Below are 72,089 nucleotides of genomic sequence, written 5' to 3' on the forward strand. Positions count from 1 at the left end.
GGGGAATTATGATTATAGGTAACTTATAAAGTTATTAAATTCCATATCTAAACCCACAATATGCCAAATACTATCAACTATATTAGTAAGTATCACAAATATAAAAAATCATTGCTTTTTCTTTGTGCACATTCAAACCTATCTAATTGAGTGCCTCTCCTATTGCTGCGGTCTGAATATTTGTGTCCTCCCCAAATGCAGATGTCAAAATCCTACCTCTCCACAAAGTGATGGTATTAGGATACAGGATTGCCCAAGGGAGACCCCTGGACCTCTTATACCATATGAGGACACAGCAAGAAAGTGCTGTCTATGAACCAGAAAGCAGGTGCTCAGCAGACACAGAATTTGCTGCCACTTTGATTTTGTACCCCCTAGACTCTAGAACTGTGAAATAAATATCTGTTGTTTATAAGACACCCAATTTATAAGATTTTTAAAAAATAGCAGACCGAATAGACTAAGACACCAATTGATGCAATATAGCAACTGCCTCTGTATATTAGAGGAAGATACCCCTGCCCCACTGAGAGACGGACAGGCTCTCAGAGGACAGGTTTCCAGGAGCCTTTCTGGGGATAGCTATATACACTTTATTGAGTCCACCTGTGACCATTATATTGGCCAGATGGACTAGCTAGAGCTTCTAAAACTTTTAAATGTTCTTTTTCTTTTTAGAAGGCAAGTTTTTTGGTAGATGTTTTTAATTAAAAGTTCTTTTTGAAAATATCCTGTTTCTAATTACATAATAAAAAGTGGTTTACTATTCATTATGGAATGAACCTGACAGAGTAGATGAAAGAATGTTTGCTGTTATTTTACGCATAGGAATTTTTTTACAATTTTAAAAATAAAATTTCACTATCAATTCATTTCAACTCAGTGGAGACAGGATATTCAGGAAAAAAACCCCTACATTTATAGTGTATGAATGTGCGTGTACAAAGACAACACTCACAGATGAAAACTGATTAGTTACCATTGCGAACCCAAATATATGGTTTTGAAGAATAGAATTCCTGGCACATAAAAACTTCTAAATGACTGGTTCAAAGATGTTTGATGATATCTATAGTTATTTAGTTATTTGAAATAAAACTACTTAATGGACTGAGAACGTAGACAAATAAGAGTTTCAGGTTACTTATTGCAAGTGTGTTATAAAATAGATTAATACCTAGTTAATTCGCATTCTGTCTTTAAACTTGTCAGGAGTAGATAAATAAAACATTGATTTTGACTTAGGATCAACACTGGGTTAGATTCTTACTCAATTTACCTTGCATAGTAAATGACAAAAGACAAGTACACTGATTGTTTCAAGTACTTACTATTTAGAAGAATGATATATTAAAGCAACCACGCCTTGAAGTTAAGCTTACATTTCTATAAACTGTGTTACAACTATAAGACTGTGTATACGTATGTAGAGATATACATATATGGATATCTAACTATTATTTAGTATTTATAGACTACTGAAAATGATTTTTTAAATTATACAATTCAATATCTTTACAGAAAGAGAAAGCATTATAATTAGAGCCACATCTATTTCTCTCTTTTTTTAAAAAAATTGAAAACGCTGCTTTTCTGTGATATTTTAGATATTAGGGTTGAGTCATGTACTTTTGGAGTCTTCATTAGAAAATAAGTTAATTGTAGAATTAGGAAGATGGATCTATTTACTCTCTTATTTTCTACTCAAAGCACTATGCTAGGTGCTAGGACGGTGAAAGATACAAAGAAGAATGAAAAGAATTTACTGCAGAGTAACACTGTCAAATAGCATTGAGAAATTGAGCATATTATATTAATATTAAACTCTTGAATTTTTATGATGAAAATTAACATATTAAAGGCTCTGAGAAGTTTTGATGGAAACAAACTTATTTAAATTTGTTGAAGGCATCATTTCCCAGGACTCTTTTGTTGGAAATGACTGTTTATTTCTCTAACAATTTCTATTTTATGAAACAGACTGAGAAATGTGGGGCTGCAGTACCCTCTTTATCTTGATTCAGACCTCTCTCCCACCCTAACTTCCTGTGTTTAGTACCAGTTACAGATGCTCCCCATGGCAGAAACTCTGTGGTGTACATGGACAGCCATAGCAAATGAGCCAGGTAGAGATTTCCTTTTATTATATTTGCCTCCTCATAACCAAAATAGTTAGGTTTGCAATAACTTTTTCTCCAGTTTCTGATTTAGAAGGCCCTGACTACACAATTTAAAATGGTATCCAGTGTACTCATACGATCTAAATTGTTAGTAAGCTCCTATCTTCCCTCCCAGGTACTGAGCATATTTATAATGACTGTGTAAGGTCACCATGTCACCGTGACAAACTATTAGAGGGACAGTTGGAGGAAGATAAAACATTTCAGAACCCCAATACCAGGATGCATGTGCAGTTGACAACTTGGCCTACATCTCCAACTTGCCCTTTTCTGAGGACTTCCATGGTAGGAATTTTAACTGACAATCTTTTTTTATAATTATAGTCTTTTCATAATGCTGACTTAAAAATTTGACCAAAAATTTTTCATTCAGCAAAAAACATTTTAAGTTACCTTTATCCTGGTGGCAGGGTACCCATGATCTCATCCAAATTACTGCAAAAGCCTCATAACTGGTCTCCATGTTTCTGCTGATATTCCAGGTCACAAGGAATTTTACAGCTAAAGGACCCTTACAAAACAACCTTCACATTGCTCCCATTTCAGAAAAAAAGGACCATGTCTCAACGTGTTCAACAAAGGCTCACATAACCTGACTGTCATTCCTTCTCAACTCCTACCTCTCATCCTCTTACTCATCTTTATTTACACTGGCCTCCCTGACTCCTATTATCTCTGAATAAAATATCTTCTAAAATAGCATATGGAGTTAATCTCAGGATCATGATGGAGAGGAGGCAGGTCTAGATTGCAGCTCCAGACAAAGCAGCATGCAGAGGCTTGCATTGTGAATTTTAGCTCCAGATCGACTGCAAGAACAAACCAGCGATTCTGAGAGGACCACAGACCCTCTGAAAGAAGCAGACTGCTCTTGCAGGACCTGGTAGACACTCCAAATACTCTGAGTGATCCAATTGCGGAAGTGGAAAAGGGAGACCCTCCTCTTCAGAACACACCCCTCGACCGGAGAAGCTGAAGGTCTGTTTGCCAGAGAAGTTCCCAACTTTACTTGGAGCTGAGTCAAGTTAGAGAGCTGAGCTGAGCGAAATACAGGGGTGGGGGAGGCAGCAGGGAGGCCCTGGGAGCTCGCTGAATCCCCATGCAGTCCATTCCTGCCTGACACCATAGGGATCCATCAGGAGGGAGGCCAGTGGAGCAGGGGGTAAAACTCCACGGAGAGAAACTCTTCCCTAGCTGAACTTTATAACAATTTGAGCGGGCGAGAAGCCTCCTGGCCAGTACTGGGGGAGGGTGTGAATCCGGCTTGCAGACTTCACAGGCGGGGGAGGAACTAAAGCCCTTTTCTTTCACAGTTGGGAGGTGGAAAGCCTTGGGCAAGTTTTCAAGCCTGACTCGCCCTCTGTCTGGAAACAGACTTGGGGCTGTTGCAGGGGACACAGTGGGAGTGAGACCGGCCCTTCGGTTTGCGTGGGAGCTGGGTGATGCCTGTGACTGCCGGCTTTCCTCCATTTCCCTTACAACCTGCATGACTCAGCAGAGACAGCCATAATCCTCCTAGGTATACAACTCCAGTGACCTGGGAATCTCACCCTTATCCCCCTCAGCAGTACCAGTAAGACCTGCCCAAGGAGAATCTGCGCTCAGACACGCCTAGCCCTGCCCCCACCTGATGGTCCTTCCCTACCTACACTGCTAGCAGAAGACAAAGGACATATAATCTTGGGATTTCTAGGGCCCTGCCCACCACCAGTCCCTCTCCACACTACTACAGCTGATGCTTTCTGGAAAGCACCACCTCCTGGCAGAAGGCCAACCTGCACAAAAATAGAGCATTAAACCACCAGAGCTAAGAACCTTCATGGAGTCTGTCGCACCCTCCACCACCTTCACAGGAACAGGTGCTGATATCCACAGCTGAGAGACCCATAGATGGTTCATATCACAGGACTCTGTAGACAACACCCAGTAACAGCCCAGAGCCAGGTAGATTTGCTGGGTGCTAGATCCAGAAGAGAAACAATCGCTGCAGTTTGGCTCACAGGAAGCCACATCCAGAGAAAAAGGGGGAGAGTAGTACATCAAGGGAACACCCTGTGGGACAAAAAAAATCTGAACAACAACCTTCAGCCCTAGACCTTCCCTCTGACATAGACTACCCAAATAAGAAGAAACCAGGAAACCAATGCTGGTAATATGACAAAACAAGGCTCATCAACACTCCCCCCAAAATCACACTAGTTCACCACCAATGGATCCAAACCAAGAAGCAATCCCTGATTTACCTGAAAAAGAATTCAGGAGGTTAATTATTAAGCTAATCAGAGAGGGACCAGAGAAAGGAGAAGCCCAGTGCAAGGAAATTCAATAAATGAAACAAGAAGCGAAGGGAGAAATAGTCAAAGAAATAAATAGCTTAAAGAAAAAAACAATCCAAAATTCAGGAAACTCTGGACCTCTGGACACACTTTTAGAAATGTGAAATGCTCTGGAAAGTCTCAGTAGTAGAACAAGTAGAAGAAAGAAATTCAGAGCCCAAAGATAAGGTCTTCAAATTAACTGAATCCAACAAAGACATAGAAAAAAGAATAAGAACATAGGAACAAGACCTCCAAGAAGTCTGGGATTATGTTAAACGACCAACCCTAAGAATAATTGGTGTTCCTGAGGAAGCAGAGGATTCTAAAAGCTTGGAAAACATATTCCAGGGAATAATTGAGGAAAAGTTCCCCAGCCTTGCTAGAGACCTAGACATCCAAATACAAGAAGCACAAAGGACACCTGGAAAATCCATCGCAAAAAAGATCTTCACTTAGGCATTTGTCTTCAGGCTATCCAAAGTTAAGAGAAAGGAAAAAGAATCTTAAGAGCTGTGAGAGAGAAGCACCAGGTAACCTATAGAGGAAAATATCTCAGATTAATAGCAGATTTCTCAGCAGAAACTCTATAAGCTAGAAGAGATTGGGGCCCTATCTTCATCCTCCTCAAACAAAACAATTATCAGCCAAGAATTTTGTATCCAGAGAAACTAAGTATCATATATGAAGGAAAGATACAGTCGTTTTCAGACAAACAAATGCTGTGAGAATTCACCATTACCCAGCCACCACTACAAGAACTGCTAAAAGGAGCTCTAAATCTTGAAACAAATCCTGAAAACACATCACAACAGAACCTCTTTAAAGCACAAATCACAGGACCTATAAAACAAAAATACATGTTAAAAAACAAAATAAGACAACAACAACAAAAAAAGTAAATAGGCAACAAAGAGCACAATGAATCCAATGGCACCTCACATTTCCATACTAACATTGAATGTAAATGGTCTAAATGTGCCACTTAAAAGATACAGAACCACAGAATGGATAAGAACTCACCAACCTACTATCTGCTGCCTTTGGAAGACTCACCTAACACATAAGGACTCACATAAACTTAAAGTGGTGGAAAAAGGCATTTCATGCAAATGGACACCAAAAGCGAGCAGGGGTAGTTATTTTTATATCAGACAAAACACATTTTAAAGCAACAGCAGTTAAAACAGATAAAGAGGGACATTACATAATGGTAAAAGACCTTGTCCAAAAGAAAAAATCACAATCTTTAACATATATGCACTTAACACTGGAGCTCCCAAATTTATAAATCAATTACTAATAGACCTAAGAAATGAGATAGACAGCAACACAATAATAGTGGGGGACTCCACTGACAGCACTAGCCAGGTCATCAAGACAGAAAGTCAGCAAAGAAACAATGGATTTAAACTATACCCTGGAACAAATGGGCTTAATAGATATATACAGAACATTTCACTCAACAAAGGCAGAATACACATTTTATTCAACAGCACATGGAACTTTCTCCAAGATAGACCATATAATAGGCATAAAATATACCTTAATAAATTTAAGAAAATTGAAATTATATCAAGCACTTTCGCAGACCATAGTGGAATAAAACTGGAAATCAACTCCAAAAGGAACCTTCAAAACCATGGTAATACATGGAAACTAAATAACCTGTTCCTGAATGAGCATTGGGTCAAAAACGAAATCAAGATGGAAATTAAAAATTCTTCAAACTGAATGACAATAATGACACAATCTATCAAAACCTCTGGGATACAGCCAAGGCAGTGCTAAGAGGAAAGTTCATAGCCTTAAACATCTACATTAAAAAGTCTGAAAGAGCACAAACAGACAATCTAAGGTTACACCTCAAAGAACTAGAGAAACAAGAACAAACCAGACCCAAACCCAGCAGAAGAAAGGAAATAACCAAGATCAGAGCAGAACTAAACAAAATTGAAACAAACAAACAAAAAAAATACAAAAGACAAATGAAACAACAAGCTGGTTCTTTGAAAACATAAATAAAATTGATAGACATTTAGCAAGAGTAGCTAAGAAAAGAAGAGAGAAATCCAAATAACCTCACTGAGAAATGAAACAGGAGATATTACAACTGATACCACTGAAATATAAAAGATCATTCAAGGTTACTTACTATGAAGGTCTTTACACACACAAACTAGAAAAGTTAGAAAGATGGATAAATTTCTGGAAAAATACAACCCTCCTAGCTTAAATCAGGAATAATTGGATACCCTGAACAGACTAATAACAAGCAGCAAGATTGAAATAGTAAGTAAAAAATTACCAACAAAAAAAAAGTCCAGGACTAGATGGATTCACAGCAGAATATTACCAGATATTCAAAGAATTGGTATCAATCCTTTCGACACTATTCCACAAGACAGAGAAGGAAGGAACCCTCCCTAATTCGTTCTATGAAGCCAGCATCACCCTAGTAACAAAACCAGGAAAGGACACAACCAAGAAAGAAAACTACAGACCAATATCCCTGATGAACATAGATGCTAAAATTCTTAACAAAATACTAGCTAACCAAATCAAACAACATATCAAAAAGATAATCCACCATAATCAAATGAGTTTCATACCAGGGATGCAGGGATGGTTTAACATATGCAAGTCAATAAATGTGATACACCACATAAACATAATTAAAAACAAAAATCACATGATCAACTCAATAGATACAGAAAAAACATTTGACAAAATCCAACGTCCCTTTATGATGAAAACTTTCAGCAAAATTGGCATACAAGGGACATACCTTAATGTAATAAAAGCCATCTATGACAAACCCATAGCCAACATTATACTGAATAGGGAAAAGTTAAAAACATTCTCTCTGAGAACAGGAACAAGACAAGCATGCCCACTCTCACCACTTCTCTTCAACATAGTACTGAACATCCTAGCCAGAGCAACCAGACAAGAGACAGAAATAAAGGGCATCCAAATCAGTAAAGAGGAAGTCAAACTGTCCCTGTTTGCTGATGATATCATTGTTTACCTTGAAAACCTTAAAGACTCCTACAGAAAGTTCCTAGAACTGATAAAAGAATTCAGCAGTTTCCAGATACAAGATTAATGTACACAAATTAGTAGCTCTTCTGCACACCAGTGGTGACCAAGCAGAGTATCAAATCAAGAACTCAACCCCTTTTACAATAGCTGAGAAAAAAAAAAAAACACAAACTTAGGAATATACCTAACAAAGGAATCAAAAGACCTCTACAAGGAAAACTACAAAACACTGCTGAAAGAAATCATAGATGACACAAGCAAATGGAAACACATCCCATGCTCATGGATGGGTAAAATCAATATGGTGAAAATGACCATACTGCCAAAAGCAAACTATATGTTCAACATGAGACCCATCAAAATACACAGAGTTAGAAAAAACAATTCTAAAATTCATATGGAACCATAAAAGAGCCCACATAGCCAAAGCAAGACTAAGCAAAAAATGCAATACTGGAAGCATCACACTAACTGATTTCAAACTATACTGCAAGGCCATAGTCGCCCAAACAGCGTGGTACTGGTATAAAAATAGGCACATAGACCAGTGGAATAGAATAGAGAACCCAGAAATAAACCCAAATACTTATAGCCAACTGATCTTCAACAAAGCCAACAGAAGCATAAAGTGGCAAAAGGACATCCTTTTCAACAAATGGTGCTGTTGGCTAGCCACATGTAGGAGAATGAAACTGAATCCTCATCTCTCACCTTATACAAAAATCAACTCAAGATAGATTAAGGGCTTAAACCTAAACTATAAAAACTCTAGAACCTGAAACTATACAATTATAGAAGATAATATTGGAAAACCCCTTCTAAACATTGGCTTAGACAAGGATTTCATGACCAAAACCCCAAAAGTAATTGCAATAAAAACACAGAGAAATAGGTCATGAATAGACAGTTCTCAAAAGAAGATATACAAATGGCTAACAAACATATGAAAAAATGCTCAACATCACTAACGATCAGGGAAATGAAAATAAAAACCACAATGCGATACCACCTTACTCTTGCAAGAATGACAATAATCAAAGAATCAGAAAAACAGTAGATGTTGGCATGGATGCAGCAATCAGGGAACACTTCTATACTGCTGGTGGGAATGTAAACTAGTACAGCCACTATGGAAAACAGTGTGGAGATTCCTTATAGAACTAAAAGTAGAACTACCATTTGATCCAGCAATCCCACTACTGGGTATCTTCTCAGAGGAAAATAAGTCATTATTCAAAAAAGATACTTGCACAGGTATGTTTATAGCAGCACAATTCACAATTGCAAAATCGTGGAACCAACTCAAATGCCCATCAATCCATGAGTAGATAAAGAAACTGTGGTGTACATATACACACACACACACACATACACACACACATAAATATATATACATATATATACACACATATATACACACACACACATACATATATACGATGAGATACTATTCAGCCTTAAAAAAAGAATGAATTAACAGCATTTGCAATGACCTGGATGAGATTGGACACTATCATTCTAAGTGAAGTAACTCAGGAATGGAAAACCAAACATTATATGTTCTCACTGATATGTGGGAGCTAAGCTATGAGGAAGCAAAGGCGTAAGAACGATACAATGGGACTCTGGGGACTTGTAGGGAAGAGTGGAAGGGAGGTGAGGGATAAAAGACAACAAATATGGTGCACTGTATTCTGCTTGGGTGATGGGTGTACCAGGATCTCACAAATCACCACTAAAAAATTTACTCATGTAATCAAATACTACTTGTACCCAAATAATTTATGGGAAAAAATAGCACATGGCTAACTTCCTCACCTCTTTAAAGTCATTGATCAAATTATCAGTTCCTCAGTAAGTCCTGCCTTCACCAACTATTCAAATTGCTAATCCCCCAAGAACTTCTAATCTATATCTCACTTTATTTTGGTTCATAGCATGTATCATTTTCTAAAATCCTGATAGTTTATTTATTTATTATGTCCATTGTTTATGATATTTCTCCCATGCTGGAATTTAAATTCAGTGAGGTCAAGGGTTTTTGTATGTTTGTTTGTTTGTTTAGGTTTTGGTACCTTCTGATTATTATTGTGTCTTGAGTACCTAGAACCTTGCTGACACATAGCAGGTAGTCAACAAATATTTGTAAACCAAATGAATGAGTGGATAAAATAATCAAAGAAAAATATTTCCCACTCATTTGATGAAAAATATTCACCAACCTAGATATTTTATTATTATCATTGATGAACAAATTGAATGGTTTACAAGATAGAAAAATCTAGCTTTAACTCAGGTGTTTTGTTGTTTTCTATTTAGTCAAATCCTAGAGATAGGAATTTTTTCACAAATTAAGTCTTTGTGTAGTTAAAAATTATTTTGGTATTCATTGTTTGTTTTGAGCTGTGCTTTTTAATCTCATGCCAATACCTGACATCTAGATAAATGCTGTAGGGCTCTGAAACCAACATTCTTCCTTCTTGAGATGTGGTGAAGATATTTCCTCCAACATTGCATTAGCTTGTATGAATCATAATGAAAGCCAAGATTTCAAAAGGCAGCAGTAGACATGGGTTTCATATAAGTGGAGATCAAAGTTTTCTTACTATGTACGCTTTCTCAAATTTTTTCCAAACATTGTTTCAAAACAGCAAAGAGAAAATAATCTTACTATCTGTGATGGCAGGTTACCCTTGGGGGTAAGGGTGGTAGAGGCAGCCTCCAGGCTTAGTTCTCGTGTTCTCTGAGGAGGGTTAGAGGACTCTGAGCAACAGCTGTGGGGTGAGAGAAGTTAGAGAGCTGGCAAACAGAAAACCAAACCAAACCGAACCACTCTGTGCCAGACCTGCACAGCTGTGTCTACTACTGACAGTCCTTCCGCACAAGCAAGCCAGTTGCTTCCATTCAGCACCCTGGAAGGGAACTTACCACACAGCAAAAAACAGAAAGCTCAGAGTCTTGTTTAGAAGCTCTCTGCTCCTTGCTTTTTGTTCCCTGACTGATACTTCCTACCTCTTTCACTGATTGAGCAATGGCAGCTTTGGCCTTCCTTAGGTAAAGCAGTAAACCTAAACTCTAAGAAAAAGACAGATTTTTACATATTGACTCAAATCTTTTGATTTTACTTTTTCATTTTTGATCTGACAATTTGTCAATAACTAAGAGGAATGTTCAAGAGATTTCCAAGTCACCTCTTCCTCTGGCTTTCTGGAGATGTAATTCTCTATATTTCTAATCTTTTCTTCTAATTCTAGTTTATCAATTATGCAGGTAGAATTTTTTTCCCAACATGTTCTTTTTAATATTATCAGAAAGAACATTTGTTCCACTGTAAATGCCTAAATTCTATAATTATGTATTTTAATCTGGTAGATTCATTTACAAATATTAATTAAAAGTATACTCCTAAACACAAAACACAATCCTAATAGTAACTTAATTTTAATTTTACTTAACTTTTTTTTGTATTTTACAAAATCGCCACACTGTGAAAGAATTCCTAAATATTCAAAAATTAATACACATTGAAAAGAAGTGGTGAGAGTGGGCATGCTTGCTTGCTCTTGATTTTAGAGAAAAAACTTTCAGTTTTCCACCACTGAGTATGCTATTAACTGTGGGTTTGTCATGCATGGTCTCTATTTATGTTGAGGCACGTTCTTTCTATATCTCATTTGTTAAGAATTTTTATCATAAAATAACCTAATAATATAAAATTATTTATGCTATTTGTTGTTATTTTTAAGTTTTTATTATTCTAGACCACTCTCTCAACTTGTGAACCACCATATATTCTTGTTTGTCTACTTTTAGCTCCATGTAACATCTGCCTCTTTCATTTTTTTTTTGAAATACCACTATTACATTTCATCAGTCATATAGGTATTCTAAAGGCAAAGTCTATTTATTGCTAAAATTTAGAAAACTCATAAATTCAGAAATTTACCTGCTTTTTCCAGAAATTTGCAAAATCAGAAAATATGAAACTATAATATAGAAAATGAATGCCATCTATACTACTCATCCTAAGATGACCATTATTTACCTTTTGCTAAATATACTAGAATATTTTCCCAAATATTTATTGTATAATCGTGTATGTACCCACTTCTCTATACACATACACATTTGAGAAACTGAACTCACGTAGTACATGCTGTTTTGCAATATACTCTTTCATTTAAATATATAGTGTGCAATCCATTAAATGGAAGCATCATAATTTGTTATTGACTAACATTTAGATTATCTTCCACTGCAATGGAAATCTTTTTAAATACATGTATACACTTGCATAATAATAAGCCCGAGTATTTCATATTGAAACTTGAATAAAAATAAATTTGAATAAAAATAAAGTATAAAGCACATCCAGTGAGCTTATCCACCTTTACATACACATTTTTTCTCATAAAAGTGAACTGTTTCAAGATTTCTTTTTCAAGACCATAACTTATTGCATTCATATATAGTGGTCCTGATGGAAAGACTTCAAGATTATTGTACTAATAATTAATATTTCTAATTCAATATCAAGTACCATCCTGCATTTTCCTGATGCCTAGTTTGTGGTAATCAGGGACCAAAAACTAATTTAGGTATGGTTAAATCCTATGGCTAAGTGCCTTGCCATTCTTTGCTGAGTTCACTATTGGTCAAGTTAAGTTTGTCCCAAGAACATGTGTTATTTTGTGCATTTCCCAGAAAGCTTAGAGTATGTTTTCCCTCTGGGAATTGAAGCTAATCTCTATCATTTTAAAAGTAAAATGCAATTAGAAATGCACTATTAAGAGGAAACACACCCACAAAAACTCATAGGTTATATTACAACACTCTCTGTAGCATGTTATCTTAAAAAAATATGAAGTAGGAGCCACCTAAATTCACTCTAAGATTTGAAGCAAATTAGCCACCCAGAGAGACCAGTCTCACTCTATCTGAAACTCTGTTTCCTCATTTACTAAGTTATATCTGTCCTATAAACTTTGAAGGTGGTTGTGTGGATCATAAGCAATAACATATGTTCATACTTCTTGGACAATGTCAGGAACAACTTTATTTCAAGGTGTTGGGTTCCTAGCATGAAGGAGAATTTCTACCTGCATGGTTTCAGCTGAAGAGAATCTAATACAAATCATTCTGTAGAGAGGTGTGGGCAGCTTTAAAGAAGCAAAAGCAGGCAATGGAGGCTACATGAGACTAATAGCATGAAATCATCCCACTGTATCAGTCACTAGCAACTAGGACAGTGATTCTCAGAGTCTGACCCCTGGACCAGCAGCATCAGTATCATCTGTCAGGAATGCAGATTCTCAGTTCTTACATTGGACCCACTGAGTCAGAAACTCTGCATGTGGGACTAGTGAGCATTCTAGTTCATTCTGGTAGATGCTAAAAATTAAAAACCACTGAGGTAAGTTATGCAATGGTAATGAAAACTCCAAATAAACGAATTAAAAACACTTATTTCCAGCTCATATTCCATTTTGAACATGTTATTGTGGGTCAGCTGTGGTTCTGCTCCTGCTGTCTTCCCTCTAGGACCCAGGCTGATGATGCAGCTTCTATAAGAACATTGCTAGCTATGACAGCAGAAAATAAGAACATACTAAAGGTTGGCTTTAAAATTTCTCTTTAGAAGTAACATAGATTGTTTTGCTCTTCATTGGCCAATTGGTCACATAGCCATGTCTAAGTTTAATGTGTCAGGATATGGGTTTCATCTACAATGAGGTTCCCTGAGTATGGGTCAAAAATAATACTATTGACTCCATCACTCTTAGGCCAGAAGAAGCCATGGGAGGAAATAAAGTTTCTGGAGGTCAGGACAACCCAGAGCCAGGAGCTGTGCTGGTACTCAGTAGGAGAGAAAACATGGAGGGTGAAAGTGCTGCTGCAGGAGAGGCACAGAACCAGAGACCTCCACACCCATCCTGTGTCTGCATGGGTCAGTCCACTGGCACAAACAGGACAGAAAAGGCTGGAACCTGGATCTGGAATGGTGGCAAACAGAATTACCAGCTAATAAATTATTATCATCAATGACTTTTGAATTATCAATGACTTTATCATCAATGACTTTTTGGATGAAAATGATCAGGAGACCATGTAGCATTTCTAAAGCAAAGATAATGTCTACAACTGATGATAAAGTAAAGAATGGTGAAGTGGAAATGCGTTCAACTGGGCTTCAGAGACCTTAGCATTAATCCGTGGTTTAGTTCAGGCAGGCTACATAATGGTGGGAAAAATTCAGTTTATGCACCAATACAAAGAAGTTTGGTTGAGATAATCTCCAGGATCCTTTTTAGTAATATAATAGGATGTTTTTATGTCACATCCGTATTGTTTGATAGACATTAATAGAAGTGGAAGTAACATAGAGCTAAGTTCCACTAATCACCTATTTTTTACCAACACTTTATATGATATACTATGACCAGCATTAATTTATTCTTTTTTTTTTTTGAAACGGAGTCTCACTCTGTCGCCCAGGCTGGAGTGCAGTGGGGCAATCTCTACTCACTGCTAGCTCCGCCTCCCAGGTTCACGCCCTTCTCCTGCCTCAGCCTCCGGAGTAGCTGGGACTACAGGCGCCCGCCACCGCACCCGGCTAATTTTTGTATTTTTAGTAGAGACGGGGTTTCACCATGTTAGCCAGGATGGTCTCGATCTCCTGATCTCGTGATCTGCCTGTCTCAGCCTCCCAAAGTGCTGGGGTAACAGGCTTGAGCCACCGCACCCGGCCTATGGTTCAATACCCAAAAAAGGTAGTTGGCACATTGTTGGCTTCAAGCAAATATTTGTTGTTTTATAGATTGGCAATAGATTTCTTTTGGAAAAATCAACATTGATTGAGCCACAATAACCCTAGGAGGTTTGTTTTCCTATCTGTATATTAAGTGAAAAAAAAAAGGATCAGAGAAGTTAGGTATCTTGAAAAAATTTGCACAGATAGCATAGAGCAACACCCGGAATTGTGTAGGGTCTTAGTCAAGTTATTGAATCTTTTTGAGCTTTAGTTTACTCATTTTCAAAACTATAATTTTAGTTCAAATATTGGTGTGATTTTGAAACAATTAGGTGAGATGTATGCATGGTACTCAGTGAAGTGTCTGGCATGTATCAGATTTCTTATAAATGTTAGTTCTTGCTTCCTTCCGTTTATCCAAAGCACATACTCTGATGCTTTATATATAATAGATGCTTAATGTATAATTTCTGCTTGATTGATACTAGAATATATTAATTGGCTACAGCCATGTACTAGCTGTTGTAATAGGATGTGCTGACTCAATTTTGGTGACATTCCTGGTCATTTTTATTTTTGTTGGCCATCATGGTTAAGAACTTGATTGTTTGGAGCCCAGATTTGAATCTTGACTTTGGCAGTTATTCACTTTGTGATCTTGGGCAAGGTCACTGTGCCTCAAATTTCCCGTCTGTAAAATGAGTATAATGATAATATGGATGACAGTGGTAACTTCCTTATAGATTTTTTTAAAAATGAAGTTTAGGCGGGCGCCTGTAGTCCCAGCTACTTGGGAGGCTGAGGCAGGAGAATGGCGGGAACCCGGGAGGCGGAACTTGCAGTGAGCTGAGATCCAGCCACTGCACTCCAGCCTGGGCGACAGAGCGAGACTCCGTCTCAAAAAAAAAAAAAAAAAAAAAAAAAAATGAAGTTTGAAGAAATTAATACCTGTAAACACATAAAATAATGCTTGGCACAAACACTTGAAAATTGTTAGTTTTTATTATTATTCTTATACCAGATGCTCACATTGTTTGATAAGTATCCCTCTCCCTTCAAACACACACACACACACACACACATACACACACACACACACACACCCCAACTCTAATGATATCCCTCTCAAGAGTCATCCCCAAAAGTATAGTATTAATATGTGTAGGTTTCCAAATGACATTTATAAATGGGGACCAAAAATTCTCTTAAGCAAAAGAGAGGGAATCAAATGCCAAAAACCAATTAAATATTATGGAGGGTAAAACACTATCTGACACAATCAGACGACAGAGAATGAAGGCCAACATAGCGTTCCCAGCTGTACACTCTGCTGCCCTTTTCCCCCTCTTAACAGGGTGAGTTAAGGTGGAGTGTCATCCTTAACTTTGAATTTTGCTGCTTTTGTCAGTTTGTGTCACAACCTTAACATTATTTAAATGTACTTTTTTGTATTTAATATTCATATTCAGGTGTTCAAGCCATAATTTCTGTTAGTAAAAGTGACATTTCTTAAAGTTCATTATTTTTTCCACATAGAAATCTCAGACATTAAAAAAAAACAGACTTTAAATAATAGAACAGAAGTGTCTTCAGGCTAACAGCCACCCCTATGATTTGTCATTTTGGTACTTGAGTACCTGGAAGAAATAAGTTTGATAACACCCGAGTCATTTAGCTTTGTGATTAGAAACCCGGCAGTCAGAGCTGTGTGTCTTAGGCAGCCCTTCACATTCAGTGGAGAGCTTATAAAGACTGTGTTGCTCTGACTTTTTTTGCTTGACATTTCCAAGCCAAGATGCACTATATAAAACGTCCATTAAATTTGCCAAGGATTTCAAGTTATCACGGCAATGTATCTTGATGATAATCAAGAATGTGGCAACAATTATACGGCATCTATCTGTGGGGTTTAGGTAAAGTACTCAACTGAAATCCTCAAAGTAATTCACTTACAAAAAGTAAAATAGGTAATGCTTATTGTTCAGGGAGAGAGAATAGATGTTAGACTTCCTTAAATGTACCATGAAAAGAAATACAAGTTTAAAGCCAATCCATTATAAATGCAATGAGAGGGTCTTTCTGGTCAGATTTTATCACATACATATCACATCAATTTTGTCTCTTTCTTTTAATGTGGCATATATATATTTTTAAAGTCTGTCCAAAGAGTACAAGGTACCTCACATATACCCAAATGACATTGGATATAGGAGACCGTTGCAGAAAGGCATGGGATTTTTTAGTTACTAGAGTTTGACACATACCATTTATCATTAATGCTGTTGGTTTAAAAGATTGTAAGTAAAAAGGGAAAGAAAAAAAGAAATAAATTATCCAAGCTTTGATGTTACATTATACTAAAAATGTAACAAAATTATAACCTTTAGACCCCCACTGTCTGTTTTAACAGCCTATAAATGCTTATTTGTATCTCATTCTCATTGAATGGTTTTTGTTCATTTCTTGATGTGAGGGGATGCTGCATCTTATTCACATTGGGAATTTGAGAGAAGGGATTCATTGGTTTTTATATTAATTTGTGTTAATTCTAGTAGAGGTGTGTCAACCTTAATAAAACTTGGCATCATCTAAGAGTCCACATTAAAAATTAAACCATGCAGTAAGCATTTAAGTAATAAAAATTAAAGGTCGTTTATTTTATGTAAGGATTTACTCCAAACACTAAAAGAGAGAACTGATACTGATTCACTATATATGCCTTGTCAGCAAAATGTAAAAACATCTATATTTTAATTTTAAGTGATGGCTTTCATAAGTCTTATCCAAACCATATAGACATTAATGAAAAATGAATTGTTTGTAGAGGAAAGTAGAAGATCTATTGGAAAATAACTTTTAAAGATCTTTAATCTTTCCTGGCATTTAAAAATATTAGTTATTTTGTATTGCTGTTTTCTCTGCTGTCTTCCACACATAATGATACCTGTTGACTAGAACTTTTAACCTTTCTATACAAGTAAATTTTCAACGTTTGTTTCAAAGAGAGCAAATATGTTTTGGATCCATGCTTGATTATGCCTTTGATATAGACACATCTTTTTACATTTATTTTTAATGAAATTTATCTACTCTTCCCTTCTTGCTAAGCAGAGTATAAAAAGACACACATCTTCCCTGGAAGAAAATAATTTGTAGTTTTCAGTAGAGGAAATATAATTTCCTCACCCCCTCCTAAACACTTTGGGGCTTCTTGTTCAGCCTCTTACTTTTTTCTAGCCACTAAATAAGAATTGTGAAGATCTCTTTCCTTTTATTGAGAGTGTTCTTCATTTTTTTTTTCACCCATTTCAATTCTATCCAATTATTCTAGGTTGAGATTAAATTTTTGCTTTTCCTTTAGCCTTTATCTGTGCCAGTTCTCTTTTACCTCCCTACCCAGGATCCCAAAGTCATTTGTAGTTTTTGCCATCTACCCTTTTTTTACACATAGTTATGCATTTAAAATATTATTTAACTTTGTAAGCTCATGAAGGCAGTTACCAAGACATCATGCTGACCATTTTCTCTGATAATGCTGTATTTGTTTTATATAAAAGTGTTATTGCTATATGAAATCTTAGAAAATTGCAAGCATTCTTTCAAGAATCCACAGTCCCTAGAAGTTGTGTCCTATATATTCCTCAAAATGCCTTTAGAATGTTTAATGAGAATAAGATATCATGTTTTTTTAACATATGTTTGTTTATACTCTTCTAAAAGAGATATAGTTGCTGTTTACAAGAGTTCCAGGTAGTAAATAAGGGGAGAAATGTAGTTTTAATCACTGTAAATGGCTAACAATGTTGGGTCGCAGCTTAATTCTTGGGGTAGATTTCAGGTAATACAAATTTTTAAAATTCACATCTAAAACTATTTAATTCTTCATATCATTTACATTTTTTTGTTCATATTATCTGATGCAAGCTTATTTGTAGACTGTTAGGTTCTACTCCTCCAGGAATCTACGAACACAGTGAACCTATAAATGAGAAGCTCAAATAACTAAACTCCTTGAAACAGATTTATATGTTGCCTTTCTCAGTGACAACCCCACTAACCATGGTGGTTAACGTCACTAAGCATGGATCTAGCCAGGAACATAATCCCAATACCCATACCAACCAGGTTGGAGCTAGTTTTAACATGTTCCTTCAAGGCAAAAAAATTAAATTTTTTTCTGTAAGCTACAGACCTCTGTAGTACATGTTCAAGTGGTCCATGAACGGAATGTTTTTATTCGCTTGAGTCCAGTGCTCTTCTGGGGGCTTATTTTTGACCTAATATAACCTTAACATGACCAATTTTCCCAAATTTGTTTAGATTTTTTTATTGGAATTCATAGACATATAGTGTTAATATATTACTGAGTAAAATATACTGAGCTCCATGGAAGATAAAAAGGTTATTAAGGGCATGAGAAGTTGTTTTCCCACAAAATGTAATTGGCTGAATGGCTTTAGAAAACATTAGTAATAAACAGGCCCTTCATATATTGAGTTTCTAACCAAGTCTCAAAAAATGAATGTTTTTGTTATTCAGTGCAACTTCATGGCTTGAAATGATGTGCTAATCTAATAAATAGAATATAAAATTAAATTATCACCCCATTCCTTATAAGACATAGTAAAAGATTATGGGTTATTAAGCTTCTTATAAGAGCGACTTAGTTTAGTTAATTCCTTATGCCTTAATTATAAAAAATTAATTGTAATTCCTACCAATTCAAATATTCTCAGCATATATGTGTATGAGACCAATGATTACAAAGATCTCTTAGAGAGAATGCTTCCATGCTTCTCTCTTTCCCCTTAATAATGTAAGATGTGGTAAACAAGATGGGGGAAATGCCAGCAGAGGAAGGGCACCGATCTAGTGCAACTCACCTTCAGAAGGATAGGAAAGGGGAAGAGATGATTATCATTTCTATTATTTTTACTAATCTCTGTAATCCAATAATTCTTTTCTAACTACTATTTTTCTTGTAACTAGCATCTATCTTTTCCATATATATGCCTTCTATGTATTTTTCCTACAGGATACTTCTAAAAGATGTGTCTACCTTATAGGATGTTCAGGAACTTAAGTAGAATTTAATAGATGTAGACAAGGTGTGGGCTTGCCCCATTTCACTTCTATTAAATATGTAAGCAGGGTTGAAGGACTGTGGGAGTGTGGAAACAGGAGCTCGTAATTGTGTTTCATCAGACATATAACATATCAGACTCCTTAAGATGTTTCATTAGAACCTGTTGTCCCCTGAAGCAAAAGAACCAGATTCTAGATGGGAAGATGTAATTTTGTGAAGCACTCTGGAGCAAACTGACATATTATACAATGCATTGAAAGGACACAATGAGTAGATTCAGATCCAAGTTGTAGTGAAAGATTTAATTACTGAGTTAGATTGGAGTTACTTGTGTGAATGAGCAAAACTTCACATAGAAGATAATTATTCAATAATCAACTTATTTTAGATATTTTCAAAGCAAAATGTAACCATCCTCACTTCCTATTAAAATAGTAGGGTTTTCTTTTGTGTGATAATGTCACCTAGAAAGACAATTTTACTTAATGATAAACTGAAAGATACATTTAGTCTTATTGCTAGCAAACACATTTGGTAGCATGGATAGGAAATCAAAACCTCTCTAGCCAGAAAAAAAAGCTTACCTTGTAATAATGAAAAAAAATTCTATTTCCTTGGTAATCACTTACATAGTATTACTTTAACCACTTGGCATTTAGCCTTTGTGTGATAGCACCTGCTACTTATGGTCACCATGAGTTGGCCTTCACCATCATTTTACATTTCTGATGTTACAATTTTCGTCTAATTTACTTTAACTTTTGCTAGGAATGTTGCCACTTCTTAATTTCAACACCTTTGATTTTGGGTGTTTGGTAGTTGTGATCAAAAAGCTGAATTAATAAGAGTTTAATTATAAAACCAAAATCAGATATAAACACCTATAATTTATAAAATGAATAACAGTTTCTAATAAATGAATTCATCTCTTAAACATATTGACTGAGAACATAATACGTACGAGGAACTATTCTAAATGTTACCAATGAGAAATGGGAGAATCAAAAAGCGCCATCAAAGAGACACCAAAACAGCTATGCAAAGAAGTAGTGGATGCAAGATAGAACATGTGGTAGGTATAAATACCTGGGTACATACACTCAGGTATGCAAGAATAATCACATCCTTGTTTTAAATCATCTTTATTTTGATTTTGCAATTGCATTCAGCCTGCCTGGCATCAGATTTCATCTCAATCATTATTAGGGCTCCTTTTTTCTATCAAAGCCTTCGGTACTGGGGGTACCATTTAGTGTCCAGAACTGGCAGACTGTTATCAGACTGCTAATATACCCAGGTCCAACCCTGGGTAGTCTTGTGAAATCCAAAAATTCTCTGCTTTGATATCACTTGAGCTTTAGGAAGATCTTTGCCAGGTTTAGTCACCCTTTCCACAGCCTGCTAACTCAGCTGTCTGATAGAGTGAGAATGAGATTCAGTTCTTTAGTAATCCTGAGACCAGCTGCCTTTCTCACTCTTTCTACACCAGGGATCTACCAATGTACTCTCTCTCTCTTTGTCTTCTCCTTTCCCTGCTCCTTTCCTCTCCCCTGTGCTCTCATGTCTTCCTCCATGGCACCTGATTACATCTTCTCAATGCACTTAGAGTTTACAGAAAACAGGAAGAGCTCCTGGTTCAGAATGATTTTTCCTTTTTCTGTTTTCTAAACTCAGTAGTAAAATTGAAGAGTAAACATACAGAATAATATTTCAATGAATTATTCAGTCACTAGATATGTAGTAATGTAGAAGAGAAGTCAGTATTTACCTCGTTATATTCTTAAGACAGAGAATTCTAAACTTTGATGAGTGGATTTGGGAAAAATTTAGCATTTCTATTTTTTATTTTGCATAATAAAACCTTCAAAATATCCTTTAGACTTATAATTTTTGTATATTTATATGTGTATGTCATATTAATATAATATAGTAAGCATATGTATAAGTAAAATTTATACATAAATAAATGTGTTGAGAATAGAAGCTTGAAATTTTCAGTCACTGAGAGTATATGATTAAAAGTGTAAAGACAACCAGTCTAGGAAATTATAATACAGTTCAATTTAATAATTAAATGAGTACCAGCATTTACAAAGCAATGTGCTAAGTATTTCAGGGGACACAAATTTTAAGGCAGGCAGATATGTAGTTAACTATTTAAAGGGCAATTTTAAAATGAAATTCACATCTGTATCATAGACCAGTCCTGTAGAAAAGGATGTTACTTTAGGTATATCTCCTAATGCTATCCCTAATGTAAATGACAAGTTAATGGGTGCAGCACACCAACATGGCACATGTATACATATGTAACAAACCTGAACGTTGTGCACATGTACCCTAGAACTTAAAGTATATATATATATATATACACATGAAGGATGTTACTTAAAGAATCTTATTATAAGTTTTCAAAAGACAGAAAGTCACATCCTGCTGTGAGTGTTTGTGTAGTAGAAAGGTTGGGTGGGACATGGATCAGGAAAACTTCATGGAAGTGTACTTTTGGACTTGGGTCTTGAAAGTGGGGTGGGTATAATCTGTAAAAATAAATTTAGTAAGAAAAGTAATCCAGGTCAGAAGTCTTTGGGTACCTGTGATGGTACATAAAGCACTTATAGGAGGTACTGAGTCATGGATACCATTAAAGAAACAAAATTTTCAGATTCTCAACTTCCATATGTATGATTTCGGAATTCATGCTTTTTTTCCCCCTCCTCTTCACAATACTGCCCTCTGTGGGTGGGGGAGGAATCTTTGAATATGTATTAGAGACCCTGCGACTCCAGACTGGCAAGTTATAATACTCAAAAGAAAGATAGAAGGTTCAAATGGTGATCAGGAGAATACAAGATACATCACAACACCATGTAAAACACAGAATAATAATTAATGTTGTCCAATAAGTCAGTGGCATAATAGTAATAACTTCAACAACTAAAATATTTATAGTGCTCCTCTAAAGTTTGCATATAGGTAAAATAGCTTGTTTGGCATTTTTTTTTTTTTTTTTTTTTTTTTTGAGACGGAGTCTCGCTCTGTCGCCCAGGCTGGAGTGCAGTGGCCGGATCTCAGCTCACTGCAAGCTCCGCCTCCCGGGTTTACGCCATTTTCCTGCCTCAGCCTCCCCAGTAGCTGGGACTACAGGCGCCCGCCACCTCGACCGGCTAGTTTTTTTGTATTTTTTAGTAGAGACGGGGTTTCACAGTCTTAGCCAGGATGGTCTCGATCTCCTGACCTCGTGATCCGCCCGTCTCGGCCTCCCAAAGTGCTGGGATTACAGGCTTGAGCCACCGCGCCCGGCCTTGTTTGGCATTTATAATATTACTTCCACCAGTGAATGGTTCATTTCACTTGCTTCAATATTATAAATTCTCCTTTTTATCCATAAAAATCCACAGACAAAAAATTAGTTTCCCATTAGCTCTCCTTTATGTAAGGAAAAATAGTTTATTATGTTTAAAGTCAGTAATCCCTAATTTTAAAATGTTTACCTAATTTAACCGCACAATATTCCAACCCAAAGATCACAAATTAGATATAAACTATAGGCAGATCAGCTGACTATTACATATTCGGTTGTTCCAGCATTTGTAAATGATTTATATGGAGGTTGTAAATCATATTTTGAGCTTCATGTTATCTCCTTGCTAGAAGCAGAACATGGGCAAATTCAAAAGGTAACTACAAAGAGGTGGCCTTACAGTTTGTTTCCCTACATCTTGATGTACTTTTTTATGCTTCCAATCCTCATCACTTTTTTGCATCAAGTTTTAATAGAGAAGTAAGTATAAGATTGGTGGTGGTTTGTTTAAACTCATTGCACATTTGTAAATTTCAAGTGACAAGTATGTTCTGCCATTAGCAGAGGTTTGGAGACACTCATACGTGCCAGAACATGCAAAAGCCACACATTCTTTGTTAAACTAAACAGTCCTAAGCATTGTGTGGACTCCTGGCATAGCATGGCTAAATATTCAGACACATGCCTATATAGTACTCTGTGTTCTGCCAAATGGAGGGAAAACAAAAGAAAGAAAATTATATAAATATACTGGTAAACATTGACTTTGTAAGATACAGCATAAGCTGCTTTGGAAAAAGATTGTAGAGCATGATTCAAAGAATGCATTTAAATTCTTTTCCTTAGGAAAATGCATCTAATTTGTTTTTCATGAAAACATGTATTTAGCAATGGGGAGTTTTTCATTGGCTAAGATATTTTGGCATATTTATGGTAAAAAGGTGATTGGAATAATGTTTGCATTCATTTTGCACTGAAAATTGAAATAAGTATAAGATATGCACTTTGTAACATAAAATCATTGCCAGTCAGGATATACTCCCTTTAAGAAAGCATAATTCAGTATATGAAAATTCAAAGTGACTAAACTATAAATATGGAAGAATTATTCATGTTACCAAAAGATCCTTCCTTTATCAACATTTATCACAGGAAATCTTTAAATAAATAGTTCCCTTTTAGGACATTTAAAAGTACTGGATTTAAATGGTTGATGCTGAAGAAATATCTAAGAAGCACACCTATTATATAAGGCATAAATCTTAATAGACGACTTTCGAGTTTCTTAATGATCTTGATTTTTGTTAAAATGATTAATTATTACTAGTCACAGAAGAAACTGAAAATCTAATGGCCAAGCCAAGGTGATGTTTCCTCAAATAAGTTCTCTACTCATGAAAGAATATATAAGCGTTTCATGTTTTTCACTCATATGATGACTTTCTAAAATGATATTCTATTATGACTACAATTATTTATTCCAGAACACTACCAACATTTCTGGGACTATTTGAAAGTCATCTTACTATCTATGAAAAGTAGCCTTTTGTTGTGTTTTCCCTCCAAATGCTTCCTGCAGGATTGCATGATCAAATCTCTGTCTTCTGACCAGACTAACCAGACTTCCTCTAGGTCCTCTCATACCATATAAGCCATGCCATATACCAGCAGATACAGTGAAAGAAATGGTTCACACTAATACAGTAGCTCTCATTGGCTGTTGCAAGCTCATCTTGCCTTTCTCGTTGGAAAACTAGCAGCAATGTCCAGCTATTAGGTTTTTATTTATTATTATACTCTTTGTACAAACCATCATCTAAGCCATGACAGTTTTCATTTACTCATGATACATCATAGAATGTAGTGGTTCTCTAAACTCTAGGCCTTTCTTTATATTGTCACCAGTGTTTATCTTTTAAGAAACAAATCTGGTCATACTACTCCCTTTTTGTCTGTTTAAAAGCCTCCCATGTTTTCCCGTTTATTATGGAATTTCTCATCTGTAGAGAAATGACCCAGGGACTGAACCAAACTAAGTGAATGGATCAGGAAGTCTTAGAATAAAATCTTTGGAGTCTATTAAAAGTTTTATAACATTCCCCCCAAACAGTGAAGTAAAACATTGCCAATAGCTTTTTTTTTTTTTTTTTTTTTTAGATGGAGTCTTGCTCTGTAGCCCAGGCTGGAGTGCAGTGGCATAATCTTGGCTTCCCACAACCTCCGCCTCCCAGATTCAAGCAACTCTCCTGCCTCAGCCTCCCGAGTAACTGGAATTATAGGCATGTGCCCCCATGCCTGGCTAATTTTGTATTTTTAGTAGGTCCATGTTGGTCAGGCTGGTCTTGAACTCCCGACCTCAGGTGATCTGCCTGCCTCGGCCTCCCAAAGTGCTGGGATTACAGGTGTGAGCCACCGCGCCCGGCCGCAATAGCTTTTTTATTTAGGCACAAGTACAGAAGAAAAATGGTTGTTGATGTTCTTAGTTCTTTCTCAAATACCTGCTATTGTGTCCATCCTGTTTTGTGCATCGCTTAATGGTCTCAACTTAGTTCATCCAATGTATCCCAGGTTATAATGTTTCTTCCTTTATCTGAATTTTCTCTATAATTTTATCTTTTTGTAGACATAGGATTTGTTTTATTTTCTCACACCATTTCCAGGATTTGCTTCCCATTCCATTCTAATTAAGGTACCCACAGTCCCTCTGCTCAAGAAAGTATGTTCTATCAATTTTCTTTGTCAAATCAACTGGCAGTTTTCCAGAGCATGTATTTGTTACAATTCCAAGTGAGGTTGTAAGGCAGGGTAGAGCCAGCCATATATAGAATCACCTTAAAAATGTGGATTTAGGAATTCATAATGCTGCTGTTTGGAGAATAAATTCACATTCACTTGTAATTATGCTGGCTTCAGCTTATTTCCCATCATGTATTCTATTCTATGTCTGGTTGGAAGAGCTTGTCCCTTCTTGATTACATTAGACCGTTTTAGGACCTCCTGCTTTTGCATATGCTATTCCTTAAATTTGAAGTTCTTTTCCTGTTTTTTCTTTTTTCCACCAGGAAAATTCCTGTGCATATTTCAGAGCTCAAATGTCATCTTTTTAGTGAAGTTTTCAGTCTCTCTTAGGCAGAATTATGCTGTCTCCTCTGTGCCATGGTATTTAGTTTATATTTTTGTCGCAGCCCTTTTTATGTATCCCTGGAGCCTAACCCCATTCCTGGCATATAGTAAGAGCTCAATAAATGTTTTTGGAATAAAAAATTAAGAACACTGGAGGGACATTATGTCCCTAGTGTTTCCTCTAGGGTTAAGCCATTTGTACTTGATGTGCACAAAAGTCTAATGAAATCAAATAAAAAATTGGCAAAATACCTGACCTCCTAAAATATGACAAAATACCTCTTTTCAGAGACCTACAAAATTAGGTCATATCTTCCTAGGTTTAATTTTTAAGTTCACATTGATATCCATAGAAAAGGGTTACAGGAAAACCTAGGGCTCCGGCTGTATTAGAATCAGCATAAAATTAAAGAATGAGGAAAGCATTTGGAACATTTTGTTCACCACTTGCTTTCTGCCTACAGTAAGATTATCCATAGAACAAAGAGTTCTCTCACCTTAGAAGAAAGACCAGGAAGCACGCAATGACATCAGGTCTGTAATTTAGAGAACTTTATCTGCTAAAATTATTTTAGTTGTCCAGCTATCAAGAAAAATCCAGAAAAAAAAGATGTAATGTATTGCAGCAAGTGAACTAGCTCATATTCTTACTTGCTCTGACAGGCTACAAACTTCAAACATCACCTCTAACATTTCAACCAATATATTAGATGTTCCTGAGCCAATTCTCTGCCTAGGTAACTCTTTCACTGAGTTACACGCAGGTTGGGAACTTGTCTCATTAATATTTCACACAGGTGTACTATATGAAGTTCAGTTCTCTGGTCTTAAGCTCTCTGGTCTTTAGTATTTGCAGACATATAAAAATGCACCATTTCAAGGAATGAGGCATACACTTTTCCGTAATCTACCTCCAGGCATCACCTTTTAACTTATTTTGGAGGAGAATTTCATTATCTCTAGAAGAAGCATTAAGAAATTTTCAAAAGGAACCAATGACTTTCAAAATAAAAATTATTTGTCCTTTGAAATTCTATATTGGAATTTATATCTAATAAAATGAGTTAGAACCCCCTTGAATTAGAATGTAAGAGAATCTTTTCCTGTTTAGGAGATTTAAAAAAAGTCTTCGGGACTATTTGACTATCTGTACCATAAAGTGTTCATAATGGGCCAAGTCCATTGCACCTGATTTGCTTAGGCTATAGCAAAGAAAGCAGATTCTATATTATGTAGGCACTCAAGTGAGATTCAATTTGTTCTTACAGGTCTAATTGCTATTTCTTAGTTGTTAAATATTAAAATAGATTTCACAAAGTATTGTTTTTCAATAGGCAGCCCTCAGTCTATGTTTTCAGGAACAGCCTGTAAGAAATATATTATTTAATTAATATTTTTATAACAAATTTTTTTTTCAGGTGGTCTGTGCAATTCTTTTGCTCTTGTGTCAGGTGCCAAAATATTTCAAAAGGAAGCTTATTTCTGCCATGTGTGATTTCTTTGGATGTCATTTTGCATTGCATGTGAGACAGCTATTTTTTATTTCTTGATGTCTGTTGCACCCAAAGGAAATCTGTATTTTGCTTTCTGGAAGAAAAGAGCAACTGGGTGGCATTGGAAAAACTTCCACCCACTAACATGGAAAATTATTCAATCTGTCCCATTACATTGAAGTGGGAGACTTTAAAGGGCAGCATACCCAGTTAAGGAAGATGTATTTCCATCTGTGATCAATAGCATGTGAAGAACAGCTCCTCTCTGAGCTCTATCCAGAGCAAAATTACCTTGGTAGTTCCTCGACCGTGGACACTCTACAAGTTTCTAAGGTTGAGCAGCCATGGGGAGCCACACCTGATTTCAATCGTTCTCTCTGTGAGGCCCATGGAATACGACTTTTCACTATTCTCCAGAGCTGTAGGACAGCTTTTAGAGACTGCACCTTTTATATAGACTACATAATAAGCAAGAGATAAATAGGTCCCAGAAATTATTATATATACATAATATATAATTATGTATTATATAGACTACATAATAAGCAAGAGATAAAAAGGTCCCAAATAGGTTAGAATGAGGCTAGCATGACAAATGTTTTCTCATTCCTTTCTGCTCTTCCATTCCTCTTTACAAAGAAATAATTTTTGGGAGGCCGAGACGGGCGGATCACGAGGTCAGGAGATCGAGACCATCCTGGCTAACATGGTGAAACCCCGTCTCTACTAAAAAATACCAAAAAAAAACTAGCCGGGCGAGGTGGTGGACGCCTGTAGTCCCAGCTACTCGGGAGGCTGAGGCAGGAGAATGGCGTGAACCCGGGAGGCGGAGCTTGCAATGAGCTGAGATCCGGCCACTGCACTCCAGCCCAGGCGACAGAGCGAGACTCCGTCTCAAAAAAAAAAAAAAAAAAAAAAGAAATAATTTGGCTTCCTGCGTGGTATGGGGGAGTTGAATATATTTTCCCTAAAAGAACCAGAGGATCTAGTTCTATTTAGTCAGGGGAATCTGTTTTATCCTGGACCAGGTACTCATAACATATCCTGCTATCTGAATATTTTGTATTCTTTCACACATTTAAGGACATACAAAAATCAAAATGTAGTGAAAACCTAATAATGAGGATCATAAAGGCTATATATAACCCCCACTTTTTAATAATAAAATCACCATGAATTCTGAGATCTCTTCAGTATAAGCTATCAGCCTTTCTCCCTTCCTTCTGTTGTTTCCTTCGTTCCTTCCTCCTCCCCCCACCTTCTCCCCCTCTCTCTTTCTTTACCCCCTCTCCCACCTATGAGAGGAGCAGAGTTAGCCATAGAAGGTGTTTAACTCATTTGAACATGGTCTTTTCCTATAGTACATAAATTAGTCAGGTCGAATCTTAGTTGGTGCACATCATTTCATCTGAATTTCTTCACTTTGTCTAGGAAAATGAAAAACAAACCCAAAAAAGTGTAATAATGAAGAAAATTCTTTTTGGTATTTTTGATTCTCTCAATTTTTTTGAGTTAACTTTGAGTTTTCAAGGACAAATTTTTCCTTCCTGGGGTTGCTGACCTTGGGGACCAATGACTGTGTTGTCTCCCCTAAAGAACTGGACTGATTGGTCTTAAAGGGCATTATAATTGTTTCCTCAAGAAAAAAGAAATTAGAGTTGGTTACTGGTATTCTTTTTAGAACAACCTTAAACTGATTCTCTTGAAGGTTACCTTTAGGAGACGGGCATTGTGAAGCTGTATTGTCGGCAATAACAAGTTGGGAAAACGTAGAGAACCAGTGTAGAAGGTAGAACAAGAAGCTATGGACAAGTTGAGGACAATATTTGATCCAGGGAGTACTCAGAAAACAGGCTCGAAACAGGGCAGTGTTGAAGACAAACAATGTAGTACAGTTGAAAGAACATTAAACAAAGAACAAAGGGCAAGTTCTCAACCTGGCCCTGCCACTAATTACTTGTGACCTTAGACAAGGAGGAGCACTTAAGTCAAAGAAAACATTCCTTTCAGTAAAGCATAGGATGTACTAGTGCTTGAGGAAGATTGAAATTCTCTGTCCAGGGGGGTAAACTATATTATTAGTAAATACCACAAATTTATCAGTCCATACAATTTCTAATTAGCATTTCTGTTCTTTAGGGAGGCATGGGTAGAACAAATATATTACATTAACTTATCTTTTAGACTACAGACATGCTTTAATTAAAAAAAATCATAAAGTAATTATTTAATCCTAAAATGACATTTACAAACAAAAACCACTACATGATGTCTTGAGATAGGAATCTCATAGAGTATATTTTTAAAAATATCTGATTTGTGCATATTTCACAGAACATATTTATTGGGAAAAATGTGGGACCCACCTGTATTTACTAAGCAAAATAGCTACTTTTTCTGGTAAAGTTGCCAATTGTGAGGCTGAAAATGCAAGTGTTATTCTGTTAGGAGACAGAAGGATGGGCTACATGACCCTCAATCTACCCTTTCCATATTTTTTGAATATATAAAAACATACATTATTCGTTATTTTCATCAACTTTACAAGGTCCAATTTATTTCTATTTATGTTACCACCAGAAGATGGCCGAGAGAACTTTAGACTATTTCTCCCCTTCATACCTGAAATACACTCCCTGAACATTTTTACTTGATAATTACAGGAAAGGTGTTTTACCCCCTGCCCCCCACTCCTTTGCCTTGTGAGAATGTCAATAGCCTATCTAGTCAGAGCGATGTTAATATTTGGGGACATTTTCCATGTTCCTTTATGAATCAAGGATTAGTCAGATGAGATTAATTAGTGTGCTGATTATTCAGGCCCCTTAACCGCTCTTCTTTTTTCTTTTTCTCCTCACCTCTTGGTTATTTCACTACTCATTAACAGGCTTATCAAAGGATGGGCAGGGAGAGGAGGTGGAACTTAGCATTTTCTACCTTTTTCCAGAACTGGTTAAAAGTTTTAAGTGTGGGAGTGAGGAGGGTTGGGAAGAGAGGAAAAGGAAATTATTAACTGAAATAAGATTTTTAAAATTGTTATTCAGGGATCTTCATCTCAAGTGCAAAGGAAAGATGAATATACTGTTGCCTTTACTTTTAAAAACAATGCTTTTACAAGAACAGCATACATTAGTTTATTTACCAAAGCTGAATCACTTAATATTGTATAGAAGTCAGGACACAAAGCATAGAAACTTCTAAGTGTGCATAACTGAAAATAATCTTTTGTTCGCTTAGTAACTCTCATATGAGTAATAATGGAAACTTGATTCCAAAACTCCCACTCTCCTTAGATGTCCTTTCCTTCCAGAATATTTGGAAGACTAGCGTTGTTTTAAATTAGATCCTCCATTTTCCCTTAGTTTTATATATTTATTTATTTTAAGTTTTCCTCCATTAGTCTCCAATAATGTTCTGTCTTTGCCTGATTTTATGCCTGATTTTACTCTGGTAACCACACAATCAGATCTCTAGCTTGCTTTGCTGCCCACTCAAAAATTGATCTCCCTTGGAAAGATGCTGTTGTCAATATTCAATCTTAAGTAGAAGAATACAGTACTGTCCTCCATACTACTCTGTCCTAAGCATGGACATGCTCCTAATTCCTCAAAGCACAGATTAGATTGTAACATTTAATAAATTGTTCTTTAAGACTTGAGGATAACAGAATATTATCCTCATGGGTACCCAATACAGGGAAACTTCAAGCTAGATTTCGTTGCTAGGTAAGGTTCCTTAAACTCTATGTCCATCATAAATGCCAGCATTCTTTCCCACCATTCTGGGAAGACTTCAGGAAATCTGTACATTGAGAATTGTCAGCCTTCTGCACAGATGTAAAGTCAGAGAACTCTTTCTTATCCCCAGTCTAAGATCAGTCTTCAGTTTCCATTCCCAAATCATTTCCATTTTAGGATTATCCATTCACTACCCATGCCCTCTCCATAGTAAGTCATCTTTGTCTTTAGTCTCCAACAGTGCACTCACATTAGGGTGCATAGAATGACATAGTTTATTGCCCAAGATCTGAGTTATCCTGTTTGGCATACAAATTCATTAGACCACAGACACAAACTTAAGGTTAACTTAAGCATTATTACGTTCAGATCTACTGTTTATAGGTTGTGCTCTTGCTTGAGGAGAATATGAGATCTTGTAATCTTCAGGGTCTCAATTCCAATCTCCAGATGTTAGTTGCTTCTACAAGAACACACACACACACACACACACAAACACAGACACACAGACATGCACACACACCCTCAATAAACAATAATCTCCAGAGGCATTGCCATGTAAATCATTATTTCAAATATTTCTTGAAAGGATACATGGACCTAGAAATGCACTGTTTACCACAAAAAAGTCACTATCTCATATGACCATAGAAAGCATAGTAAACTTCTTAATCTCAGAAGAGGAACTTGCTTTGCACGTTCATGATTAGAAAAACTCACTACAATGGTTTTAAATCTCAAAGAAAGTTAGTAGCCCAAAGGTGAATTCAAGCCTTTCACTCTTTTAAAGCTAAAGTAATTGTGAGCCATCAAAAGTGAAGTTATTTCTAGCTTTCCATATCTCTTTAAAATTCAAAGACTTTTGAGTCAAATTTTCTTAAAACTTAAGAAATTCGTATTTTTTCTGCTCAGTCTTCTCCATAACATAATTTCTCCCAAGCACCTATACCATAAATAAGAGCTTAGCCTTGAGAGGGTGGTAGACAACCTACTTTCCCCTTCCCATATATAATGCCCATGCTCCTCTTGATTTAATCAAAATAGAAACACAAGTTAGAAACACTTTGTTATAGCAACTTTGCTTTTGAGGTGTATATTTGAGGTTATTCCTATTTGTCTTTAAGCTAAATATTTGTGTTAACATTTAATCTCTTTCCTACTTTCTAGGCTGTCTTAAGCAATAATATCTTGGTCTGCTTCTTTCTTGGATTACAGGGCACCAATTTCAGTTTGTTTCTGTCCTATTTTCCTCCTCCCTTCCTTCAATATAGTGTCTCCCCTTCCTGTAATTGATTATAGAAAATCACCCCTTTCTGATTCTACTGTGCCTTTTATAGTGATGGCATATAATGCTAGTCTGTCTTATTTGATTCTAATTAATATGCCTCCCAAATGTCTCTGGGTGACCTGACTTTTTAAGGAACCAGACTAATTGGAAGAGCCATCATAAATTATATACATTTATATCATTCAATACCATATATAAGTTTGAAACATAACTAATATCTTCACAAATCACTTAGTACCTAGGCTTGCGAATGAAGGAAATAATTGATTACATTTGAATTTTCTCCCTTTTCTCTTCTAAATGCTCTAGAAAAAAATAGACACTTGCAGATTTTCTGTTTTAGTAAAATAAAGATTATGTTCAAAGAGGCATCCAGATTTTGCAGCAACCTTTAAAAGATTAAATTATCCTGATGAGCACCTTGGCCTGTGTTGTGGATTGAATTGCATCTTCACAAATTATTGCACTGAAGTCCTAACCACTAGTACCTCAGAAAGTGATCTTATTTAGAAATAGGGTCATTGCAGATACAATTAGATGAGATGAGGTCATACTGGAGTAAGATGGGCCCCAATCCAACATCACTGGTATACTTGTAGAAAGGAAAAGTTTGGACACAGAAACACAGGGAGAATGTCATGTGAAGGCAAAGGCAGAGATTACGTGATGCTTCTACAGGTCACGAAACACTAAAATCCCCAGTGAATTACCAGAGGCATGGAACTGATGGTTTCACAGCCCTCAGAAGGAACTAACCCTGATGAGATCTTAATCCCAGATTTCTAGCTTTTAGAACTGTGGAACAATAAATATCTGCTGTTTAAGTGACTCAGTATTGGGTACTTCATTATGGCAGCCTGAAAATCTGGTTGTCTTTGGCTGCCCATAGAAGAGATGATATGCATGACTAATAGACTCATTTATGTTAAAGAGAGGAATTACCTCATGCTTCTCAGCAATGCCCCTAAGCCTTATAAACTGCTTTAATTCTTTCTAGTCTTTGCTAACAATATGAGCTTTGCAAACATAGGCATTTGATTTATAGGAATAAAGCTTGATTAAAAGGCTGTGTCTTATAAATAATCACATGCACCTTGGGTCAATATATAAGAAGTTCATTGTTAATTTGGATAACTCTGACTTGGCTTCTTCAGGAAAACACAGCACATGGCATGTACTGAAATAGAGGGAATTAGTACTGGGAGTTAGTTACAAGAGTTGGGAGAGCTAGGCCGGGCGCGGTGGCTCAAGCCTGTAATCCCAGCACTTTGGGAGGCCGAGACGGGCGGATCACGAGGTCAGGAGATCGAGACCATCCTGGCTAACATGGTGAAACCCCGTCTCTACTAAAAAATACAAAAAACTAGCCGGGTGACGTGGCGGGCGCCTGTAGTCCCAGCTGCTTGGGAGGCTGAGGCAGGAGAATGGCGTAAACCAGGAGGCGGAGCTTGTAGTGAGCTGAAACCTGGCCACTGCACTCCAGCCTGGGGGGCAGAGCGAGACTCCGTCTCAAAAAAAAAAAAAAAAAAAAAGAGTTGGGAGAGCTAAAAAGCAAAAAACAAATTGGTGAGGAAGTGAAGACCTTTGTTACAAGAGAAAACACCACCATATATGGGGCTGGAGAACCAAAGGTGTATGTGGTGTTACCAGAGCCCCAGAGTTAGGCCTGCTTGATTGCAAGTAGATAAATGGCAGAGGATCTCCAGGGAAGCTGGGCCCAGGGAGCGAAAACCTGTCCAGTGCGGATGCTGCTGCTAGAAGAGGCTGCCTGAGGAAGAGAGAGAAGATAAGCTATACTCTGGCCTCTCCTTTCCTTCCGCCTTCCTATCTATTGTCAATGCCTCCTGATGGCTGGACTTATCTGTCAGCCAGCGGACACTGTGGCCTGGGAAATGTAGCTTGCCGTGGAAATGTAAGAAATATGTTTTTTGTTTTTTGTTTTTGTCCAAAAAGCAAGTAACTGGCATGACCAGCATTGAGAGATTTTCAGACATGGTGACAGTAATTGTCAATGTTTCGAAAATGATAGTCAAATTTTGTTAAAAAGTGAATTAGCATTATCGAGTGCTTACTACATGCCAGACACAGTTTGATGTTTTAATATTTGCATATGTTATCTCATTTATTCTATACAACAAATCTATGATGCAAGTATTGTTAAGCATATTGAATAGAAAAGGATACTAAAGTGCAGAATATCTAAGTAGTTTATATATTATTATATTTCTAGTGGCAAAGTAGAACTAGGATGTGAAACGTGTTTTGTCTGACTCTAAATCAAAGCCCATACAAACTCTCTCCACCACTACATATCATAGTTCATTAAGCTATGTACCAGGTTTGGAAGAGAAGGGTAGAACATGGTAATAGATGGAAGAGGTAAGCAAGTGCTCATGAAAAGTGATAGCCTGCATAGGGAACACAAAAATGGGTCAGACAGTTGAAAGACAAATCTGTAGAAGTGCAAGAAATGCCAGGTAGCAGACTGAGATGGAGACTTAGTACGAATGGGCAAGCATTCTTTAAAAATTAATAAACTAGGCCAGGCACAGTGGCTCATGCCTATAATCTCAGCACTTTGGGAGGCTGAGGCGGGCAGATCACTTGAGGTCAGAAGTTTGAAACCAGCCTGGCCAACATGGTGAAATCCCGTCTCTACTAAAAATATTTAAAAAAAAAAAAAAATTAGGGGATGGTGGTGGACACCTGTAATCTCAGCTACTGGAGAGGCTGAGGCAGGAGAATTTATTGAACCCGGGAGGCAGAGGTTAGAGTGAGCCAAGATTATGCCACTGCACTCCAGGCTGGACAGCAAAGAAAGACTCCATCTCAAAATAATAATAATAATAATATAATAATAATAAACAACTTTATTTCTAGAGCAGTTTTAGGTTCATAGTAAATTTGAGTAGAAAATACAGAGTTCCCACATACTCCTTGTTGCCATACATGTACAACCTACCCCACTATCAGCATTCCTCAATAGGGTGGCATACACAATTAATTAACTTATATTGACACATCATTATTACCCAAAGTCTGTAGTTTATATTAGGGTTTATTCTTGGTGTTGTTCATTCAGGGAATTTGGCAAATGTATAATGACATGTATTCATCATTGTAATATCATACAGAAGAGTTTTGCTGTCATAAAAATCCTCTGTGCTCAGCCTATTTATCTCTTTCTCCCTAATCTTTTTACTGTTACTAATCACTAATATTTTTATACTGTTTTCATAATTTTGTCTTTCCCAGAATGTGATATAGTTGGAACATATGAAATGTAGCCTTTTCAGTATTGGTTTCTTTCACTTAGTAACATGCATTTAAGTTTCCTCTATGTTTTTCATGGCTTGATAATGCATTTATTTTTTAGTACTGAATAATATTCCTGTCTGGATAAATCTCAGTTTATTTATCTACTCAACTACTGAAGGACATCTTGGTGACTTCCAGGTTTTGACAAGTACAATTAAAGTTTCTATAAACATTGTGGGTGGGTTTTCATGTAGGCATAAGTTTTCAACTCCTTTGGGTAATAACAAGGAATGAGATTGCTGGATTGTGTGATAAGGATATGTTTAGATTTGCAGGAAACTGCCAAAACTGTCTTTGTTTAGCATGGCTGTACCATTTTGCATATATACTAGTAAAGAATGGGAATTCCTGTTCTCTGTGTCCTACCCAACATTTAGCGTTGCCAGTGTTCTGAAGTTTCACCATTCTAGTAGTTGTGTAGTGGTATCTCATTGTTCTAATTTGCAAATCCCTAATGACATACGATGTTGAACATCTTTTCATAAGCTTAATTGGCATCTGTGTATCTTCTTTGGTGAGAAGTCTGTTAAGGTCTTTGGCCCATTTTATAATTGGATTGTTCATTTTCTTATTGTTGAGTTTTAAGAGTTCTTTGTATGTCTTGAATAATATTCTGTTATTAGATGCTTCTTTTGCAAATGTTTTTTCCTACTCTGTGGCTTGTTTTCTCATTCTGTTAACATTGCCTTTCACAGAGTAGGAGTTTTAATTTTAGTGAAATCTAGTTTACCAATTCTTTCTTTCATGGATCATGCCTTTGGTGTTGTATCGAAAAAGTAATTTGCCTATGTTTGTAATGTCAGGTTCATTAAAAATACAAAAAAATTACACAAGGTAATTTAGGACTTTAAAAATATTGTCTTCTATGGTTTTATATTTTTTGCATTTTATATTTAGGTCTATGAGTCTATGTTCACTTACAATTATTTTTTGTAAAGGGTCCAAGGTCTGTGTGTAGATTCTTTTTCTTTTTCTTTTTTGCATGTGGATGTTGGTTTTTCCACACTATTGCTGAAAAACTGTCTTTGCTCCGTTTTACTGCCTTTGTTCCTTTGTCAAAGATCAGTTGACTTTGTTTATATCTAGGTCTATTTCTGGGTTCTGTATTCTGTTCTGTTGATTGATTTCTCTATTCTTTCACCCATACCACACTGTCTTAATTACTCTATTTTTAAAGTAAGTCTTGAGGTTGGGTAATGTCAGTCCTCTGATTTCACTATTCTCCCTCAATATTGAATTGGCTATTCTGAGTCTTTTGTTGGACCATATAAACACTGTAACCAATTTGTTGATATCCACAAAGTAACTTTGTGGGATTTTAGGATTGCAATGAATCTATATAGCGAGTTGTGCAGAAATGACATGTTGATAATATTAAGCCTTCCTATTCATGAATATGGAATATCTCTCCATTTACTGAGTTCTTTGATACCTTTGTAAAAGTTTTATAGTTTTCCTCATATAGATATTAGACATGTTTTGTTAATTATATCTAAGTATTTCATTTTGAGGTGTGGTAATGTAAATGGTAGTAGGTTTTTCGTTTCAAATTCCACTTGCTCATTGCTTATATATAGGAAAGTGATTAATTCTTGCTTATTAACCTTTCATCCTGCAACCTTGCTATAGCAGCCCTGCTATAACCGCTTATTAGTTCCAAAAGGTTTTTTGTTTACTCTTTCAGATTTTCTATATAGATGGACATGTTCTCTGCGAACAAAGACACTTTGATTTCTTCCTTCCCAATCTGTATGCCTTTTACTTCCTTTTCTTGTCTTACTGTATTTAACAGGAATTCAGTATGATATTCAAAAGCAATCATAAGAGGGGACGTTCTTGCTTTGTTCTTGATGTTAGTGGAAAAGCTCCTAGTTTCAAACCATTAAGCATGATGTTAGCTGTAGGTTTTCTTAGAAATTCCCTACTAACTTGAGGAAGTACCCCTCTATCCTAGTTTAATATATATTTTTTAATCATGAAAAGGTGTTGAATTTTGCCAAATGCTTTTTTGTATCTATTTATATGATCACGTGTTTTTTTTTCCTTAGTTTGTTGTGGTGGTAGATTACATTAATTGATTTTTGAATGTTGAACTAGCCTTGCATACCTCGTATGAATCCTATTTGGTCATGGTACATAACTCTTCTATTAGATTGGTGCAAAAGTAATTGCAATTTTTGCCATTTAACAATAATGGTGGGCTGGGCGCAGTAGTTCATGCTAGTAATCCCAGCACTTTGGGATGTTGAGGTGGGTGAATCACCTGCGGTCAGGAGTTTGAGATCAACCTGGCCAATATGGTGAAATCCCTTCTCTACTGAAAATACAAAAATTAGCCAGGCATGGTGGTGGGCACCTGCAATCTCAGCTACTTGGGAGGCTGAGGCAGGAGAAATGCTGGAACCCGGGAGGTGGAGGTTGCAGTGAACCGAGATCACGCCATTGCACTCCAGCTTGGGCGACAACAGCGAGACTTCATCTCAAAAACAAACAAACAAACAAACAAACAATAATGGTGAAAATCGCAATTACCTTTGCAGCAACCTAATAGTTCACTATTAAATTTAGTTTCCTAATATTTTATAGAGGATTATCGCATCTACGTTCTTGAGAAACTTTGATCTGTAGTTTTCTTTTCTTGTGATGCTTTTGTCTAGTTTGAGCATTAGAGTAAGTAATATTTGCATCATACAATGAGTTAGGAAGTACTTCCTCTACTTTTATCTTCTAAAAGAAATTACAGACAATTGGTATAATATAAAAAAATAAATATTAGGTAGAGTTCACCAGTAAACCCATCTGGTATTTTTTTGTTTTAGAAGGTTATTAATCATTGATTAAATTTCCTTAATACATATAGTCCTAGTCAGATTGTCTGGTTCTTCTTATGTGAGTTTTAGAAGATTGTGTCTTTCAAGGAATTGAACCATCTCATCTAGGTTATCAAATCATTGTCATAGAGTCAACTACAAAGTTAAATTCATAACATTTCATTATTATCCTTTTAATGTCCATGGGAAATGTACTGATATTCCATCTTTCATTTATGATATTAGTTTATTTGTTGTGTCTTCTTTCTTATATAGCCTGGCTAGAAACTTATGAATTTTATTGACTTTTTCAAAAAGGATAGCTTTTGGTTTTGTTGATTTTCTCTATTGATTTTCTGTTTTTAAATAATTTCAGCGTTTTAGATTCAGAGGGTACATATGCAGGTTTGTTACCTGGCTATATATGAGATATTGAGGTTCAGAGTACAATTGATTCCATCACTCAGATACTGAGCATAGTACCCAATAGTTAGCTTTTCAACACTAGCCCTCCTTTCTCCCTCCCCTTTATGGCAGTCTCCAGTGTCTATTGTGGCCATCTCTATGTCCATGAGTACCCAATGTTTGGCTTTTGCTTATAAATGAGAACATGTGATATTTGGTTTTCTGTTCCTGTATTAATTTGTTTGTGGTAACGGCCTCCACCTACATCAATGTTACTGCAAAGAACATGATTGTTATTCTCTTTAATGACATCATAGTATTCCATGGTATATAAACAAATGGCCACATTTTCTTTATGAATTTTTTTTCTTTTTGTTATGTTATTTTATTTTTACTTTAGGTTCTGGGATACATGTGCAGAACGTGCAGGTTTACTACATAGGTGTATGTGTGCCATGGTGGTTTGCTGCACCTATCAACCCTTCACGTAGGTTTTAAGCCCCACATGCATTAGCTGTTTGTCCTGATGCTCTCCCTCCCCTCCCCTACTGACAGGTTCTGGTGTTTATTGTTCCCCTCCCTGCATCCATATGTTCTCATTGTTCAACTACCACTTATGAGTGAGAACATGCGGTGTTTGCTTCTCTGTTCCTGTGTTAGTTTGTTGAGGATAGTGGTTTCCAGCTCCATCCATGTCCCTGCAAAGGACATGATCTCATTTCTTTTTATGGCTGCATAGTATTCTATGGTGCATATGTACCACATTTTCTTTATCCAGTCTTACCATTATTTTTCCTGATCCTCTTCCTCATTCCACCTTCCACCCTCATGTAAGCCTCAGTATCTGTTGTTTCCCTCTATGTGGTCATGTGTTCTCATCATTTAGCTCCCACTTATAAGTAAGAAGATGCAGTATTTCATTTTCTGTTCCTGCATTAGTTTACTAAAGATAATGGCCTCCAGCTCCATCCATGTTCCTGCAAAGGATATGATCTTGTTCTTTTTCATGGCTGCATAGTATTCCATGGTGTATATGTACCACATTTTCTTTATCCAGTCTACTGTTGTATAACCATTCTGGCTGTTAAAAAGTAAACAAGTAATAGATGCTGGTGAGATTGTGGAGAAAGAGGAGCACTTATACACTGTTGGTGGGAGTGTAAATTAGTTCAATCATTGTGAAAGACAGTATGGAGATTCCTCCAAAACCTAAAGACAGAAATACCATTCGATCCAGCAATCCCATTCCTGGGTATATATCCAAAAGAATATAAATTATTCTGTCATAAAGAAACACACACACATTTGTTCACTACAGCACTATTCACAATAGCAAAGACATAGTATCAACCCAAATACCCAACAATGATAGACTGGATAAAGACAATATGGTATATATACACCATGGAACACTATGCAGCCATAAAAAAGAACGAGATCGTATCCTTTGCAGGAACTTGTATGGGGCTGGAGGCCATTATCTTTAGCAAACTAATGCAAGGGCAGAAAACCAAATATCTCATGCTCTTGTATACAAAGTGGGAGCTAAATGATGAGAAAATATTGATATACAGAAGGAACAATACACACTAGGGCCTAACAGAGGATGGAGGTTGGGAGGAGGGAGAGAATAAGGAAAAATAATTAATGGATACTAAGTTTAATACCTGGGTGATGAAATAATCTGTATAACACACCTCATGACACAAGTTTACCCATGTAACAAACCTGCAAATCCTGTACATGTACCGCTGAACTTAATGTAAAAGTTTAAAAAAAATAAAAAGCCATTCTGACTGGTGTGAGATGGTATCTCATTGTGGTTTTGATTTGCATTTCTCTAATGATCAGTGATATTGAGTTTGTTTCATAAGCTTGTTGGCTGCAATTATGTCTTCTTTTGAAAAGTGTCTGTTTGATAGACCAATGGAACAGAATAGAGATCTCAGAAACAAGACCACTCATCTTCAGCCATCTGATCTTCAACAAACCTGATGAAAACAAGCAGTTGGGTAAAGATTCTCTATTTAATAAATGGTGCGGGGTAAACTGGCTAGCCATATGCAGAAAATTGAAACTGGACCCCTTCCTTACACCTTATATAACAATTAACTCAAGACGGATTAAAGACTTAAATATAAAACCTAAAACTGTAAAAACCCTAGAAGAAAATCAAGGCAATATCATTCAGGAGAAAGGCATGGGCAGAGATTTTATGACAAAAATATCAAAAGCAAATGCAACAAAAGCAAAAATTGACAAACAGGATATAATTAACCTAAAGAGCTTCTACACAGCAAAAGAAACTATCATCAGAGTGAACAGACAACCAATGGAATGGGAGAAAATTTCTGCAAGCTATCCATCTGATAAAAAACTAATATCTAGAATCTACAAGGAACTTAATTTTACAAGAAAAAAAAAACACACCATCAAAAAGTGGGCAAAGGACGTAAACAGACACATCTCAAAAGAAGACATTTATGCAACCTACAAATATCAATATCACTGATCATTAGAGAACAGCAAATCGGAAACACAATGAGATACCATCTCACACCAGTCATAATGGCAATTATTAGAAAGTCAAGAATAACAGATGGTGGCGAGGCTGGGAAGACATAGGAATGCTTTTACATTGTTGGTGGGAGTGTAAATTATTTCAGCCATTGTGGAAGACAGTGTGGAGATTCCTCAAGTATCTAGAACCCGAACTATCATTTGACCTAGCAATTCCATTACTGAGTATATACCTAAAGGAATACAAATCATTCTATTATAAAGATATGTGCATATGTATATTTATTGTAGCACTATTCACAATTGCAAAGACATGGAATCAACTCAGATGCCCATCAATGATAGACTGGATAAAGAAAATGTGGTATATATACACCATGGAATACTATACAGCTGTAGAAAGGAATGAGTTCATATCCTTTGCAGGGACATGGATGTAGCTGGAAGCCATTTTCCTTGGCAAACTAATACAGGAACAGAAAACCAAACACCACATGTTCTCACTCATAAGTAGGAGCTGAACAATGAGAACACATGGACACAGGGGGAATGGGGAACAACACACACTGGAGCCTGTCAGGAGGTGGGGGGATGACAAACTTCAGGACAGATAGTTAATGAATGTGGGTCTTAAAAACCTAGGTGATGGGTTGATAGGTGCAGCAAACCACCATGGCACACATTTACCTATGTAACAAACCTGCATGTCCTGCACATATATCCCAGAAAACTTCAAATAAAATAAAATTTTAGAAAAAATCAAATGAAAAACAAAAGAAAAGTGTCTGTTCTTGTCTTTTGTCCACTTTTAATGGGTTTGTTTGCTTTTCTTGCAGATTTGTTTAAGTTTCTTATAGAAGCTGGATATTAGACCTTTGTCAGATGCATAGCTTACAGATATTTTCTCCTATATTGTAGGTTGTCTGTTTACTTGATTATTGTTTTTCCTGTGCAGAAAGTCTTTAATTTAATTATATCCCACTTGTCAAATTTTGTTTTAGTTGTGACGGATTTTGGCTTCCTACCATGAAATTTTTGCCAGTTCCTATGTCCAGGATGGTGATGCCTAGGTTGTCTTCCAGGGTTTTTATTGTTTTGGGTTTTACATTTAAGTTTTTAATTCATGTGGAGTTGATTTTTGTATATGGTATGAGGGAAGAGTCCACTTTATTTATTTATTTATTTATTTATTTTATTATACTTTAAGTTTTAGGGTACATGTGCACAACGTGCAGGTTTGTTACATATGTGTACTAGTGCCATGTTGGTGTGCTGCATCCATCAACTCGTCAGCACCCATCAACTCATCATTTACAACAGGTATAACTCCCAATGCCATCCTCTCCCCTCCCCCCTCCCCATAATAGGCCCCGATGTGTGATATTCCCCTTCCCGTGTCCAAGCGATCTCTTTGTTCAGTTCCCACCTATGAGTGAGAACATGCGGTGTTAGGTTTTCTGTTCTTGCCATAGTTTGCTGAGAATGGTGGTTTCCAGCTGCATCCGTGTCCCTACAAAGGACACAAACTCATCCTTTTTTTCTGGCTGTGTAGTATTCCATGGTGTATATGTGCCACATTTTCTTAATCCAGTCTGTCACTGATGGACATTTGGGTTGATTCCAAGTCTTTGCTATTGTGAATAGTGCCGCAATAAACATACGTGTGCATGTGTCTTTATAGCAGCATGATTTATAAACCTATGGGTATATACCCAGTAATGGGATGGCTGGGTCATATGCTATTTCTAGTTCTAGATCCTTGAGGAATCACCATACTGTTTTCCACAATGGTTGAACTAGTTTACAATCCCAACAACAGTGTAAAAGTGTTCCTATTGCTCCACATCCTCTCCAGCACCTGTTGTTTCCTGACTTTTGAATGATTGCCATTCTAACTGGTGTGAGATGGTATCTCATTGTGGTTTTGATTTGCAGTTCTCTGATGGCCAGTGATGATGAGCATTTTTTCATGTGTCTGTTGGCTGTATGCATGTCTTCTTTTGAGAAATGTCTGTTCATATCCTTTGCCCACTTTTTGATGGGGTTGTTTGGTTTTTTTCTTGTAAATTTGATTGAGTTCTTTATAGGTTCTGGATATTAGCCCTTTGTCAGATGAGTAGATTGCAAAAATTTTCTCCCATTCTGTAGGTTGCCTGTTCACTCTGATGGTAGTTTCTTTTGCTGTGCAGAAGCTCTTTAGTTTAATTAGATCCCATTTGTCAATTTTGGCTTTTGTTGCTGTTGCTTTTGGTGTTTTAGACATGAAGTCCTTGCCCATGCCTATGTCCTGAATGGTATTACCTAAGTTTTCTTCTAGGGTTTCTATGGTTTTAGGTCTAACATTTAAGTCTCTAATCCACCTTGAATTAATTTTCATAAAAGGAGTAAGGAAAGGATCCAGTTTCAGCTTTCTACTTATGACTAGCCAATTTTCCCAGGACCATTTATTAAATAGGGAATCCTTTCCCCATTTCTTGTTTTTGTCAGGTTTCTCAAAGATCAGGTGGCTGTAGATGTATGGTATTATTTCTGAGGACTCTGTTCTGTTCCATTGGTCTATATCTCTGTTTTGGTTCCAGTACCATGCTGTTTTGGTTACTGTAGCCTTGTAGTACAGTTTGAAGTCAGGTAGCGTGATGCCTCCAGCTTTGTTCTTTTGATTTAGGATTGTCTTAGCAATGTGGGCTCTTTTTTGGTTCCATATGAACTTTAAAGCAGTTTTTTTCCAATTCTGTGAAGAAAGTCATTGGTAGCTTGATGGGGATGGCATTGAATCTATAAATTACCCCAATCTTCTGCATATGGCTAACAAGTTATCCAAGCATTATTTATTGAATAAAGAGTCCTTCCCTATTGCATATTTTTGTCAGGTTTGTCAAAGATCAGATGGTTGTAGGTATGCAGACTTATTTCTGGGCTCTCTATTCTGTTGCATTGGTCTATGTGTCTGTTTTTCTTTTGTACCAGTACCATGCTGTTTTGGTTACTATAGCCCTGTAGTGTAGTATGACGTCAAGTGACATTTTGCCTACAGCTTTGTTTTTTTTTCAGCACCATTTTTTGAATAAGGAGTTGTCTATTGCTTACTTTTGTTGACTTTGCCAAAGTTCAAATTGCTGTAGATGTGCAGCTTTATTTCTGGGCTTTCTATCCTGTTTCATTGGTCTATGTGTCTGGGCTTTTTTCAAACCAGTATCATGCTGTTTTGGTTACTGGCGCCTTATAGCATAGTTTGAAGTTGAGTAATGTGATGCCTCCAGCTTTGTTCTTTTTGCTTAGGATTGCTTTGGTTCTTTGAGCTCTTTTTTGGTCCCCTATGAATTTTATAATATGTTTTTCCTAGTTCTGTGAAAAATGACCTTGGTAGTTTGATAGGAATAATGTTGAGTCTGTACATTACTTTGGGCAGGATGGCTATTTTAACAATATTGATTCTTACAATCCATGAGCATGGAATGTTTTTCCATATGTTCGAGTCATCCACGATTTTTTTCAGGAGTGTTCTGTAGCTCTGCTTGTAGAGATCTTTCAATTCCTTGATTAGATGTATTCCTAGATGTGTGTGTGTGTGTGTGTGTCTGCCTGTCTGTCTGTCTGTCTATTATAAATGGAATTGCATCCTTCATTTGGCTCTGAACTTGAATGATACTGCTACACGGAAGTGCTATTGAGGTTTGTTTTTGTTTTTTTTTTGAGACAGTATTGCTCTGTCACCCAGGCTGGAGTGTAGTGGTGCAATCTCAGCTCACTCAAGCTCTGCCTCCAAGGTTCATGCTATTCTCCTGCCTCAGCCTCCCGAGTAGCTGGGACTACAGGCACCTGCCAGCAAGTCTGGCTAATTTTTTTGTGTTTTTTAGTGGAGATGGGGTTTCACCATGTTAGCCAGGATGGCGTTGATATCCTGACCTCATGATCCACCTGCCTTGGCCTCCCAAAGTGCTGGGATCACAGGTGTGAGCCACCATGCCCAGCCCAGAAGTGCTATTGATTTTTATACATTGACTTTATTTCCCAAAGCTTTACTGAAGTCGTTCATTAGCTCAGGAGCCTTTTTGTGGAATCTTCAGGGTTTTCTAGGTATAGAATCCTACTATCAGTGAAGAGAGACAGTTTGACTTCTTTTTTTCCTATTTTTGATGTCTTTTATTTCTTTCTTTTAATTGCTCTGGCTAAGACTTCCTGGCTTCCTGTTATCAATTATACATATTTTTGCTCTAATTTTTATTATTTCTTTTTTATATTTACTTTGGATTTTATTTGCTCTTTTCCTTTCTAGTTTTTTTGAGGTAGAAGCTTAGCTTGTTGACTTTAGATTTTTCTTCCTTTCTACTTTGCACATTCAAGGCTATAAATTTCCTTGTAAACACTGCCTTTGCTATATCCCACATATTTTAATAAATTGCATATATATTTAGTGAGTAATGTTTTAAAATTTCTTTTCAGATTTCTTCTTTGATCATGTGTTATTAAGAAGTGTGTTGCTTAGCATTCAAGTACTTTGAGATTTTTCAGCTATCATTCATACTGAATGAGTGGCGTTTTTTTTTTTTTTTTTGACAGATTCTTACTCTGTCGCCCAGGCTGGAGTATGGTGGCATGATCTCGGCCCACTGCAACTTCACCTTCTAGGTTCAAGCAATTCTTCTGCCTCAGCCTCCTGAGTAGCTAGTACTACAGGCGTGCGCCACCATGCTGGATAAATTTTGTATTTTTAGTAGAGACAGGGTTTCACCATATTGGCCAGGCTGGTCTTGAACCCCTGACCTCGTGATCTGCCCACCTCGGCCTCCCAAAGTGCTAGGATTACAGGCGTGAGCCACTGTGCCTGGCCAACTTGTGTTTTATAAACTGGAATGTGGTCTCTCTTGGTGGATGTTCCATGTAAGGTGAGATTAGTGTTTAATCTGTTTTTGGATGAAATAGTCTATAGATGTCAATTGCATCTAGTTGATTGCTGTTGTGTTCAACTATGTCTTACTTTCTTCTTACTGAACCTGCCCATTTCTGATAGATAGGTAGTGAAGTCTCTGAGCAATAGTGGATTAATCTATTTCTTCTTGCAGCTCTATTAATTTTTGCCTCATGTATTTTGACATTCTGTTTTTAGGCATACGCTCATTAAGAACTGCTGTGTTTCTTTGGATAATTAACTGATATTTCATTATGTTATGCCTGTCTTTATCCCTGATAACTTTCATTGCTCCGATGTCTGCTCTACTTGAAATTAACATAGCCAATACTCCTTTCTTTTGATTTTTGTTAGCATGGCATATATTTCTCCATCCCTTTACTTTTAATCTATATATGTCTTTATATTTATTGTGAGTTTCTTGTAGACAACATATAGTTGGATTTTTTTTTTTTTTTTGATACATACTGACAATCTCTGTCTTTTATTTGGCATATTTAGAGTTTTGGTGTTTCGGGTGGATTATTTAAAGAGACCGAATCTATGACAGACTGTTATACCTGAAAGAGATCTCATGGATACCATCCATGAGAACTTCCCCAATCTAGCTAGACAGGCCAACATTCAAATTCAGGAAATCCAGAGAACCCCAGAAAGATGCTCTATGAGAAGGTCATCTCTAAGACACAGAATCATCACATTCTTCAAGGTCAAAGTGAATGAAAAAATGTTAAGGGCAGCCAGAGAGAAAGACCAGGTCACCTAAAAGGAGAAGCCCAACAGACTAACAGCAGACCTTTCAGCAGAAAACCTACAAGTCAGAAGAAATTGGGGGCCAATATTCAACATTCTTAAATAAAAGAATTTCCAACCCAAAATTTCATATCCAGCCAAACTAAGCTTTATAAATGAAGGGGAAATAATATCCTTTTCAGACAAGCAAATGCTGAGGGAATTTGTTACCACCATGCCTGCCTTACAAGAGCTCCTGAAGGAAGCACTAAATGTGCGAAGGAAAAATCATTACCAGCCACTATAAAAACACACTGAAATACACAAACCAATGGCACCATGAAGCAACTGCATAAACAAGTATGCAAAATAATCAGTTAGCATCATGATGACAGGATGCAAAATAGTCAGCTAGCATCACAATGACATATAACAATACTAAACTTAAAAATAAATGGCTAACTGTCCAAATTAAAAGACACAGAATAGCAAGCTGGATAAGGAACCAAGATCCATTGGTATGCTGTCTTCAAGAGATCCCTCTCGCATGCAATGACAGACGTAGGCTCAAAATAAAGAGATTGAGGAAAACTTATCAATTAAATGGATAGCAGAAAAAAGCAGAGGTTGCAATCCTAGTTTCTGACAAAATAGACTTTAGACCGACAAAGATCAAAAAAGACAAAGAAGGGCATTACATAATGGTAAAGGGTTCAATTCAACAAGAAGAGCTAACTATCCTAAATATATATATGCACCCAACACAGGAGTACTGAGATTGATAAGGCAAGTTCTTACAGACCTTCAAATGAGGTTTTGTTCATTTATTTTCCTTCTTTTTTCTCTATTCTTGCCTGCCTGTCTTATTTCAGAAGGACAGTCTTTAAGCTCTGAGATTCTTTTCTCCACTTGGCCTATTCTGCTATTAATCCCTGTGATTGCATTATGAAATTTTTCTAGTGTGTTTCTCAGCTTTATCAGATTGATTACATTATTCCCTGTACTGGATATTTTGTCTGTCAGCTCCTACAATGTTTTATCATGGTTTTTAGCTTCCATGTATTGGGTTACAATGTGCTACTTTAGCTCAGTGAAATTCATTTCTATCCACATTCTGAATTATAATTCTGTCATTTTAGCCATCTCAGCCTCAGCCCAGCCCAGTTCTGATCCCTTGCTGGAGAGGTGATGCAGTCATTGAAGGAAAGAGGGCACTCTGGCTTTTTGAGTTTTCAGCCTTCATCTGCCATTTCTTTCTCACCTTTGTGGGTTTATATACCTTCAATCTTTGAGGTTGTTTACCTTTAGATTTGTTTTTTCTTTTAACAGTCTGGACACTTTTCTATAGGGCTGCTGTGGTTTGCTGGGGCTCCACTACAGATCCTAGTCACCTCAGATTTTCCAGTAGTTGGGGGTATCTCCAGCAAAGGCTGTGAAACAGTGAAAATGGCAGCCTGTCCCTTCCTCTGGGAGCTTCATCCCAGGGGGATATGAACGTGTTGCCAGCCTGAATACACTTGTAGGAGGTGGCTGGGGACCCTTGTTGGGAGGTCTCACTCAGTCTGGAGCAACAGGATGGAGATTCACTTAAAGATGCTGTATAGCCATGCTTTTGTAGAGCAACTATGCTGTGATGGAGTACTTCTTCTGCCCTCGGTTGACTTGGGTGCTCCAAAGCTTGGAGGCTGGAATGGCTAAATCGTGGAAACAGCAAAGATGGCAGCTTGTCCTTCCCTCTGGAAGCTCTGTCCCAGGAAGTTTTCAAAAGAGAACATCAACAGGAGTGGCTGGAGGCCCCAGTTGGGAGATTCTGCCCAGTGAAGAAGAATGGATCTGGGACCCACTTAAAGAAGCAGTCTGGTCACATTTTGGCAGAGCAGCTGTGCTGTGCTGCAGGGTCCTTTCCATCCTGAATCAGTTTGGACTCTCCAAAGTCCACAGGTTGGAACAGCTGAATCACCCCAATAGCAAAGATGGTGGCCGCTCTCTCCTACTGGGAACCCCGTCTGTCCCAATTGTTGCCGGTGGCTGGCTGGAATTCTAAACCAGTGGGTCTAATCCTGTGAGGTACCATGGAAGTGGGACCTGCAGACTGTCACTCCTAGGCCTTCTGGATTCAGACCTCTTTCCAGGGGTATGGATGGAGGTCCAACTCCTGCCTTGCCTGAGTGGCAGTCACTTTGCTGTGGAGAATGGAGCCATAGCACATAAAGCTCCCATGTCTCTGTGCGTGCCTAAGCAGCTGCTCTGCTGAGACTCCATGCAGTTCTGTGTGTCAGACCAAAGGTCCTGGTGGAGTGTGTTCACAAGGGAATCATCTGACTTGAAGGTTGCAAAGATCTGTGGGAGAAATGTGGTTTCCCAGAATCACACATTCACTCACTACTTCCCTGGGTGGGGAGAAGTTCCCTTGGCTTTGTGTTACACTCCCACTCCTGGGTGGGCCATTGTCCTGCCCTGCTTTTCTACATTCTCCATGGATTGAGCTGTTTCTGCTGTTTCCTTGATCAGTCCCAGTGTGAGGAGCTAGATGTTTCAGTTGAAGGTGCCGTATTTATTTGCCCATTTTGTTCCTCTCTGTGATGAAAGTCATGCATACTAGCTGCTTCTAGTTGGCCATCTTGACCTGGAATCTCTTTCTTTTTTGTTTTGATGCTTTTATTTAGCCTCAAAAATGGGATATGGATTTCTTTCTCTGTCTACCAGTTTTCTTCTCTCTCTTTTGTTCCTTCAAACCTTCCTTCCCCTCCCTCATGTCTTCCCTTCCTTCTCATTTTTATCTGCCTCAAAAACTGGCATGAAAGGAATTGGGCTCTTCTTTACTTCTTCTTCCTATGTGATAAGTACCAACCAGGTCAGAAGATTGTCATTCTTTCTTCTACCTCCTGTTTTGCTCATGACTCACTTTGGTAGTTAAACCAAGGTGGGCAAGGCAGAATCTGCTTTGTGGACTTAACACTCTCAACAGGCGGGTCACTAAGATTAGACTGGAGCAGGTACTTGAAGGCCATCAACTTGGTTTCATATACCAGCAACATTATTATGTTTAGCTTTGTTACAGAGTTGTGCATTTGAAGGACATTGCACTATTATTAATAAGCTGATACTTTAGTCCCTATCAGCCCGTGTACATTCTATCAGCCAGAATTCTGGGAGAGGGTGGTTGCCACCCTGACTCTAATATTAACTTCTTTAACAGTAATAACCTTTATTAATTTTTCTGTTCAAGAATTCTCTCCTGTTTAGAAATTCTTACCGAGCTTACTCCATCAAAGCAATCTTAAATTTTAAAGTACTAAATGTAGCATGTTAATTTCTTTTTCTTTTTTTTTTTTTTTGAGACGGAGTCTCGCTCTGTCGTCCAGGCTGGAGTGCAGTGGCCGGATCTCAGCTCACTGCAAGTTCCGCCTCCCAGGTTTACGCCATTCTCCTGCCTCAGCCTCCCGAGTAGCTGGGACTACAGGCACCTGCCACCACGCCCGGCTAGTTTTTTGTATTTTTTAGTAGAGACGGGGTTTATGAAGACCTGAAAGGTTATTTCAGATCTCTCTCTCACTACGCGTGTTTTGACATCATTGTGATTTCCAGTGCTTTTGTGTCTTACCACTACCTATTTATCAGCATCAAATAGTTTCACTTCCCATTTTCTTCAACTTAAGCCCTGATTTTTCTTCTTTTAAACACCCTCATACCTACTCTTCCATGTCTTTTTGCATGTTCCTTATTTGATTAATACAATCATTCACCTTTATGATCCTGTATCTGCTCTGCTGAAGGCTAACTAGCATTAGTCAGTACTTTGTATCAATTTATGTTCCTAGATTTTGTCTTACTAACTTTTTATTTTAACTAGTCAACTTGAATTTTACCATACTATGCTAAGAGTATATAGTTAGATCCTAAACCTAGGAGAGGCACAGTCTGTGTTTTCAATTTCTCAGAGAAGACTTTTTTCTTTCTTTTCTTTTTTCATTTACAGCTGAGGCAGAAACAAACTTCTTCATTTTTCCTCAGTAGGACAACATATTCTCCCCCCAACCCTGTCCCCCAAGCTCTTCTTTTACTAGTAATCCAGTCCTTTGAAGTATCTCAGTAATTAAGATGTGCCACTTCTAATTTTATGCAATTTTTAGTCCTAAGGCTTCAAAATATTTGCATGCCTGGGCAATATAATATGAACTCTTAGTCTTAACTGACTTTGATAGTCCCATTTTACTACTCAAGAGCTATTGCAGAATCAGACTTAGCATTGTTGCTATGGCTTCCATTTCCCTTTTATTCCTATCTTCTGGTATTTTCCTTTTTTTTTCCCTAAGAGGTAAATTTTAAATAAGTTTGTTATATTTTATCTAGCACTAATTTGTTTTGTGTTTATTCAACATTGTTTTCAGCTTTCAACTTATTTTTATTATTTCTTTTTATTTTGATAGATATTTGCTCACCCTAACCTACAGCTGGGGAAACATGACTATCCCAATACCATGTGTAGAGCTAGGATTTGAACTCAGAAAGCCCACGCACTTTCCCACATACCCCAGGATGATATTTTAGTTTCTCAGTTTTACTTTTAGACCTCATTAAATTATCATCCTCTTCTATTAAAATTAAAAAAGAGGGAAAACATAGAAGAAACATCTGCTTCTTATAACAATTCAGCTTTCCAAACTCTCCAAAAATATTGATATGATTTTTGGGAATCATATTTAGATTATTAAACTTTTAAGTGAGTATTTTTGGGGTGAAATATTTTATATCATTTTTCAGAGGCATAAGCTGTCCTCAAAGTATATATTAGTTAGTATTTTCCCAGGTTTTTTAATGTATGTATGTATGTATTTATTTATTTATTAACTTTTATTTTAGGTTTAGGGGTACATGTGAAGGTTTGTTACAGAGGTGAGCTCATATCGTGGGGATTGGTTGTACATATTTTATAACCCAGGAATTAAGCTCAGTACCCAATAGTTATCTTTTCTCCCCCCTCCCACACTCCACCCTCAAGTAGACCCCAGTGTCTGTCTTTCCCCCTTTGTGTTCATAAATTCTCAAAGTTTAGCTCCCACTTGCAAGTGAGAACATGCAGTATTTGGATTTCTGTTCTTACATTATTTCCAGATTTTAGATTTTAATATTTTAAGACTAGGAAGTATGAAATATTTTCTTTAATTTCTTTGTAACTCTTTGTAACTCAGATAGCAAGCCTTCAGTATTGACATTATGGAGAAGGCACTTAGAGTGAAGAAACACAATTAGAAAATAATCTTCCAAATGCCATCCCATACATAGGAGAATGTCTTGCATTTGAGGAAATCTTGCCCCACTGTGAGTCTGCCCTTTGCATCTGCCAGGCATCCCAGCGGTATCACTGGCCTGGTACCAACTTGTGTGGCTGTGACTGTACCCTGTCCTTTCAAAAATAAGACAGAGGAAGGCATGTAGGAGCAAAAGAGGTTAAAATCATATGTATACATGAGCATATTTAATGATTAATGATAAAGGACCACACTTTCCCTAGTATCAATCCCATATTTATCCATGACCAGCACTTTTCCCTAGCTAGCTGCTACTGTTGCCTTCAAATCTAGTGAGCATTTAGCAAGTTAACTGGCTCTAAGGGCTGAATATATTGGCCTATATTGCTTGTGACTGTTTCTATACTTATCCTATATGCTTCCATATGAGAAATTAAAAATCAAATGAATTAAATATGAAAGAAAGTGGAAACATATTTGGGTGAGAAGTCCATAACTTAAACAATACTCTATATATGTACTCTTTAATATGTAGAGTGCTAAATAATTTGAAAATATGGATGACATGGATGATCTCCTAAGAATAAAAATCAGCAAAATTGATCAGAGAAATATAATATATAAGTAGGCCAATAACTATAGAAAAAATGAGTAAAATACCAGAGAAAAATGAATCCTACAAAGTGCCTAACCTGATGGAGAGTGTTCATCAGAAGGAAGATTAGAAAAGTGAATACATTGACTTTAAAATCTCTTCTTATTTGAAAAATTTTCAAACCTATATAAAAGTTAAAAGAGGAGTACAATTAACACCAGTGTATCCCACAACTAGATTTACTGCTAAAAATTTCCAAGTTTCCTCTATCTCTCTTTATGGATAGACACATATTTCTTTTTTGTCAAATCATCTGAAAGTATATTTCAACCATGGTGACACCTCACCTCTAAAAACTTCGTATGCATCTGGCAAAACCAGGAACATCTTCCAACAAACACGGATCCATCATCCTATCTAAGAAATCAATACTGCTTATGTAATACTACACAGTATGTAGTCCATGCTAAATATCAAATTTCCCCATTTTTCCAAAATGTTTTATAAAGATGATTTTTCCCATTTTCATATAGGATCCAATAAAGGTTCACACACTATAATTGTTTTGTCTCTGTAGTATCCTTAGAATGCTCCTCTTTCCCTCAGCAGACTCACTCTGTCCTTTGTGACTTTGAATCCTTTAAATAGGCCAGGCCGGTTGTCCTGAAGGATGTCACATATACTAGATTCTTCTGTTTATTTAGGGTTTAATACAAAAATATCCAGCAAGAACACTTTCAGGCTCATTTGTTTCCGTTTGTATTCTACGTTTTTATTTTGGGCATAATTTCATATTTTGAACATGTAGAACATTTATATGCATCAAAAATCAAAACTGGCGGCACAGCTTGATTAGCCTGGTGGCAGGTGGGCCCAGATGTCAACCCTTCATGGTGGTTCAAGCTATGGACACTGGGCTGGAAGGCCCCAGAGGAGGCAAACCCCCAGCTCTGAAGTCATGGGCTTTGACATTATGAACAGTTAAGTGAGTCAGCACTTCTGTTGAGTCTATGAACAGGGGTTCAGCCATCCAGATAGGCTTTACAAAACTGAACAGCTACATTCAAGGCAAAAGGAGAAAGAGATGAAAATAATGGTGACAGCTCCAGTCACAAGCTACACAGAGGTTGGTTCATGTCCTTTTAGTGAGTCTACCAAGACCATTTCCCTGTATATCTCCTCTGAACAGCAATTTCATCTGCCCAGGCCTTCAGAGTCAGATGATTTTATTGAAGACACAGCCAGTATGACTATGTTTCATTCAATGGATACTGTAGGGCCCCAAAGAATCAAGAACAACTTCACTTTGGGAGGCTGAGGTGGGTGAATCACGAGGTCAGGAGTTCAAGACCAGCCTGACCAACATCCTGAAACTCCGTCTCCACTAAAAATCATCCTGAAACTCCGTCTCCACCACCGGACTTGGTGGCACATGCCTGTAATCCCAGCTACTCAGGAGGCTGAGGCAGGAGAATTGCTTGCACCCGGGAGGCAGAGGTTGCAGTGAGCAGAGGTGGAGCCACTGGACTCCAGCCTGGGCCACAGAGGACACTCTGTCTCAAAAAAAAAAAAAAAAAAAAAAAAAACTATTGACATTAGCAAGCATTTAAGCATTTTGAAGGAAGAAGGAAAAGTTTTAAAAGTTTTCAATGAAAAGGTTTATTACACTGCAGGCGACACCAGTCCTTTCAGATTGCTTAATAGGAATAATAAAGTGTAATTGATTCAGAAAAAGGAGTCCCCCAAAGAAAATGAATGAGAAAAGGAAAGGATGTTCCACTGCCAGGGGAAAGCTTCTGTTTAACCTAGACGTTAACGCTATCTATCATAAAGTGTGTGTCTAGCATCTTGTTTTTGAGAGTACTACAATGACTCAAGCTTATTTCCAATGTGCCTTTTCAGTGTGTGAAACTTTGTCACAGGGGACGATAATCTATACACAGGTAAATTGGTCGTAACTATGGTGGTCTTTGTTTTCTGTGGGGATTCAGGGAAATGTCATGTTACTTCCCCCTTCTTCGCTGCATCACAATCATGTTGCCTTGCATCAGTTGGATGCTATCCTCTACAGATATTATCAATAAAAATATTAAAGATTTTATTTAACAAATCAAAACTATAGAATGTGATATAATCAGGGAAGTCTTGTTCTCACACATACCCCATCTACTCCATTCCTACTTATTTCTTTTTTTGTGTGTGTGTGTTTTTAATTAATTAATTAATTAATTAATTTTTATTATACTTTAAGTTCTAGGGTACATGTGCATGACGTTTATATCATGTATACTCCCCAATGCAATCCCTCCCTCCTCCCCCCTCCCCATGATAGGCCCCAGTGTGTGATGTTCCCCTTCCCGAGTCCAAGTGATCTCATTGTTCAGTTCCCACCTATGAGTGAGAACATGCGGTGTTTGGTTTTCTGTTCTTGTGATAGTTTGCTAAGAATGATGGTTTCCAGCTGCATCCATGTCCCTACAAAGGACGCAAACTCATCCTTTTTGATGGCTGCATAGTTTCCATGGTGTATATGTGCCACATTTTCTTAATCCAGTCTGTCACAGATGGACATTTGGGTTGATTCCAAGTCTTTGCTATTGTGAATAGTGCCGCAATAAACATACGTGTGCATGTGTCTTGTAGTAGAGTAATTTATAATCCTTTGGGTATATACCCAGTAGTGGGATGGCTGGGTCATATACATCTAGTTCTAGATCCTTGAGGAATCGCCATACTGTTTTCCATAATGGTTGAACTAGTTTACAATCCCACCAACAGTGTAAAAGTGTTCCTATTTCTCCACATCCTCTCCAACCCTGTTGTTTCCTGACTTCTTATGATTGCCATTCTAACTGGTGTGAGATGGTATCTCATTGTGGTTTTGATTTGCATTTCTCTGATGGCGAGTGATGATGAGCATTTTTTCATGTGTCTGTTGGCTGTATGGATGTCTTCTTTTGAGAAATGTCTGTTCATATCCTTTCCCCACTTTTTGATGGGGTTGTTGTTTTTTCTTGTATTTTTGTTGAGTTCTTTGTAGATTCTGGATATTAGCCCTTTGTCAAGAGTAGGTTGCAAAAATTTTCTCCCATTCTGTAGGTTGCCTGTTCACTCTGATGGTAGTTTCTTTTGCTGTGCAAAAGCTCTTTAGTTTAATTAGATCCCATGTGTCAATTTTTGCTTTTGCTGCCGTTGCTTTTGGTGTTTTAGACATGAAGTCCTTGCCCATGCCTATGTCTTGAATGGTACTACCTAGATTTTCTTCTAGGGTTTTTATGGTATTAGGTCTAACATTTAAGTCTCTAATCCATCTTGAATTAATTTTCGTATAAGGGGTAAGGAAAGGATCCAGTTTCAGCTTTCTACTTATGGCTAGCCAATTTTCCCAGCACCATTTATTAAATAGGGAATCCTTTCCCCCATTCTTGTTTTTCTCAGGTTTGTCAAAGATCAGATGGCTGTAGATGTGTGGTATTATTTCTGAGGACTCTGTTCTGTTCCATTGGTCTATATCTCTGTTGTGGTACCAGTACCATGCTGTTTTGGTTACTGTAGCCTTGTAGTATAGTTTGAAGTCAGGTAGCGTGACGCCTCCAGCTTTGTCCTTTTGACTTAGGATTGTCTTGGCAATACGGGCTCTTTTTTGGTTCCATATGAACTTTAAAGCCGTTTTTTCCAATTCTGTGAAGAAACTCATTGGTAGCTTGATGGGGATGGCATTCAATCTATAAATAATCTTGGGCAGTATGGCCATTTTCACGATATTGATTCTTCCTATCCATGAGCATGGTATGTTCTTCCATTTGTTTGTGTCCTCTTTGATTTCACTGAGCAGTGGTTTGTAGTTCTCCTTGAAGAGGTCCTTTACATCCCTTGTAAGCTGGATTCCTAGGTATTTTATTCTCTTTGAAGCAATTGTGAATGGAAGTTCATTCCTGATTTGGCTCTCTGCTTGTCTGTTACTGGTATAAGAATGCTTGTGATTTTTGCACATTAATTTTGTATCCTGAGACTTTGCTGAAGTTGCTTATCAGCTTAAGGAGATTTTGGGCTGAGACGATGGGTTTTCTAAATATACAATCATGTCATCTGCAAACAGGGACAATTTGACTTCTTCTTTTCCTAACTGGATACCCTTGATTTCTTTCTCTTGCCTGATTGCCCTAGCCAGAACTTCCAACACTATGTTGAATAGGAGTGGTGAGAGAGGGCATCCCTGTCTTGTGCCAGTTTTCAAAGGGAATTTTTCCAGTTTTTGCCCATTCAGTATGATATTAGCTGTGGGTTTGTCATAAATAGCTCTTATTATTTTGAGGTACATTCCATCAATACCGAATTTATTGAGCGTTTTTAGCATGAAGGGCTGTTGAATTTTGTCAACCTTTTCTGCATCTATTGAGATAATCATGTGGTTCTTGTCTTTGGTTCTGTTTATATGCTGGATTACGTTTTGATTTGCGAATGTTGAACCAGCCTCGCATCCCAGGGATGAAGCCCACTTGATCATGGTGGATAAGCTTTTTGATGTGCTGCTGACCGGTTTGCCAGTATTTTATTGGGATTTTTGCATCGATGTTCATCAGGGATATTGGTCTAAAATTCTCTTTTTTTGTTGTGTCTCTGCCAGGCTTTGGTATCAGGATGATGTTGGCCTCATAAAAAGTTAGGGAGGATTCCCTCTTTTTCTATTGATTGAAATAGTTTCAGAAGGAATGGTACCAGCTCCTCCTTGTACCTCTGGTAGAATTCAGCTGTGAATCCATCTGGTCCTGGACTTTTTTGGTGGGTAGGCTATTAATTGTTGCCTCAATTTCAGAGCCTGCTATTGGTCTATTCAGGGATTCAACTTCTTCCTGGTTTAGTCTTGGGAGAGTGTAAGTGTCCAGGAAATTATCCATTTCTTCTAGATTTTCTAGTTGATTTGCGTAGAGGCATTTATATTCTCTGATGGTTGTTTGTATTTCTGTGGGGTCGGTGGTGATATCCCCTTTATCATTTTTTATTGCGTCTATTTGATTCCTCTCTCTTTTCTTCTTTTAGTCTAGCTAGCGGTCTGTCAATTTTGTTGATCTTTTCAAAAAACCAACTCCTGGATTCATTGATTTTTTGGAGGGTTTTTTGTGTCTCTATCTCCTTCAGTTCTGCTCTGATCTTAGTTATTTCTTGCCTTCTGCTAGCTTTTGAATGTGTTTGCTCTTGCCTCTCTAGTTCTTTTAATTGTGATGTTAGAGTGTCATTTTAGATCTCTCCTGCTTTCTCTTGTGGGCATTTAGTGCTATAAGTTTCCCTCTACACACTGCTTTAAATGTGTCCCAGAGATTCTGGTATGTTGTATCTTTGTTCTCATTGGTTTCAAAGAACATCTTTATTTCTGCTTTCATTTCGTTATGTACCCAGTAGTCATTCAGGAGCAGGTTGTTCAGTTTCCATGTAGTTGAGCGGTTTTGATTGAGTTTTTTAGTCCTGAGTTCTAGTTTGATTGCACTGTGGTCTGAGAGACAGTTTGTTATAATTTCTGTTCTTGTACATTTGCTGAGGAGTGCTTTACTTCCAATTATGTGGTCAATTTTGGAATAAGTGCAATGTGGTGCTGAGAAGAATGTATATTCTGTTGATTTGGGGTGGAGAGTTCTAAAGATGTCTATTAGGTCCGCTTGGTGCAGAGATGAGTTCAATTCCTGGATATCCTTCTTAACTTTCTGTCTCGTTGATCTGTCTAATGTTGACAGTGGAGTGTTGAAGTCTCCCATTATTATTGTATGGGAGTCTAAGTCTCTTTGTAGGTCTCTAAGGACTTGCTTTATGAATCTGGGTGCTCCTGTATTGGGTGCATAGATATTTAGGAAAGTTAGCTCTTCCTGCTGAATTGATCCCTTTACCATTATGTAATGGCCTTCTTTGTCTTTTTTGATCTTTGATGGTTTAAAGTCTGTTTTATCAGAGACTAGGATTGCAACCCCTGCTTTTTTTTGTTCTCCATTTGCTTGGTAGATCTTCCTCCATCCCTTTATTTTGAGCCTATGTATGTCTCTGCATGTGAGATGGGTCTCCTGAATACAGCAGACTGATGGGTCTTGACTCTTTATCCAGTTTGCCAGTCTGTGTCTTTTAATTGGAGCATTTAGTCCATTGACATTTAAGGTTAATATTGTTAGTGTGAACTTGATCCGGTCATTATGATATTAACTGGTTATTTTGCTCGTTAGTTGATGCAGTTTCTTCCTAGCCTCGATGGTCTTTACATTTTGGCATGTTTTTGCAATGGCTGGTACCGGTTGCTCCTTTCCATGTTTAGGGCTTCCTTCAGGGTCTCTTGTAAGGCATGCCTGGTGGTGACAAAATCTCTAAGCATTTGCTTATCTGTAAAGGATTTTATTTCTCCTTCACTGATGAAGCTTAGTTTGGCTGGATATGAAATTCTGGTTGAAAATTCTTTTCTTTAGAAACGTTGAATATTGGCCCCCACTCTCTTCTGGCTTGTAGAGTTTCTGCCGAGAGATCTGCTGTTATTCTGATGGGCTTCCCTTTGTGGGTAACCCGACCTTTCTCTCTGGCTGCCCTTAAGATTTTTTCCTTCATTTCAACTTTGGTGAATCTGGCAATTATGTGTCTTGGAGTTGCTCTTCTGGAGGAGTATCTTTGTGGCGTTCTCTGTATTTCCTGAATTTGAATGTTGGCCTGCCCTACTAGGTTGGGAAGTTTCCTGGATGATATCCTGAAGAGTGTTTTCCAAGTTGGTTTCATTTTCCCCCTCACTTTCAGGCACCCCAATCAGACGTAGATTTGGTCTTTTTACATAATCCCATACTTCTTGCAGGCTTTGTTCATTTCTTTTTCTTCTTTTTTCTTTTGGTTTCTCTTCTCGCTTCATTTCATTCATTTGATCCTCAATCGCTGATACTCTTTCTTCCAGTTGATCGAGTCGGTTACTGAAGCTTGTGCATTTGTCACGTATTTCTCGTGTCATGGTTTTCATCTCTGTCATTTCGTTTATGATCTTCTCTGCATTAATTAGTCTAGCTGTCAGTTCTTCCACCTTTTTTCAAGATTTTTAGTTTCTTTGCGCTGGGTATGTAATTCCTCCTTTAGCTCTGAGAGGTTTGATGGACTGAAGCCTTCTTCTCTCATCTCGTCAAAGTCATTCTCTGACCAGCTTTGATCCATTGCTGGCGATGGGCTGTGCTCCTTTGCAGGGGGAGATGTGCTCTTATTTTTTGAATTTCCAGCTTTTCTGCCCTGCTTCTTCCCCATCTTTGTGGTTTTATCTGTCTCTGGTCTTTGATGATGGTGACGTACTGATGGGGTTTTGGTATAGGTGTCCTTCCTGTTTGATAGTTTTCCATCTGACAGTCAGAAGGACTGTCTGTTGGTCTGTTGGAGATTGCTTGAGGTCCACTCCAGACCCTGTTTGCCTGGGTATCAGCAGCAGAGTTTGCCGAAGATAGAATATTGCTGAACAGTGAGTGTACCTGTCTGATTCTTTCTTTGTTTCCTCTCAGGGGTGACTCCACCCTGTGAGGTGTGGGGTGTCAGACTGCCCCTACTGGGGGATGACTCCCATCTAGGCTACTCAGGGGTCAGGGACCCACCTGAGCAGGCAGTCTGTCCGTTCTCAGATCTCAACCTCCGCGTTAGGAGATCCACGGCTCTCCCCAAAGCTGTCAGACAGAGTCGTTCGCGTCTGCACCGGCCCCCCTCTTTCCCCCCTGTTGGACTGCAGCTGTGCGCTGTCCGCAGAGGTAGAGTCTACAGAGACAGGCAGGCTTCCTTTAGCTGCTGTGAGCTCCACCCGGTTCGAGCTTCCCAGCGGCTTTGTTTACCTACTTAAGCCTCAACAATGGCGGGCGCCCCTCCCCCAGCCTCGCTGCTGCCTTGCGGATAGATCGCCGCAGACGGCTGTGTTAGCAGTGAGGGAGGCTCCGTGGGCTTGGGACCCTCCCGGCAAGGTGTGGAATATATTCTCCTGGTGTGCCTGTTTCCTTAAAGCGCAGTATTGGGGTGGGAGTTACCCGATTTTCCAGGTGTTGTGTGTCTCAGTTCCCCTGGCTAGGAAAAGGGATTCCCTTCCCCCTTGCGCTTCCAGGTGAGGCGATGCCTCGCCCTGCTTCAGCTCACGCTGGTCAGGCTGCAGCAGCTGACCAGCACCGATTGTCCGGCACTCCCTAGAGAGATGACCCCAGTACCTCAGTTGAAAACGCAGAAATCACCGGTCTTCTGTGTCGCTCGCGCTGGGAGTTGGAGACTGGAGCTGTTCCTATTCGGCCATCTTGCTCCGCCCTCCCCTACTTATTTCTTATAAGAAACTTCTGTCATCAGTTTCTAGTTTATCTTTCCTGTATTTTCTTTTGTAAAAATGGGAAAAACATATTTAATTTCTTATTTTTTATTTCTCACAACAGATTTGACATTACATACACTCTTTTCCATATTGTTTTTCTTAAAATAAATTTTCTTTTAAAATAACGTTAGGCTTTCAGAAGAGTTGCAAAGATATTAGAGTTCTTATATGCCCCTCACATGGTTTCTCCTGAAGTTAAAATTACGTTTTCCTATCTAATATTTGTCAAACCAAAAAGAAAAAAATCAATATTTACAAACGACTATTCACTGGATTTTACAAGTTTTTCCACTAATATTCTTTTTCTGTTCCAGAATCCCATGAAGGATCTCACATGGATGGAATGGATTTTGTCACATGTCTCTTTAGTCTTTCCTGGTTTATTAAAGTTTGTCAGTTTGTAATTTATTCATGACCTTGCCATGAGATGTATTGGTTGGGTATTTTGTAGAATACCCACCAAGTTGGGTGACGTTTTTCTCATGAAGAAGTTGGGATTATGGGTTTTTGGGAAGAATATAACAGAGATAAAGTACCTTTTTCATCAGGCCATATGGGGGACATGCCATCAACATGACTTACCACTAGTGATGTTAACTCTGCTCAATTGGTTAAGGTAGTACTTGCTAGAGTTTCCCACTAAAAAATTATTGTTTTTCTTTTTCCATATTCTATTCCTTGGGAATGAGTGAGTCACTACGTCTGGTTCATGCTAAAAGGGGGGTGGAGGGTTAAGCTCCACTCCTGAAGGTGGTGTAACACCTTGCTTTTCCACTTTTCAGTATATCTTGCAAACCACTCTATATCATATTCTTTGTCCTCTTTACTTTTTATGTCTGTTACAGTAGTTGCTTGTTTGGATATATCATATCCATGCCCCGGGGATGAACATTTAGGCTTTTCCCAATAGTATTAAATTATAATATTAGTTATAAATATTAAATTGTAATAGATGCCTTTTATCAAATTAAATAAGGTCTCTTCTCTTCTTGGCATGCTGAGAATTCTTAACGGAGTGGTGTTGAGCTTTATCCAATGCTTTTCTGTATCTACTGAGATATTCTTTACTTTTTTTTATAATATAAAATTTATTTGGTAAACATCTTTAGGTTTTCATTTTTGTCCATACATACAATACATATGTAGAAGTATTTTAAAACAAATCCCAGTCCTTTCATAATACGAATTTTTTCATGCTTGAGTTTTTAACTCTTGGCTGGCTAAATATTATTTAATTAGTTGGATGTATGGCTGACATATGATTAAATCTTTGCCTTTCTTTTTTTAGTCATATATTTTTTATTTATTTATTATTTTATTTTATTTTATTCTTTTTTAAATTTTTTTATTATACTTTAAGTTCTAGGGTACATGTGCATAACGTGCAGGTTTGTTACATATGTATACTTGTGCCATGTTGGTGTGCTGCACCCATCAACTCGTCAGCACCCATCAATTCATCATTTATATCAGGTATAACTCCCAATGCAATCCCTCCCCCCTCCCCCCCCATGATAGGCCCCAGTGTGTGATGTTCCCCTTCCCGAGTCCACTGGGAATATACCCAAAGGATTATAAATCATGCTGCTGTAAAGACACATGCACACGTATGTTTATTGTGGCACTATTCACAATAGCAAAGACTTGGAATCAACCCAAATGTCCATCTGTGACAGACTGGATTAAGAGAATGTGGCACATATACACCATGGAATACTATGCAGCCATAAAAAAGGATGAGTTTGCATCCTTTGTAGGGACATCGATACAGCCGGAAACCATCATTATTAGCAAACTATCACAAGAACAGAAAACCAAACACCGCATGTTCTCACTCATAGGTGGGAACTGAACAATGAGATATTATTTACTTAATCCCTTTTTTGTTAATATAATGAATGACATTGATTCATTCAACTTTGCATTCCTGATACAAACTGTATTTATAATGTATTAAACTGTATTCATAATGTATTAATCTTTTTATGGATTATTGAATTGAATTTGTTAAAAATTTGTCAAGAATTTTTGCATCTTCATGAGGGATATTAGTCTTTAATTTTTGGTTTTTATAAATCAACAATTCTTCATTAAGTTCTTACACTTACCAGGTCTCATCAGAGAATGTTGTATGTTCTCTCTTAATTATAAGGAGTGATGACCTGGCAGAAGTACAATCAATTCTGTCTCTTGGCTGGTGGATAATTTCAGTTCTCGTGTCTCTTAACTCTTGATAATAGCAATGATTCCTTCCACCAAAAGGAATCATTCAAAGCTTTTCCTTCGGTGAATCAGTTTGGGCATATGTATTAAGGAGAAATCGCAATACAACCCAAGCAACTTAATTATAAATTCTTTCATTGTGATGCTTCACTTACCCTTTATTGAGAGAATCAGGAAAATATCCTTATTCTTTGTAATCAAAATTCTGAGCATTTATTGAAGCACCCTCCTTTTTACTTCCTTCTGTCAGACAGTAGAAAGGGCTTTGCAAGAAGCTTGATTAATATCTGGGTATCTTGTTTAGTGAACACATTAATTAGAATTTCCCTACATAGGTCTTGAATGAGAATAAAGCTAAGAATTCAGAAGTTTCCCAGCTGATGTCCTGGGTGTTTTAAATTGCCTTCTAGTCCATAGGAACAGAACACTGATTTTTAATTCTGCTCAGTTAACAAGAGCCAGTGTGAGTTCGCACTTTCCTTGTGGGTTTACTTTAGGGTCAGGATGGAAAATCTAAACTTAAGCAATAGAAAATAATATGTGCAGAAGGGATTTAACCACCCTTGTTTTGGACATAGAAACATTCCCTACCATTATCCTTCTCCTTAACCCTGGTTCACTCATGGTTAACTTTGAGTTGAATGATAAAAATATACATAAAATACAAAAGGATATGAGATAAATAATATTAAAATAATCTTCTGTAAGAAAAAGAGGTAAGAACAGTCATAATCTACAATGGCATTTAAGAATAAAATATAATGTTTTATCCAGATTACAGTGCGTTATTATTTAATTGAGGTCCAAACTGTCCTAATACAGACAGCAGATATATTTATTTTGACTTGTATTGTGTTTTAAAAAAATGTTTAGTTGATGTTAGCATTTACATATCATAAGATTTTTGAAATAAAATTCCAGAATTCTAGTTCTCTTGGAAAATTTGTCTGATCTAGGCCTATGCTATTCTGAAAATGGTAAGCTGAGTGGTGCCACAACCCTCAGATGGGTAAGTCTTGTTTGTCCATTTTATAACAGTCCACACTTGGGCAATCTTACTCATTTGAATCAACTTTCTGGCCTGAGTAGACACTTCAGTTTAAAATCCCTTACAAAATTAGTGATAGCTTTCTTTATTGAATTTTTATGAGCATACTAAAAAAAACTAATTTCAGATCAACACAAATATTGGATGATTCTCTGAAAAGATAAAGCATTTCCCTGTAGCGACATCTACAACTTATTAAAGGCCTTTCTAGAAAGGACAAGATGAAAACTTGAGGGCTCAAAGATGGAGTTAGTTTGTCTTCTAATTTATAAATTTCCCTTCTTCCCTTCCTTCCTCCCTTCCTTCCTTCCTTCCTTCCTTCCTTCCTTCCTTCCTTCCTCCCTCCCTCCCTCCCTCCCTCCCTTCCTTCTTTCCTTCCTTCCTCCCTCCCTCCTTCCCTCCCTCCCTCCTTCCCTCCCTTTCTCCCTCTCTTTCTTTTTTCTTGCTCTGTCGCCCAGGCTGCAGTGCAGTGGTGCGATCTCAGCTCACTGCAACCTCCACCTCCCGGGTTCAAGCGATTCTCCTGCTTCAGCTTCACGAGTAGCTGGGATTACAGGTGCCCACCACCACGCTCGGCTAATTTTTTGTGTTTTTAGTGGAGATGAGGTATCATCATGTTGGCCAGGCTGGTCTCAAACTCCTGGCTTCAGGTGATTCACCCACCTCGGTCTCCCAAAGTGCTGGGATTACAGGCGTGAGCCATTGCACCCGGCCCTAATTTATAAATTGATAATTGCTTATTTCTAAAATAGTATTAATTTCTGTTAAAGATCAGATTTGGTAATTACATGGTAAATAGAACCAGGAGGTATTAGGGGAAGATGGAAACCCATTGTAGATCAACGCATACATTTATTAACTTGATTTGTATACTTAAACTAGATTGCTGAATTCTGGCTAGAAATGTTTACTCCCTGAGCATGATTATAACACAAAACGAAGTTAAGAATACATGGGCTAGGCCAGGCATGGTGGCTCAGACCTGTAATCACAGCAATTTGGGAGGCCAAGGTGGGAGGATCACCTGAGGTCAGGAGTTCAAGACCAGCCTGGTCAACATGGTGAAACTCCGTCTCTACTAAAAATACAAAAAAAAAAAAAAAAAAAATTGCCTGGCATGGTGGCAGGTGCCTGTAATCCCAGCTACTCAGGAGGCTGAGGCAGGAGAATCGCTTGAGCCTGGGAGGCGGAGGTTGCAGTGAGCCATGATCATGCCACTGCACTCCAGCCTGGCTGGTGGAGCAAGACTCTATCTCAAAGAAAGAAAAATAAAAAAGAATTTATGAGCTAACCTTCATATATTATCCTTTCATAATATTTAGTTGACTTACATAATTAACTCCCTCACAATAATTAAGTAGCTAATTGTGGAGCAAGAATATAAGCAATCATTCTGGTGGTCCATTTTTGAGGTCTAACAATGCCAACTAAATCTTATATTTGTTATATTACATGCCAAATGGATATTTTATTGGTGAAATTAGCACCACAGGGAAGCCATCAGAATGTATCTACTAACAATCTTGTCCAAATATCTTTAACATATACATAGAAATACTGAAAAATCACGTGCACCAGTTATCAAAATTACATGAATGCTTTATCTGATTTAACTGCAATGAAATGGTAGAGTTTTATTCACTTAGATAAACAATGAAATTAATTGGAGCTTCATAAAAGTTTCATGTGCAATGAGAGTATAAGAGAGCTCAGCGAGTTTATAGAGATCAAAAGAAAACTGTCTGATAAAAACAGGTAATTTTTGCAATAGATTTGAATCCTAGGAAGCAGGCTTTCTCTGTTGGACATTTGTGGCCTTTTAAGGCCATTTTGTTTAATCTCTTTACTACACTTGTAAACTCAACCAAAAAAAAAAAAAATCCCTGTGTGATGAAATTTACTTTTTATTATTTGCTTTTGAGAACCAGGACTAAATTCCCAGGGCAGGCAGTTAATGTTGGTTAATAAGATCTATGCTGAATGGCTTTTGTAGGTTTTCACCTCCTTGTGTGCCACTTAAGTAAGAAAAAAACAAAGAGTTTTCCCACGATTTTAGACCTTTTTGTAAGACATGCTGAATAATGATTAGAGCTCCATGTCTAACTATGGTAGTCAACTAGACTTCCCGCTGGGGAGTAGATTTTTATCATTTTACCAAACCCTCAGAATTTACCTAGGAGACTTGTGATGGTCTCAGTATCAAGTCTGTTCAATTGCTCCTTTCCACAGCTGAAACTTAGAGTTTGGGAGAGTCTCTGGTGTTGGGGTAAATTTGGATGTGTTTTATTATGTGTAGTAATTCCAATGTGTAAGTGAATGATAGGATGTATTTGGAGTAAAATGGAGGAGAAATTTTGGATGCTGAGAGTTGATTATTTTGTCTCCCCATGGGCGCTGGTAAATTTAGACTTTCATGTTTACTGTGCTAATGTAAATTTGGTGATAAAACATATATGTGATATAAATTTTCAAATATTGATACACAGACCCCATCGATTGTTCTTATTTCAGTTATTTTTATTTTTACTTTAATTTCGAATATAGTGGCAGTACTCGTCCATTGTTAAAGAAAATCTGACAGAAAATATGTGTTTAGAAGGATCTTTCTATGGCCTGAATTTCTTCTCGATTCTTTCCCTATCCTTTGGGGAGAATTCCCTGTCATGCCAGTCTTCTCTTTCTCTGGATGTTTATAACATTCTGCCAAATATGCTAACATTTGGATAAATACATTGTTTTCAAATTATTCATTCATAGATTTGGCTTTTCTAGACATTTTGTGAGATCCCCAAGGACAAGACCGTATCTCCCTCTTTTTAAAAAATTTATTATATTTTAAGTTCTGGGATACATGTGTAGAATGTGCAGGTTTGTTACATAGGTATACGTGTGCCATGGTGGTTTGCTGCACCCATCAACCCGTCATCTACATTAGGTATTTCTCCTAATGCTATCTCTCCCCAGCCCCTCAGCCCCTGACAGGCCCTGGTGTGTGATGTTCCCCTTCCTGTGTCCATATGTTCTCATTGTTTAGCTCCCACTTATGAGTGAGAACATGTGATGTTTGGTTTTCTGTTCTCGTGTTAGTTTGCTGAGAATGATGGTTTCTAGCTTCATCCATGTCCCTGCAAAGGACATGAACTCATCCTTTTTTATGGCTGCATAGTATTCCACGGTGTATATGTGTCACATTTTCTTTATCTAGTCTATCGTTCATGGGCATTTGGGTTGGTTCCAAGTCTTTGCTATTATGAACAGTCTCCCTCTTTTTTTATTCCTGCTATTCTGACCCAATAGATATTTGATCATATAGGATCAATGAATACTTTGTTTTCATAGTTATGTATAAAAATATCTATGTTTCATTTTAGAGGTAACCTTTCTCTTTTTCTAACTTAATATTGTATTACATACAGAATATTTCTCACTGTATGTGATCACAATGATCATGAGCAGCTTTGTTGAAAAGAATCATGTAATGCAATAGACTTTTTGTATTTCACACATGTAAAACTGTAGGTAGATCTATGTATAAAATTGAGGTGTACAACATCCATTCTCAAATCAATACTTTTTTTTATTAACTCTATCTCAAGAAAAGTTATTTGTTTCATCAATTTCTGGCCATTTGGTTTTCTCTTACCCAAGGACATTGTTTGTCATTCTATTCCTATAGCTTGCTTTTTTTTTCCCCGCCATCTCTGCTTAAACTTCTAAGAGCCACAGGACACTGTTTTCTTTCAGAACTCCCACAGTAAGGGTCACTTTAATGCTTAACAGGTTTTAGCTTACAAACTCAGTGTGTGGGAGCCAATGCTTTCCTCTATTTTCTTAAAAATCAAACTAGTTCTAACATGGAGATTCTCTTCCTACAAGACTGTTGGGAAATTTAATCTGAATAATAAGACCCTCCCTAAAAGGGTTATGACTGTCACTCATAGAACTGAGATATAGGGAAGAGCCAATCATTGTCTCGCACTGGTAACTTTAGGGATTCCCCTTTAAATATGCAAGCTCTTCAACTACTTTGCTACTCTTGAAGCACAGGGATTCTATGAGCCTTGAAACTTCAATGGCAAGGACCTTATCTTCAGATATGTTTTACACATATCTGAATGATTACTGTTATTATAGAGGTTAAAAACACCTCCTCCTACCTGTCTTAGGGATTCTCCTTGACTTCAGAAGCTTTCTCCCTCTAAGCTCACACTCCTGGACACTTGCCATTATCTTTCATGTCTTTTACTCCATTACAAAAGTCAAAATTCCTGAGGCAAGAACACACAAAACTGGTTGCCTATCTGAAAGGTAAGAAAGAGGAGGCTCTACAAGGAGAAAGAGATACATTAACTTTCCCAGAGCCTCACTGCTTTTTGCCCCTTGAGATTTAACAGAATTTTGATCATAGAAACACAACTGATATGCCTCATAAAGCAGACACCATTTTCTCTTTCTTTCATTTCTTTCTTTTTTTAAATTTAACTTTAAGTTCTGGGATACATGTGTGGAACGTGCAGGTTTATTACATAGGTATAGATGGCAAGCACCATTTTCCAAGGAGCTTGAAATTCAGGGAGGTGTGGAAGAAGACTACTCAAAGTGGCAGCAGGTTTGAATGGCCACAGAAGCAGCTATTTTTCTTCCAAACCCAGGGACAACAGAACTGTGGTGTAGTCTTGCTCTCTTGTCGTGGGACCCAGATGTGGCATATACTTCCAGACCTCAAATAGAAGTTCTTCTTCTAAGGTTAAATTTATACACTTTCTTAAATATGAACAACATTTTAAAAAATTGTTTCAGCTCTGTCCACCTCCAACAGGTAGGCAAAATAATTACTGTGCTAGATCACAAAGTAAAAATGAATGCAACTTGGTTTTTGTTTCTTTCCTTTCCCTTTCTTTTCTTAACCTTCTTTCCCCTATTCCAAATATTCTGTGATATTTATGAAAAATTAGAGTCTATTAAAAAGCTGGATGATTTACTAAACACTTGCAGTGGTCCTATAGTTAGATTTTGAATGAAGGAGAAAGCCTTAATGCAAAATTTACATCATCACAAAATATCAGAGTCTTTGAGATCCTGTTAGCTCATATGACTAACTTTAGTTAAAACTGTAAACATGGCTCAATATTTTTCAGAAAATGATTGTAGTATTGCCTATATATTATCATAAGGTAAGAGATGATGGGTGGAAATTGTGGGGGATATCTGGTACAGAAAAAAATAGAATTTACTAAAAAATTTGCAACTACATTACAATTTATTTAATACCCACATTTAATCATCACTTCAAATTATTTAAATCTTATTTTCATGTGAAAAAGGTTGAGCTCTTCCACATTTTCTTTTTCATGAATGTTTAATAAAAAAATTAACTTGGACTCCATTACACTTGTTCAAAACGCTTTTAAAAGATTTTTTAAAAGGCCTCTTTTAACATTAACACTTCAGTATACTGTAGTTGACACTTTCAAAAGAATTAAACTGCTAGAAAAATGGTACTCCCTTTGGGATATTTATCAAGCCATGCAATATTTTAAAATGCGGTAAAATACTTCTTGTTTCAGTGAATGAGAATGGTCTTCTTATATAATGCAGGGATGAAAGAAGATACTTAGAAAAATCAGGGAAGCGTGAAGAAGACACTTCGAAAAATCGGGGAAGATTTTCATCATAAGGTGCAAGCAAGGGCAAGAGTATAATATGTGTGTATGTGATACATAAGATTTACTTCTAAACAATTTAAGAGGATAAGGGATAAAATCACCATTCAGTTTCTAAGTGAACACAATATAAATAATATTGATGATGACCAAAGGAAAATACAAAATAAGAAATTAAAAGTCATGAGAAGATAAAGAAACTGGATCAAAATGAGAGGTCAACAAAGGGAGCAATGAGAAAACAAAATAGAAAAAAAAATAATAAATATAATCTCAAACTACAGATGCAGAGAGACAAAGTATAGGAGGAGAGGATGTTTTTTGTAGAAGGGGGTCCATGGACCTGTGAAGTGACCATCTGGCCCTAGAGTGCCCCACCTTCCTTCTGGAGGCCCTTCTTAGTGCCGCCTTAGCTGGTATCTTGTTTTGTAGAGCACAGCAGAGAAGTCAGCATCTTCAACAGAGCCCCGATTCATTTCTGTATTCTCTCACTATCTCCTGAACTCCTTTTTGGAGTTCCCACTCTTATTTTCATCCTTTTTGTAATGTAATATGATTTGCTCACTTCAAAAATTAAATCTGTGCATTAGACCTGTAACACTGTTGAGTTAAAATTAGAGAATTCAAAAACTTTGATGGCAACGATACCTTGAATAATAAAAGTAAACACATATATAGATCTTATGGTATTTTAAGCACTTAATATATATTAATTCATCTAATCCTTTCAAAAACTCTGAGATATGTCTTATCATCATCACCACTTTACAGATGAAATGAACACACAAATACAAAACACAAGCTATGAAATGGAGGAGGATGTGAAACTAGGCAGTTTAGCCTTCAGTATCCATATGCTTAATCTTTCTGCTATACTTCCCATTGTTTTGGAAATGGAACTGAAGAGTAGATCATATAATGGCACCTGACAAAGTCTTATTTTATCATAAAAAATGCAGCCAGTGCTAAAGCTACCTACTTACCTTTAGTACTTCTTATATTTCTAGGGTGAGTAATGGCATAGTCTACCATCTCATCTCATTTGCATAATACTTTGTTTCTCTCCCTATTTTGTCCTCTCTCAGCAATTTTACTCTCAACTCCTGTGTTTGTTTCCTGGTGTTTTTGTAACCTATTACCACAAACTTGGTGTCTTACCACAACAGAAATTAATTCCTTTTTCACAGTTTTGGAGGCGAGATTTTTGAAATCCAAGTGTTAGGGATTTTTTTTTTTTCTCTAAAGGCACCGCAGAAGAGTCTGTTCCATGCCTCTTTCCTGACTTCTGGTGGCAACAGGCAATCCTTGGCATTCTTTGACGTGTAGCTGCACCATTCCAACCTCTTTCTACCTCTTTCTTCACGTGGACTTCTTCTTTGTGTGTCTGTCTCTTACATCTCTCTCTTCTTTTTAAGGAAACCAGGCATTGGGTTGAGAGCCCACCCTAATTCCAGGATGATCTCATTTGGGAATCTTTAATCTAATTACATCTGCAAAGACATCTATTTACAAGTAAGGTCACATTTAGTGCCAGTGTTAGGACTTGGCATATTTTTTTGGAGACCACTATTCAACCAGCTATACCTTCTCCACATTTCCTCTATCATCTAATTCTACTTTTAGTCCTTTACTATTAAATGGATTGACTGTACTTTAATTAGAAATTGAATATGTTAGTAAATCCTACATATTTATTCATTGTGCAGATTCCTGAGTCTGAGTCTACTGACAAATATACCACATCCTCAGAGTAACTCGGAGTCTCTTAAAATTGTCTTGCTGGCCTGTAGTGGAGATTGTCCCCGTAAGCATGTTCCTTAAGACGGATGCCTGGGTCAGAATACATAATACAGTAGGTATTGTACAAGCTCTAGTAATATTGATATTGGTGACATTTTAATAGAAAAAGGAATTTTGGTTTATCCTAAGATTTTTCATCAAAGGGGTTTAAGCT

At 37.3% G+C, this 72,089-nt stretch overlaps 1 long non-coding RNA gene and 1 pseudogene across 1 annotated transcript in view; both read left to right on the forward strand.

Annotated features, from left to right (window-relative positions):
* Positions 1–18,350: 18,350 nt before the first annotated feature.
* LOC117094210 lies at positions 18,351–54,622 on the forward strand (annotated as a pseudogene).
* Positions 54,623–70,039: 15,417 nt separating this feature from the next.
* LOC117095394 overlaps positions 70,040–72,089 on the forward strand; it is a 4,090-nt gene continuing 2,040 nt past the window's right edge. Inside the window, exons 1-2 of the long non-coding RNA XR_004441954.1 lie at positions 70,040–70,181; positions 71,842–71,987. This is a non-coding gene — a long non-coding RNA (uncharacterized LOC117095394). The remainder of the gene's footprint in view (positions 70,182–71,841; positions 71,988–72,089) is intronic.

Source organism: Trachypithecus francoisi, unplaced genomic scaffold (assembly GCF_009764315.1).
Source record: "Trachypithecus francoisi isolate TF-2019V2 unplaced genomic scaffold, Tfra_2.0 Lachesis_group13, whole genome shotgun sequence".
Taxonomy (NCBI): Eukaryota; Metazoa; Chordata; class Mammalia; order Primates; family Cercopithecidae; genus Trachypithecus; species Trachypithecus francoisi.